Here is a 72,089-nt window from a genome sequence, read left to right on the forward strand (position 1 = left end):
CCTCTATGATACTGGCCTCCAGCATCACTCCTTGCATGCATTCTGGCACCCACCTGTCCCGCACATCTCCTTTGAACTTCCCTCCCTCATCTTAAATGCATGCCCTCTATTATTAGACATTTTGACCCTGGGGAAAAGATACCAGCTGCCCACTCCACCAATGTCCCTCAGCATCCACCACTCCAGAGATGTTTGTCCTACAGGACATGCCCTCTGACCCAGGCAGCGTCCCGGGTGACCACACTTGAATGCAACACTCCAGATGCAGCCTAATAGAGTTTCATAAAGCTGCAATGTTTCATCTGTTCTCAGTATTGAAAAGTGGATTAATCACTAGTATGATCTAACTTCGTATATGCAGTGTGCAGGATATTGATGTCAGAATGGGAACCTGACAACTGGTGTCATGCTGACCATCTCACCGTAATAGGTTTCTTGTTTTATTTGATGATTATACAATGAAAGCCATAGAGTGTTCCGCAAACTTCAATTAATGTCTTATTTCATGTGTTATATAAAGGAAGAAAAGTAGATTATATTATTGTGTATGCATCTGGCACCATCATAATAAATAGCAGATGTAAGTGCATAGCAAACAGTCAGAATGGTACTGTTTCATCCAGAAATGATCACTAGCATGATCTAACTTGAATTAATGTGGAGGAACAGAGGGATCTTGGGGTTCACGTCCATAGGTCCCTCAAAGTTGATAGGGTTGTTAAGAATGCTTATTGGTGTAGAAACATAGAAAACCTACAGCACAATACAGGCCCTTCAGCCCACAAAGCTGTGCCAAACATGTTCTTACCTTAGAACTACCACTACCTAGGCTTACCCATAGCCCTCTATTTTTCTAAGCTTCATGTACCATTCCGGGAGTCTCTTAAAAGACCCTATCGTTTTCGCCTCCACCACCGCCACTGGCAGCCCATTCCACTCACTCACCACTATCTGCATTAAAAAAACTTACCCCTGACATCTCCTCTGTACCTGCTTCCAAGCACCTTAAAACTATGCCCTCTCATGTTAGCCATTTCAGCCCTGGGAAAAAGCCTCTGACTGTCCACACGATCAATGCCTCTCATTATCTTGTACACCTCTATCAGGACACCTCTTATCCTCCGTCGCTCCAAGGAGAAAAGGCCAAGCTCACTCAACTATTCTCATAAGGCATGCTCCCCAATCCAGTCAACATCCTTGTAAATCTCCTCTGCATCCTTTCTATGGTTTCCATATCCTTTCTATAGTGAGGCGACCAGAGTTGATCACAGTACTCCAAGTGGGGTCTGACCAGGGTCCTATATAGCTGCAACATTACCTCTCGGCTCCTAAATTCAATCCCACAATTGATGAAGGCCGATGCACCGAATGCCTTCTTAACCACAGAGTCAAACCTGCACAGCAGTTTTGTGTGTCCTATGGACTGGGACCCCAAGATCCCTGTGATCCTCCACACTGTCAAAAGTCTTACCATTAATACTATATTCTGCCATCATATTTGACCTACCAAAATGAACCACCTCACACTTATCTGGGTTGAACTCCATCTGCCACTTCTCAGCCCAGATTTGCAGCCTGACAATGTCCCGCTGTAACTCCTAACAGCCCTCCATACTATCCACAACATCCCCAACCTTTGTGTCATCAGCAACTTTACTAACCCATCCCTCCACTTCCTCATCCAGGTCATTTATAAAAACTCCACTGGTCACTGGCCTCCATGCAGAATATGACCCGTCTACAACCATTCTTTGCCTTCTGTGGGCAAGCCAGTTCTGGATCTACAAAGCAATGTCCTCTTGGATCCCATGCCTCCTTACTTTCTCAATAAGCCTTGTATGGAGTACCTTATCAAATGCCTTGTTGAAATCTATATACACTATATCTACTGCTCTACCTTTATCAATGTGTTTAGTCACATCCTCAAAAAATTCAATCAAATTCAATCAGGCATTCACTAGTCAGAGTATTGAATGTAAGAGCCACAAGGTAATGTTGCAGCTCTATAAAACCCTGGTTGCACCGTACTTGGAATATTGTGTTCAGTTCTGGTTTCCTCATTATAGGAGGGATGTGGAAACTTTAGAGAGGGTGCAGAGGAGATTTACTGTCTGGATTAGAGAGCATGTCTTATGAGGATAGGTTGAGCGAGCTAGGGCTTTTCTCTTTTGAGCAAAGGAGGATGAGAGTTGACTTGGTAGAGGTGTATAAGATGATAAGAAGGATAGGTTGAGTAGCTAGCTAGAAATTAATTCCCTGGGCAGAAATGGCTAATTCAAGCGGGCACAATTTTAAAGTGATTGGAGGAAAGTATAGGCGGGATACCAGAGGTAAGTTTTTTTTATACAGACTGCTGACTGTGTGGAAGGCTCTGTCAAGGGCAGATATACTAGGAACATTTGAGAAGCTCTTAGCTAGGCACATGGATGATAGAAAAAACTGAAGGGCCATGAAGGAAGGAAGGGTTAGAATGATCTTAGAGTAGGTTAATGGTCGGCAACAACATCATGGACCTAAGGGCCTGTATTGGGCTATAGTATTCTATGTTCTTTGTTCTTCTAAATCACTTTTATGTCCAAATGAAACCTACTTTCAAAGTAATAAACTTCCAGGTAAAGCATAATCCCCCTACTTTAGCCAAGTAACCATTCTTCACATATGATGCAAAAGCTTACCATTTCAGTTGTTTAAATACTGGACCAGTAATTTGAGGCATGGACAAATAATCAGAAGATAAGTTCAAATCCTACCATGACATCTGGGGCATTTACCTTTCATAAATACAGCTGTAGCTTCAGTGATGACTATGAAACTTTAAATTCTTGAGTTCAGACTATCAGCTGCAGCTGACGTGTTCACTATAGTTCCTTATACTTCTAATACAATTATTAGCTTTTTACTGTTTCGCCACTAGCTCCTGAAATCTTCCATTCTTCTGGTGTACCATAGTTTTCGCCATTTTGGGAACTCGTTTGTTTGAATACTTCCCTTTGGCTCCTTTGTTAGCCACAAATGTTTCATCTTTGTTACTGAGTTCCTCTCTCTAACTATGAGAAACTTCTGTGGAACATCATGAAATAGCTGCTTAGATATTTACCACTGCTTATTACTAGTCCTCTTTTTGTCTATTTTCCCAGTCCTTTCCAGCCGTCTCAACCTTAGTATCTTTATAATTGCCCTTATTTAAATTGAGGACACTGCTTTGCCCTAAAACTGCATCTGAAGTTCTGTCCCAATGTGATTGTTAATGCCATGTTTTCTAACTTCAAAACATTAAACTAATTCAAAGCAAGATACGGAAGTCCAGAATTTGAATTTAACTTTGTGTTTACTTTAAGCAAGCCGAGCATGTATCACGTTATAGCATGAAGATGTATGCAATTCACATATTTACACGGACAGTATAACCCATAATTAATAATTTAATATACACATTAACAAGATTACACAAGTATTACTTAAATACACAGCACTCCTTTGTATTTAGTTATAAACTCCAACTTTATAGAATGCATCTCAATTATATACACAGTATACTATTTAATACCAAGCAAGAGAAAAATCTGTAGATGCTGGAAATCCGAGCAACACACACAAAATGCTGGCTGAACTCAGCAGGCCAGGCGGCGTCTATGGGGAAAAGTACAGTCAACATTTTTGGCCAAAGTGTTGACTGTACTCTTTTCCTAGATGCTGCCAGGCCTGCTGAGTTCAGCTAGCATTTTGTGTGAATACTATTTAATACAACCGCTATATTTCAACATCCACAGCACAGTAAATTTTAAATTGTCCCATTCTGGCCTAAAAATTTAATCACTGTGGAGGATTTCTTACTCTTGTGGGATAACAAGGGGGATCACTCTGCTTGGCCAATGAGACTTGCGTCCTCCTCTGTGGTGATTGTAGGAGTTGATTCTGAGATTCCAAGACACCTCTGGACACCTTTCTTTTCCTTTTCTTGGCTTTTCTCTCTGGATCTATTTCGATCCTTGCTTCTCTCCCTTGTTCCGGCTCTTTTTTTCTAGGATATGTATTTTGGGATGGTGCATTTAGTTCACTAGAGTACTCTTATTAATCCTTCTATTGCTTCCTTTATGATCTGATCTCTCCTCTTGGTTTGGGCTTGTTAATTGTTGTATTTCACTGTTATGAGTGTCATTCCCACTGGAGTTATCTCCAGTGTTAGTTCTTAGTTGGATATCTACAGGTTTTAGTATCTTTGAAATGCTTCTCAACTCCTTACTATGAATTCTAGTAAGGAAAAAGGTGGTGGAGTATGCTTTATAGTGAATTCTTATTGGTGCAAAGATGTTGGGGTTATGCCAACTTGTTCCCTGACTTAGAACAACTAACGATTTAATGTAGACCATTCTATTTGCCTCAGGAGTTCTCATCCGTGAATTTGACCACAGTTTACATATCTCCAGCGCTTGATTATAAGCAAGCACTCACGAAACTGCATGACACTGTCTGTAAACAAGAAACGGTCCGTCACGACACTTTTCAACTTACTGTCAGTAACTTTAACCAGGGCCGTTTGATGAAAACCCTGTCCAATTATCACCAGCACGTAAATTTTGCACCAGAGGTCCCGACACACTAGACCACTGTCACACTACCATAAGGAATGCCTATAGTTCCTTTCCAAGACTGTATTTTGCAAGTCAGATCATTTGGCTGTACTCTTACTACCTTCTTACAGACAGAGCCTAAAGAGCAAGGCTCCAGAGATCAAGACAAGCAGGAGGTAGTCGCAGGAGGGAGATGAAGGAACACAAACCAATCCTCTTAGAAGGATCAGAAGTGGAGAGGGTGAACAATTTCAAGTTCCTGGGTGTCAGGATCTCTGAGAATCTAACCTGGTCCTAACATATCAATACAGCTATAAAGACAAGATAGCAGCTATACTTCATTAGGACTTTGAAGAGATTTGGTTTGTCACCAAAGCACTCAAAAACTTCTATAGATGTACCATAGAGAGCATTGTGACAGGCTGCATCACTGTCGGGTACGGGAGATTGTTGGGGGGGGGGTTTGCGGCTACTGCACAGGACTGAAAGAAGCTACATAAGGTTGTAAAATTAGTCAGCTCCATCTTGCTACTAGCCTCTATAGTACCCAAGATACCCTCAAGGAGCAGTACCTCAGAAAGATGGCATCCATTATTAAGGACCCCCCCCCCCCCCCACCCATCGTCCAGGGCATGCCCTCTTATTGTTATTATCGGGAAGAAGGTACAAGAGCCTGAAAGCATACACTCAGTGATTCAGGAAAGCTTCTCCCCCTCTACCATACAAATTCCTAAATGGACATTCAACCCATGAACACTACTCATATAAATAAAATTTCTATTTTTGCACTGTTTTTCAATCTATTTAATATACATGTACTTACTGTAATTGATTTACTTATTTTTTCTATATTTATCATGTATTGCACTGTACTGCTGCTGCTAAGTTAACAAATTTCACAACACAAGCCAGTGATAATGAACTGGAGTCTGATTCTGACTATAGCGGCGATGAATCCTGGGAAAAGACTTGCCCAGTGCAACAATCATGTAAACATAATCAAATTCTGTCATGTACTCTACCTCTCCAATGTAGGGTGCTTGACAAAAATTGTTCTTTCATTATCACAGTGTTCCATTATAACATCAGATTACAAAATCATAGAGTCATAGAGAGATATAGCTGCTTGTGTTGAAAGTTTGTACTCCACTCTGAGCAGTGAAGGAGAAGCTTTCAACAGAAGCAGCAGCAATGAAAGTTAATGTACATGGTTGTGGGTCAGGAAGAAACGACCAATTCCACTAACTGTCAGGGCACTGGTCACTCGAGGAAGACAAATCCGTAACAATATTGCATTTAACGGATGGTAAACAGAGTTAAACCTGTCAGATGGCGCAAGAGCCCATGAAACTTTCTGAAGTAACTTTTAAAACAAATAGCGAGTTGAAGAATCTGTGAAAGGAGTTGTTTATACAGAGACACAAACAAAAACATCAGACAAATTTATTTATTGGAAATTGCCAAGGAACTCGTGTAGTAGACAAGCCACAGAATTTACAAGTCAACAGATAAGGCATGGATAAACAAGAGTTCTTTGCAGTCAAACAATTTCTCCGTAAGTTGATAAAAAGTACAATTTATGAACATAAGGAATAGGCTAGTCACAGATGGTACAATCAAAAGGGTGCAGTTCACATCAATCAATTGTCATGGTGTGTTTTTATATTATAATTAAACTATTATATCTAATACAATATTTTCCCTCAACTATTAAAATGTATTATGTACAATCCTATTGTATTAGATAGGCACATGGATGATAGAAAAATTGAGGGCTATATAGGGAAGAGGGTGTGGTTCAGGTTTAGGTTGATGGGACTAGGCAGAATAATAGTTTTGCATGGACCGGATGGGCTAAAGGGCCTGTTTCTGCATTATTGTGCTCTATGATCTTAGAGCAGGTTAAGAGGTCAGCACAATATTGTGGGTATTGCTCTATGTTCCATCAGGGTTGTGGGGCAAGGTTAGAGCAACTTGTAAGCTAAGTGCAGACTGGATTAGTCAACTGTACAGACAGGATTGAGCTGCTACAAGGGGTCACTGGAGTGAGCAGTGTTCAGAAACAAAGTTAGGACAAAAATAGATGCAAGTTCAAACTATATTTTCAGTTAGGAGATAAAGTATGAAAAAGATTGTTAGAGTCAGAAGCCATATCAGTGCACTAAATTTGTAGCATTTCATGTCTTACTCTTTTATAGTTTCTTATGTTTATACAGCTAGTTCTGCAATAATGTGCATTTCCAGAATTGAATTAGCTATAACATAAATGATATATGAAAGAACACAATTAGTATTACACAGTTTCATTGGTAATAACAGAGTTTCAATCAGGAACTAAAGAACTAGGTGAGAGTTACTTTGGCAAATGACAAGCAGAACACAAAGCTGTTTCTCTGTAACCTCATCACAGTAATCAAACCTCACTGGCTCTCAGTAATCTAGGCAGCCAGTTTCACCACAGGAGACCACCAACAAGCAACCCCTTCTATTGATGTTGTGCAAGGTTAATCTGTTAAATTGTGTAACATACAGCTTTAAGCATTTTTAGCTTGCACTATTAAAATCAACTTAAAACTATTAAAAACACTTCTATTTCTGAAAATTATGCAGGAAAAGTACCTTAGTTATTGTAAGTCTTAAATTCTCTGTCCCCTGCCAGTTGTTTTGCATTGACACAGTTGTTTAATAATATAATTTTCCATAATCTGAGTTTTCTCAAGAATACAACAAGCACATACTAGAAGAACTACCAGTATATTATTTCTACTGCCTTATGTGTGTTGCAATGTTCACTTACTTTAACAAAAAGAGTTATGGGCTGTGTGGCTTACAGCTTTGGTTAATTTTAGTCCAGCTGGACGGAAACAGGCCAAACCCCCAGTGAGTAGACGTGAGATTCCCCATGTTTAGCTGCCATGATTATATCAGTAACTACAGCTAGAGACCATTTCATTGGCTGCAGCACTTTAAGATATTGTGAGATTGAGGAAGGTGATACAGAAATACTAGTCTTAATTGTGGAAGATAATTAAAACTATTGGATTCTTCATGCAACTAAGAGGGGGTAGGATCTAGCCACAACTGTCTCCAATGCCCAACCAGTGCTGTCCTTGACCAGAGAACATGAAAGGCCAAGCTGTTTACAAATACGGAGTTGCCTAAGCAGTTGAAATGATTAAGAGACAGTTAAGAAGTGGGAGCAACACACAAAATGCTGGAGGAACTCAGCAGGCCAGGCAGCATCTATGGGAAAAAGTACAGTCAACGTTTCAGGCCGAGACCCTTTGGCAGGACAGTTTCTGTTAAGATGTGGAGTCTTGAATCCATATACCAGTTTGCTTCTCTGTGATTTGTTTACATTATCCTTTATTCAGCACAGAAATGCTGGACAATGGAACAATAATAATTCCAGAACAGTAGGATGAGGCCCAGAATGAGAAAGAGTGCCACAAAGACAATGATAATTATGCTGCAAGGACCCATGTGCTGAAAAGCTGTTTTGCAAGATCCTGAGTCACGTTTCTTCCCTGATTTAATTCCTGCATTTTGGGTCGGGCGGAACAGCTGTATAATCCCAGAGCGAGGGACAGTGCCGGAAGGTTTGCTGAAGTGACCCAGGCCACTTTTTTGTGCTTCAATATCTGAGTCACTGCCGGTGAGATCCTGTGGACGTTCCATACTGAAAGCTACGTATGACACTGCACAGCAGAGAGCAGGGAGAAGTACAGAGGTGACTTCAAACTCAACTTCAGGGGGGGCAGACTTCAATTAGTGTACTGGTTCTTGTCCAGTTAGGACGACCTACACAGAATAGAAATAAAAGAACAGAGATAAGGGCAAACCTTCTCTAATGTTAACCTAATCTCACTCAAGCTCAGCTAGAAGGTACATCATCACCAACTGCGATCAATGAACACATTCAGATAATCACACAAGCTCAGAGCTGCCACTGATCTGGTGACAGTAGTGAGGCTTAGCTGTAACACTCCCACCTCCAGGTCAGTGAAACTAGCTTCAAATTCCAATTTCTGAGACCTTGAGCACAGGCTCTTTATTTGCGGGGGGGGGGGGGGAGGTGTATGGTGGCAGGGGCAATAATTCTCTCAGGTGTGTGCTAAAGATTCCAAGAGCAGAGGGGTCGCCACAGTCTAATTTATGTCATTGGTCATTATCATGCTGTTGCTTATGGGAAGTTGGTGTCCCAGTTGGCCTCAAAGGAACCATGCTTCAAAACTGCCGGCCAGGATTGAAGCTACTTCGAAAGACCCTGAACCAGACATTGTGATACAAGACTTTTTGTGATAGTAGGTGATTTTACCTTTCCATGTATTGACTGGAACTCCCATACTGTAAAAGAACTAGGTGGGATAGAGTTCATCAAATGTGTTCAGAAAAGTTTTTGCAATCAATACATAGACATCCTAATGAGAGAGTGTGAGATACTGGATCTGCTATTAGGGAATGAAACAGGGCAGGCGACAGAAGTTTGTGTAGGGGAACATTTTGCATCTACTGATCAGAATGCCATTAGTTTCAATGTAAATATGCAAAATGATAAGTCTGGTCTGTGAGTTGAGATTCCAAATTAGAGAAGAGCCAGTTTTGATGTGTCAGAAAGCATCTGGCAAGTGTGAATCGGGACAGGCTGTTTTCTGACAAAGGTGTATTTGGTAAGTAGCAGGCCTTCAAAAGTGAAATTTTGAGAGGACAAAGCCTGAATGTGCCTGTCAGAATAAAAGGTAAAATATAACCGGGGTAGAGAATCTTGGTTTTCAAGAGATATTGAGGCCCTGGTTAAGAGAAAAAAGATGAGGTGCACAGCAGGTGTAAGCAGTTAGGAACAAATGAGGTCCTCATGGAGAAAAGAAACGCAAGAGAACACTTATGAAAGAAATCAGGAGGGCTAAAAAGAAGGCATGAGGTTGCCCTAGCAGACAAGATGAAGGAGAATCCTAAGAGATTTTACAGATAGGTTAAGAGCAAAAGGATTGCAAGAGATAAAATTGGCCCTCTGGAATATCAGAGCAGTAATCCATGTGTGGAGCCAAAAGATCTGGGGGAGATCTGATATGAAATTTTTGCACCTATATTTACTCAGGAGATAGATACAGAGTCTAGAAGTGAGGCAAATCAGCATCAACTTCAAGGACCCTATATAGATTACAGAGGAAGAGGAAGTGTTTGCTGTCTTGAGGCAAATCAGGGTAGATAAATCCCCAGACCCTGAGGGAGGCAAATACAGAAATTGCCAGGGCCCTAGCAGAGATATTTAAATCATCCTTAATGACAGGAGAGGTACCAAAGAACTGGAAGACTGCCAATGCTGCTCCTCTGTTTAAGAATGGCTGTAAAAATAAACCAGGAAATTATAGGCCAGTAAGCCTGACATTAGTTCTAGGAAAATTATTGGAAGGCATTCTAAGAGTAAGTATTTGGATGGACAGGGACTGATTAAAGATAGCATAGCTTTGTGCGTGGCACGTAGTGTCTAACCAATCTTGTATAGTTTTTCAAGGAAGTTACCAGGAAAGTTGATGAAGGCAAGGCAGTGGATGTTGTCTTCATTGACTTTAGCAAGGTGTTTGACAAGGTCCCACATGGGAGGTTGGTCAAGAAAGCTCTATCACTCAGCATTCAAGATGAGGTAGTAAGTTGGAAGAGTCATTGGCTTTATCGGAGAAGCCAGAGAGTGGTAGTAGAAGGTTGCCTTTCTGACTGCAGGCCTGTGACCAATGGAATGCCACGGGGATCAGCGCTGGGTCCATTGTTGGTTGTCATCTATATCAATGATCTGGATGATAAGGTGGTTACCTGGATCAGCAAATTTGTGGATGACACCAAGATTTGGGGTGTAGTGGACAGTGATGAACACTGTCATGGTTTGCAGAGGGATCTGGACCAGCTGGAAAAATGGCACATAGAACTTAATGCAGGCAAATGTGAGGTGCTGCCCTTCAGTAGGACCAACCAGGCAGGTCTTTCACAGTGAACAGTAGGGCACTAAGGAGTGTGCTAGAACAAAAGGATCTGGGAATACCAGCCCATAATTTGTTGAAAGTGGCGTCATAGGTAGATTAGGTCATAAAGAAAGCTTTTGGCACATTGGCCTTCATAAGTCAAAGTACTGAATACAGGAGATGGGATGTTACGTTGAAGTTGTACAAGACATTGGTGAAACCTAATTTGGAGTATTGTGTGCAGTTTTGATCACCTATGTACAGGAAAGATGTAAATAAGATTGAAAGAGTATGGAGAAAATTTACAAAGATGTTGCCAGGTCTGAGGGACCTGAATTATAAGGAAAGATGGAATAGGTTAGGACTTCATTCCTTAAAACATAGAAGAAAGGAGACGTGATAGAGGTATACAAAAGTATGAGGGGTATAAACAGGGTAAATGCAAGCAAGCTTTTTCCAGAGGTTGAGTGGGACTACAACTAGAGGTCATAGGCCAAGGATTTAAGGGGAATATGAGGGGAAACTTCTTCACTCAGAGGGTTGTGAGAAAGTGGAACAAGCTGCCAACACAAGTGGTGCATGCAACTTTGATTTCAACGTTTAAGAGAAGTTTGAATAGATACATGGATAGTAGAGGTATGGAGGAATATGGTCCTGGTACTGGTCGATAGGAGAAGGCAGTTTAAATGGTTCGGCGTGGACTAGATGGGCCAAAGGGGGTCTGTTTCTCTGCTGTACTTTCCTATGATTTTCCTAATGTGCTTTGTTTTGGTAAGCTATACCAGGGTACTCACCTTTTTACCATTTGTTTTCCTATAGCAGTAATTCTCAATAGTGTGGCCTCCACCAGCCAATCTAACAAGGGTGGTAGCTGCCAGGAAATACTGTTTTTCCTTCTAGGATGCATGAAAATAAAAAAAAGTGCAACCTGCTCCATAATTCAATGAGATCCGAACTCAAACACAATTCCACATGGTCTATCTGTTAATCTCACACTCGGATATTTTCAAACCTCCTTCTGGAGTAGGTCACGTTTGGCTCATTCCTCAGTAACAAGATCTCTCCTCTAGTATTCTCTCCAATTCCAGTCTTATTAGCCTGATAAGTAGTCTCTGAGTCTTGTGCTTCAGTGGAATATCCTAGTCCCATGCCTTTTCTTTTAAGTGCTATCTAAGTGTCTCTAAAACATAGTGATTGTAAATAATTCCATGACATCCTCTGGCATTGAGTTCCAGATATCAACTGCTCTCTGTAAAAAAAATATATATTTTCCTTTCTTTCATCTTAAATCTATGTCCTTTTGTTTTTGATAACCCTACCATGGATATTCTGACTAATTGTCTCTCTATACTCCATCTAATTTTATATATCTCTATCAGGTCCCTACTCAGCCTCCTTCATTCCAGGGAAAACAAGCCTCAGCATATCCATTCTCTTCCCAAAATTAAAGTCCAACAGTCCGAGCAACATCCTGGTGAATCTCCTCTGCATTCCTGCAAACACATTCTTTCAATTTGCATTTGGTAGAGTTGCAACATAGCATCCCACGTTATATTCCATGCGCTGACCTGTAAAGACAAACATGCCTTATATGCTTACTTCACCACCCTAACTACCTGTGTTGCCACTTTTAGGGTATGTAGATCCTGAATTCCAAGGCATCTCTGTTAATCAACATTCCATTGAGTCCTACCCATAGTTGGCTTTCCAAGCTACATCATTTTGCAATTGTCCAGATTAAATTCCATCTGCCAAATGCAGTGCCCAACTTTCCATTTTATTTATATCCTGTGGCTTTGAATAATCTTCCTCTTTATCCATAATACCAGTAATTTTTATATCATCTAAAAGTTTAATAATTATTCTTCTATATCATATTCTGGCCATTAATATATACCACGGAAGAAATGTATAGCAATTTACTTCCATATCTTGCCATGAAAACCATATGGACTCTGTGGTCCCTAAGGTCATGAAGAGTCGGACTCAACTAAAACGACTGAACAACAACAAAATATCTACCACAAACAAAGGTCCTAGCATCAATCACTGTGGTACACCAACAGTCACAGAGTTCCCATCAGATCAGCATCCTTTCACCACCACACATTAGCCAAGTTGCTTGGAACCCATTTGCCTTTGTCTCATCTTCGGTTAACTTTAACAACTTTGTCTGAGAATAGCAATTGTTGAAACCTCTGACAGTGACTCCCTTGCAGCTGCAGATGGAGATAACAGAGGAAATGAGTCGGGGCCAGTCCATCAGAATCTAAACACAAGAGATTTTGCAGCTGCTGGAAACCTTGAATGACACACAACAACGTTGGAATAGGAGCAACTTCGCTCCGTTCACCACAAAAGACAGGATTCACTGTCAACCATTTCAATTCAACTTTCCATTCCCATTTCAACTCATCAGTCCGTAATGAGGCCACATTCAGGTTGGGGGAGCAACACCTGAAACACTGTGAGTAGCCTCCCACCTGGTAGCATGGACATCCGTTTCTCTAACTTCGAGTAGTTTCTCCCATCTCTCTGTTTTCTCTTTTCCCATTCCCCATTCTGGCTCCCTTCTCACCCCTTTTCTTCACTTATCTGTCCATCATTTTCCTCCTTCTTTTGCTTTCCTGTCCCACTGTCCTCTCCTATCAGATTCCTCCTCCTTCCTCCCAGCTTCTTACTTCATCCCCCTCCTCCACCCACACACCTTGCCCCTTACCTGATTTCACCCATCGCCTCCCAGCTTGTTCTCCTTCCTTTCCCTCACCTTCTTATTCTGGCCTCTTCCTTCTTTGTTTCAGTCCTGATGAAGGTCCCGGCCTGAAATGCTGCCTGCTTATTCCACTGCATAGATGCTGCCTGACCTGCTGAATTTCTCCAGCACTCTGTGCCCATCAGAATTTAGTGTGCTTCACATAACATGCAAAACCTTTCACACAGGTGGTGGTATCATCAAAATGAAGTCAGAGCCTGGAGCGGGGGTGCTACTGCTGTCACACTCACTCACCAACAGATTAAACACACTGCTGTCACATTCACTTAACAGATTGAACTGTTGTCACACTCACCAACAGGCTACACACTGCTGTCACAGTCAGAGTTCCAGATTGAAACACTCCGGTGTCACTCTTCTTTACAATGCCATTACACTCACTGCTTTACCAGTGCCTGGTTTTACACTCGGAGTTCTCAACCGTCACTAAGTTCTGGAATTTCCTTGCTATGTTTGGGACCCAGTGAAGTGTTGCAGCTGTTGCTTCTTCCCTGGGAATCAAGTTCTAACCCGTCTCGGCTATCCACAGATCAGTTTCCCTCAGCACCCGCACAGGGCTTTTCTGTCCAGTCGCAATTCACTTCCACCAACTAGACATAGCTAAGTGTTTACTTCGACTGTTGCTAAAGTATCAATTTCATTCTGATGGCTACTTGTTGACAAATTAAGAGTATAATGTTTACTGCACACCAACCACTTCAGTTCATATTTTAAATGTTTGGTTGCTATTTTATGCGAGAAAAGATATTTATTCTAATTCATTTCACAATGGTAATAAATCAGTACAAGGTTTTCATTACACATTAACTGCTCTAGGCTGACAGTCGCATGGTCCGTAGTGCAGTTTGCTCCTGCCACATGCACCTATTACATAATGCATGCTAGTAGTGTTGTTTTTGCGGGGGAAGATTCATCTTAGTGTGGACGTGGGTAAAAATGTTAAGTTACATGCGAAAATAGCTTAAGAAATGAATAGATAAGTGATGACAGGATTCTTATCCGATTGGAAGTCTGTAACCAGTAATGTGCCTTAGGGATTGGTGCAGCAACTTTTGAGTTTTTTTGACTAGCAAGTTTGCAGATGACATGGGTGAAATTGGTGGTGTTGAAGATGTTGCCTGGATTGGAGGATTTTAAGCACAGGAAGAGAGAGACTGGATAGGCTGGATTTGTCTTACCTTGGAGCAAAAGAGACTGAGATGACCTGAGAGAAATATACAAAGTTCGGAATAGATTGGGTAGATGATCAAAAATCCTGTTCCCCATGACAGGGATATCAAAAACAAGAGGGTGTAAATTTAAGCTGAGGGGAAGGAGTTCTAAAGGTTAAGTTCTTAATGGATATTGGGAATGCAATTATGCACCGCCAGAAGAGGTAGTGATGTAATTACAAAGTTAAACAGAACAAAAGAGGATACACTTCTCGTGGGCAAATTGTAGATGGACCTGTTTCTATTTTTTTAAAAGAGGGAAAGGATTTTAAAAAATCAGGTTATGCTACCTTTGTCCTGAATCTTGGTCCGATTACACTTGCAGAATTGATGCCGGCTTTATTATAGTTCTTGAGTAAGGCACTTAACCACACATTGCTCCAGTCCACCCAGTTGAAAATGGGTACTGGCAAAACTGCTGGGGGTTAACCTCGCGATAGACTAGCGCCCTATCCGGGGGGGGGGGGAATCTCGTGTACTCATTCGCTTCACGCCACAAAAACCGGCATAATCACCGGCCTGATGAACCTAAAGGCTCAGGACAGACTTTAAAAAGAAACTTCATTATCGAAAGGAACGAGTAGTACAATAAAAAAGTGCAACGTTTTATATATATCACGGAAGACAGAACATGCTAGTTCTCTTTTCCACAGGGTGAGCTGAAGCACGATCTGAAGTAATTTAGTGCAAGAGGCACAAATGCTTCCACTGACAGAGAAGCACAAAGCCAGGAGCCTCCAGTGCAAGTTAGGTGCCAAGCAATCCAACAGAAAACCAGAGGGCAGCAAGAGTGTTTGAAGACACGGATGTCCAATGCTTAAATTAAGATTCTGTACATTCCTCAGCAGAATTTAGAGTAGAGTTCAGAGGTTTTCAACATTTAGTCCAGGGATACGATCTCAGGAAATGGACGTTTTCAAGTTCTGCACATTTGTAGAATGATGACTGTTTTGAAAGATACTTATTTCCTAGAGCATACCACTTGACACTGGACAGTTTTCCAAGACAATCAATCAGAACCCTGACTGTCATGTGTGCATATATAAATAATGAAAATTCTCTAAATTCTGTTAAATCAGATCTTAACAATTTTAAACAGAATAAATTTCATCTGAGCCTGAGGTAGCTCAGGCAGGAACAAAGAGGTTGAATGAATCCTTTACACCAGGATCAAATGGAGGAGATGAAAGAGAAGTCTTACAACTGATGCAAGTCTGAAATCAGAATAACATGCATCTAAGAAAAAGGAGGAATAAAAGCGTAGACTATTTTCTAAACGGGGAGAAAATTCAAAAACCAGAGGTGCAAAGGAATTAGGGAGTCCTCATGCAGGATTCCCTAAAGGTTAATTTGCAGGTGGAATCAGTGGTGAGGAAGGCAAAGTGTAATTTCATTTCAAGAGGACTAGGATATAAAAGCAAGGATGTTTTGCTGAGGCTGTATAAGGCACTGGTGAGGCCTCACTTGGAGTGTTGTGAGCAATTTTATCTCAGCTGGAAGCAACAGAAGGTGAAACAGTGTGACATTTTTCATCTTACCTGCTTGGTGCTCTTGCACAGTATGGCCATATTGGAATGAAGTGAATGGGTGGGGCAAGGCTTTGTGATTTAAGGAGTATGTGAAATTAAAAGCTGTTTACTTACACAATCTTTAAATCAGAAGTCTAGGTTGAGTGTATAGTTGAACACAAGTGAGATAATTAGCTCTAAAGACATATTTGTATTTGACGGTAGGTACCCTACTATTGGCATGGCATAAGCACTGTAACTCCCAGCAATGGCCAGTACAGTTTCCAAATGGGTGGTGAGATTAGGACATGGAGATGTGTCTGTTACTAGCTGATTATTTCTTGCTGCCTCTGGTGAGAATCATTTTGACCTCCAAGGGACCATAAAATCTGCCTGTGAATACCATGTCAGTGTGTTTGGAGTTCTGGTTTTTAAATACAAAAACAAAATAATAAAAATACAAACAGTACCCCAAGTATGACTTCACTAAAGTCTTATACAGCTGCAGCATGACTCCTTACTCCTCTGCTCAACACCCCTATCAATGAAGGGATGCACGTCATGATACTTATCCACTTGTGTAGCCATCTTCAATGAACCATAGATCTGGACCTCAAGATCCCTTGATATTATTAAAATACCTATCATTAACCATATACTTCCTCCTTCCATTTCACCTCCCAAAGAGCAACACCTCACTCATGTCCAGATTAAATACCATTTGCCATTTCTTTGCTCATAGCTGTAACCAATCTATATCCTATATTGTATACTTTGATAGTCCTATACTGTCCACAAGTCCAATCACGGTTTCGTCCACAAATGTACTAATCCACCCTACTGCGTATTCATCCAAATCATTGATGTATCATCACAAACAGAGGTCCCAGCACTGATCTTTGCAGAATACTACTGGTCACAGACTAACAGCCAGGACGACAGCCTTCCACCCCTATTCTGCCTTCTATAAGCAAGCCAGTTTCAAATACAAACCTGCAATTTACCCGAGTTCCCTTGCATTTTTATGTAACTCATGCAGCAGACTAGGACAGTCTTGATACCTGATTTATTGAAACTGCACGGCTTTCAGACAGACTGGGGAGGAGCACCATTATCACCGGAACGGTCTCTAACAGGATTTGTCTGTACACAGAGACACAAAAGATGTTGGAAATATTGAGCAGCACATTCGAATGCTGGAGGATATTGACAGTCCAGGCAGCATCAGTAGAGGGAGATGAGCCAAGAGGCATCATCAGGCCTGGAAAGAGTGAGGGTAGATGCCAAAATAAAAAGGTTCAGGGAGGTGGAGGAGCATAAAATGGCAGATTTTGTGCGTACATCAATTACAATGCCGTAGAGGTATGGTTTGTATACTGTTGCCAGCAAGAGAATCGTTAAGCAAGTTGCCACGACTCCTTTTTTGCTTTTCAGCAAAACCAAAGAAAACTGAAAAGATCACAGATTGAGTAATCAGTACTGCTTCCAGGGCGCACGGTATTGACCAGCATTATTCACTGCCTTTGGCACACTAGCTGAAGTTTTGATAATGGAATTCCTTTAGTATAGAGCAATGGCTTCCAAAGTGGGCAATATTAACCCCCCCCCCCCAGGGTGATGGGAGTATCTAAGGGAGTGATTAAGATAAAGGGGGTGATGGGGGGCACTCGATAGCAAGCTAAATTTGAGAAATGAATTACTTATTACAAGCACTTGATCCTCAGTGCCTTATAATTGATTACAATGATCACATAACCATCTCATCTCTTGCTAACCCACCGTTTGTTAGATCAAAGCATGTTATAGTCATTGTGACATGTTATAGTCGTTATAGCAATGCGACACTTCTGTATTTGGTATGTCACGAGAAGTCTGAACTGAAAAAATTGTGTTATTTCCTAACCTGGCCCTTGCATTACTGCTATTCATTACTGAGGTAATGTTTGCGATTATCATTTCCATACTCTAATCACAGTGACACAATTGAATTAGGGGATGGAATTCGATGGGGTAAAGTTCAGAGTCTGCCCTTTCAAATGGTCTTGACCCCATTTCTCCAACCCATGGCACAACCAAGAAAATGCTGCCCTACTTTGTGTACCTCCAGGCAGAGAGGTTTTGCCTAAGCTATTACGATGTCATAACTTTCCCCTTCATTGATTGCAGTACTTCAAGTTTAATTGTCACTTGCTCCTGAATACAGCCAAACAAAACAGTGCTGCTCCGGGGCCAAGGTGCAAAACACAGTACCAACAGTCACACACAGCACAACACATATAGCGCTTACAGCAGGCATAAGATGGCAGTAAAATACAATCACACAAAAAAAAGACAAGTCCTAGAGTCCATGACTGCTGCAGCAGTCTGCAGTTGAACACAATACAGCTTGTCTTCTGCCAAGCAAACAACGGGGGCAGCACCAACTCCAACATGAAGAACGTGTTATGCTGCCTCTGGCACTCTGACTTCGACACCTCCCCCTGGGCGACGGCAAACAGACAACACTGCGGCATTGAGGCTTGCTATGACTGAGGCCACGCAGCTCCGACATTCACCAGGAAACCAATGAATTGGACTTACAGCATTCCACACCAACAATGTCTAACAGGGTCTTCCAATCACAAGTGACAAAGCCAATCACTTGTGTTTGACTGCACACCTCCTTCAAGCACCAATGTCTCTGTTGCAGGCATCATAGTCCACACCAAGTCCAGCTCCTTCAGTTTTTTCGCCAACAAGCAATTTGCTGATGGGGTAGACCTGCGGTACTTTAAGTTCTTAAGTCCAGCAGTGTCTTGCAATCATAAAAAGTACATTTAAAAAGACAATAACACCTTTGGTTGATCCTGTAGAAGCAGCTGCATCCGAGGATGCTGCCATCTTAATGGATGTTTTGGGGTTAGACTTGGAAAATAATCCACAATGTAAATGGCAGAAAAAGTGCAGACAGTATGGTGTGAAGTATCTGAAAAATGTATTTATACCAGTACTAACAAGAGAAAATCTGCAGATGCTGGAAATCTGAGTAACACACACAAAATGCTGGAGGAACTCAGCAGGCCAGGCAGCATCTATGGAAAAGAGTACTGTTGATGTTTCGGGCCAAGACACTTAAGCAGGGCTGGAGAAAAAGAATAGATGAGTAGATGTGAAAGAGTTTTTTTCTCCAAATGAGGCAATGAAACCATCCAACATCTCTGAACGTTTGAAGACAATACACTCTGCTAAAGCAAACAAGAACTTGGAATTATTTCACTCACTTTGTGAAAACTTTCAGAAATTTAAAACACTTCAAAACATGTTTGCCAGCACTTCACAATAAAACAGTGATGGTTCGCATCCTTCATACACTACATTGCTAAATCTGTAAAGCCCCATACAATTGGAGAAGAACTGATTTCACCATCAGTAAGGGAGGTTCTAATTATGGTTTTGCACAAGTCACCAGACCAATTAATTCCACTCTGTTCAAAGATGAATACATCAAATGTCTGAGAATGTGAAAAACACATTGTGCAAAAATATTTAGGAGAACAGAATTTGTTGGATGAGTCAACTTTGCAAAGCAACAAATATTTGCTTCTTGGTTATGATCACTTCATAAAAGATGAAAACATGGTTCAAGAGTTATTTGTAAGAGGACTAGAAACAGACGTGAAGGGGCAGTCAATATTTCAAGTTGATGAGCAATTTTTCAAAGAGGACACTTCACTCCCCAACCAACATTCTTTCTTGTGCAACAATGGGGCACCGTCAATGACAGGACGTCACTGTGGGGTTAGTAATTTCTTGGAAAAAAAGCTCTACCTAACATTTTTAGCATTCAGTGTGTAATTTACATAAAATATCTTGTCACAAAAAAACCTAAGTGATCCATTATCACAGTGGGAAATAACATCAAGTTCCATGCTCTCAATTCTCAACTATTTTGAGAGCTTTCCATTGAGAATGATAAGACAAGGAAATCTGCAGATGCTGGTAATTCAAGCAACACACACAAAATGCTGGTGGAACGCAGCAGGCCAGGCAGCATCTATAGGAAGTAGTCAATGTTTCGGGCCGAAGCGTCGACTGTACTACTTCCTATAGATGCTACCTGGCCTGCTGTGTTCCACCAGCAGTATTGAGAATGATGAACAGTTTGAATCATTACTGTTGCACACTGAAGTCAGATGGCTCTCAAAATGAAACTGCCTGAAACATTTTAATGCACTTTTTGAAAGTGTTAAAATTTAGACTTGAAAGTTTCATTCAGTAACCAACTCAAAAGACTATCTGGCATGACATTGCTTATTTGTCAAAATTATTCATAAAAGTTTAATGAAATCACTCTTCAATTGCAAAGAAGTGATGTGAATCTTATCAAAGTCAAATCAGTTATCTCCACATTTCTGTCCAAGTTAACTATATTTAAGTGCAACGTTGGTCACTGTCCCCTTTTCTAATTTCCAAGCCTCTCTGACTTGGAAGAGAAAGAAATACCAGACAAAGCTCTTCAAGTGTACTGAGCCCATCTGGATGTGCTACATAAATACACGTTAGAGAGATTTCAGGATCTTCTCTCAGTCCAAATTCCAGATTGGATAATAAATCCATTCCTGAACACGTAATGAGGAATTGACAGGAACGATGGAGGAAAAACTTATCTCACTACAAATAGGCATCCGTTAGTCTCGCGAGACCATGGACTTGTGCCTATGAAAGTTTTCAGGGCGCAGGCCTGGGCAGAGTTGTATGGGAGACCGGCAGTTGCCCATGCTGCAAGTCTCCCCTCTCCACGCCACCGATGTTATCCAAGGGAAGGGCAAGGGCCGATACAGCTTGGCAACGGAGTCGTCGCAGAACAATGTGTGGTTAAGTGTCTTGCTCAAGGACACAACACACTGCCTTAGCTAAGGCTTGAACTAGTGACCTTCAGATCACTAAACCAACGACTTAACCACTTGGCCACTACAAAATGGCTGAGGTTCAGCAGAGGTTCAAAAAATCATGAGGACTTTTGGTTGCAGAAAAAAAATCTCTGAACTCTATGCTGTACTGTGGAAAAAGGTCAAGGTGTTCTTTATTGCCTTTCCAACATCATATTTAGTGGGGTCTGTTTCAGTGCAGTCACCCAACTTCTTTAAAAACAACGAAACAGACTGCAAATTACTGAGCATGTGGATCTGAGCCTCCTTCTGAGTGACTTTCAGCCTGACGTTGAGAAGCTGATATCACTGTACCAAGCCCATCCATCTCATCGAAAGCTGAAAAAGCAAAGTACTAATGTACAGTCAAATTGGAAATGAAAATTATTTAATTATAATTAAAACAAATAAATGTATTTGTAGCTTTAAATAAATTTGAATAATGTTAGCAATTATTTGGCACCGCTTTGAATTTGCAGTTCCTATTTTCTTTCACTGTGCCTCAAAAATCTATTTTTAGTTTTTATGTAATGGCTAGAAAGGGAGACAGGGTGCTGGGGATGTGGTCTGGGAGTCCAGTAGGCAGTAACACAAAAATGTTTTGGTATCACTGGTATAAAGTATTAGAATCCAGTACTGATGGGCCAACACCAAAAGAGAGTGTGTCTAGTTCGAGACCTTCTCAGGCAGTGGACAGCAAACTGCAATACTGGAAAGATCCAAAGTTTATTGCCACAGCCATTTGTATTGTAACTCCTCTTTCTGAGGCTGTATTTAACAAAAATTGTAGCTTAAACAAATTTGGCAATCTGTCTTGTGAAATGGCTCAACAAGCCTGTGTATCCGTATGGATGGATGTTTTTTGCTGTATATACATGGAGCCTTTATGTCTTCAGCACAGTGAATGAAAGTGGGCAAACTATTTCCAACATCCATATTAGGCAAATCATGCATTACAATATTTGGATATTGTAACTGAACATTAAAGTTTTGTTTTAAAAAAACTGTTCGGAGATTTTCTCCAAACAAGTACTCAAAGATTAGTGAACTCTAAGATTACCTTTATCACAAGCCAGATAACCAAGATTGCAAATTCCTCAGATGGTATACTTGTTCTGAAGTATTCACTGGTGATTATATACTGCAACATTCACAGTACATTGCTACTGTAGCCCTGACGAGTGCAGGTAATAGCTATCACCTTTGTGAAACCAAGCAGCACAAGTGTCAAGGTAACTGACCATAGGGATGGTTCTGCTAAAGTACACGTTCCCATGCGGAGGCACAGAGCAACTCCTGCCAGTGACACATTCTGACACCCCACAGACACTAAAGGCATCTCATACTACAGTTGAATACTTGTGTGTGCTGTAAGAAATAAATCAGTTACTCAAGCAGGAAAATGAATTTTAAAAATCAGGCACTTAGTATTGCCTTGCCCTTTTGAACACAATGGAGAATTGCTCAATAATCCACAAGTATGGAACTCAGGCACTCCTTTCATTTAAAGGTGATCTTATTACCTAAAAACTAATTTAGAAGATGATGACACTCTGAAGGATGAGAATCTATCCTGAAACAGTTTCACAGTAAAAACACAGAAATCATGGATTCCACAGGCTGAGCATAAACTGGCAAAATACACAAAATTTAGATGGGTATCTTTAGAAATTCTGAACTCAAGCATGGCACTGAACAAGGTAACAGACATAACATTTAAAGAAAAAACAAATCCAACTTTTATTGTCACATCAGTGATCACCAACTCTGTTTTTCACAAAATTATCATGAGATGAATGTAAAGACAAACTGTCTTCTGACAGGCACAGGTGAGTGACGGTAATTACCGCTGGATAATCTTGCTCTTGTCCATCTGTGATACAGATCAAATTACTCAGGTTCATGCAGTTGACATTAACTTATTCACCGTGGCCATATTATTGTCACAGATTTTGGGTACAGAAGAAATAAAGTGAATCCAGGACAGCAAGATCAAAGTCTAGAGCTTCCAAAGATCTTGCTGTTCCTCCAATAGTCTACAGGAAAATGGCAAATTCTTCCACGTAAAGCTTCTTTTGATCAAGGTCGCTGATGACAGTAAGTCAGAAGTTCAAAATCCGATTCCTTCTGTCTGTTCTGGAAAGTAAGGGATCTACATTAGTACTCAAAGCAGTCCTTTTTCAACTTAGTAATATAGCAGAGAGTGCAGTTTGAAGAAATTCAATTGTTTTTGTGGGTGGAGTAGGGCAGTTTAAAAAATGGAAACCTGGCCCTATCAGTTGACCACAGAAGAATGGAGTATCCAAAAAACTCAAACACCACAATCTACAGCACAAACACCAACTCCATCTCTACGGCACAATACAAATCTTGCTAGCAACTTTTTGTGGCTGTTAAAACATTTCTCCAGCAACCCACTGCTGGGGAAAGGTGGCTGAAAGCACTTTGAGATGACACACAAAAGATTTTGAATTCTCAGTAGCAGTGATTTTGAAGTTTTAGAAAAAATTGGAGACTAGACTCCTTTTGACACTTAACCAGGGATATACCATATTTTCTCTGGTTCACTGTTAAGCAGATTTTGCACAAAACCTACCTAAGTAAACTTCAGATTCGACCTTCAGCTTTTGGGGTTAGGAGTTGCCGTAAAGGCCAGTATTAATGCTCAACTCTATTTTCAAGGAAATGGCAATGAGCCGTTATTTCAAGCAGTTACATTCCTCTGGGTGAAGCTACTTCTGGAGTTCTAATTTCCATTCCTCATGGCAATGACTGCTGCATAACTACACCAGGCACTAACAATTTCCATAGTCCTTCTGATTTTATCACCACACCCTCAGGGGTCATCACAGTATCATACCACACACCCACACCAAGCAGGAACATCATGCAAAGGCAAAACAAATTTGGCTGGTGGGGTGCATTTCATCTGGAGAGATACAGTCAGGCCAGATGCATATGGACAACGAACATGCCAACTCCCTGGAGGGAAAGGGTTTCACATCAGTACTTCACAGAGCACAGCTGAGGACTTCAATAGGGAAACATGGGAAGTCTGAAGAGATGCACGTGCAAATGCCACATGCATTATTAACTGCCCCACCAGAAGGATGCAAGAGATGCTACAGTGTGAGTGTCACAGTCCATCTTCAATCTCTCACAGGGATTCATCCAGGAGCTCCTTTCTACTCTGAAATTGACCTGGATACTTGCACTGTACAGCAGTTGTCAGCACATTTCTCTTTCCATGGAGGAGAACCTACTGTCTTTCTGGAGTAAACTGCTCCAGTCAGAATTGTCTTCTGTTAATAGGAGCAGAATTTAATCAACCTCAATTCACAGTGTTTGTTGGTGCATCTCTGGAGGCTCTGACAGAAGCTGTGAGATCTGCAACAAGGCAGCTCTACAGGCCACTGACCAAATAGTTTTATGGCAGTTCCAAATGCACTGCAGGGCAGGAAAACCCTGTCCCCTCTCAGAAAGTCAAAGTTTCTGCTTCCACCAGCTTCTTGAACAACATCTTACACAGAATGTAGCTCCTCTGCCCAGAACTTGCAGTAACCAGCTGGTGCTTCCACGATGAGAGCCAACTGTAGTCATCCACAATCAATCCAAGTTGTAAGGGAACATCTTTCCACCTGCACTGTCATAGCAATCACCAACAAGAATTATTGGAAAAAGCCATCATGGAATGTCTTCTTTCCCACTATTGCTTGGTCATGAATATTTATTACAAAAAAGTATTTCAATAATTCACTCCATAAGATGAGTAAATGGTAAAATTGGGTATGTTTCTGAGAGATGAAAAATGCACAATGCTGTTTCATTTTGTGAATTTTATTTGGATGACCTTGAAACAAACACTATGACATCAATCATTAATTTCATTTATACCAATCGCTAAGATGACTTCATATCCTTCAAGAGGTGAAACTCTTCCCGGAGCAACATACATTATCTTTGCTCAGTTATAAAAAGTAATCAGTAATCAGATGCTACTTGAACTGTTGAGTATTTCCAGTATTTTCCATGCTTTTCGTCTTCATTGGCATTGAGAAGGCAGTAAATCTAACTGAATGGCATGCCAAGTCTTTGGAACTGCTCGACACAACAAGCCTTCATGGACATTATGCTGTGGTGTCAAAAATGCTCTGATATTTTTAAGATATAATAATATACAGTAGCAAAACAGTACACAGGAATAGCTATTTTAAAAATGTAGATTTAAAGATCATCTTGAATTTGAGATGTTGTTAGTGAACAGCTGAATATTTTTTTTCCTAGTGTTTCCAAAACCATGATGGAAGGTGGCAGGTACATTTCTGAACATGAAGCAGCCCAAGGTCAACACAGTTGTCCATCATTTTTAAAATCAGACAGAAACCTTGCATAAATAAAGTTACCTTTTTGTGCATGAGCCCTATGCTCAGCAGTTAGATTTAGGAAGCCGGTACACTCCACCAGAGTAGACTAGCTGGTGGTCCTTCACTTTCTTCTGTAAGAACGCCTGCAGCTCTTGCATGTCAATTTCAGTCAGTACTGGGCCTGTCATTACAAACATCTTGAGCATGGTGTGAATACGCTCCAGTGGTAAGCTCTCAAGGTTTGTCAACATGCCCTGGATGTACGTCCAGAAAAGCTGCAAAACACAATGAACAGCTTTCTTTAAAAGGCAGCAAAACACCATCTGCAGTATTACTACCCTTACCCCTGAAGCCACAAATTCCTGCTGGAATCCTGAGCCACAGCAGTGCTTTTACCCAGTATGTCTGTGACTTTTTCCACCAGAGCCTAAAGATTGCCTGTGATCTCAGTCACATACTGCAGATCTCTTGGTGTTATTTTAAAGTACTGCTCCTGGAATCCTGGCCAAAGTTCACCTTTCAACTGACATCATAAAAACAACTTCAAACTCATGATCACGTTGGTACAATGGCCAAATTAAAAATACACTTTGGGAGTCATGTTGATTCAGGCAGCATCTGTGAAAGAAAATGGACAGTTGTATTTCGTAATGAAACCTTTCATCTGGACATGTTTTCCATTATCTGCACTCCCTTATGTCTTCAAGATTGATCTATGGCTCATGATGTTCAAGGATTTTGTGAGCAACTGAATATCAGTGCACTGTAAAGTGCTGATGAAGAAAACCCCCACATCATCAATTTACTTTGCAAGCAACCAATAGCTCTAACCTGCAATTCCTCTTCCTTCTGATCAGCTTGGGAAGCCATAGCAGAGTCTCCCTCCTCATCACTATCAATCAAAACCATTTTCTCCTGCTGGTCCTTCTGTTCTTCCTCAATCACTGTAAATGTATCTGGCGGATCTTCCTTTAGGACTCCCTGTTGCTGCCAAAGTGCAATTTTCCTTCTCAGGGCAATGAGCGGAACTTTGAGGACATCACTAAGTTCCTCCAGAGTCCAGGTACCTGCAGATACAGACACACAAGGACACTCAGTACTCACTCATAGAAACATAGAAATATAGAAAATAGGTGCAGGAGTAGGCCATTCGGCCCTTCGAGCCTGCACCGCCATTCAGTATGATCATGGCTGATCATCCAACTCAGAACCCTGTACCTGCTTTCTCTCCATACCCCCGATCCCTTTAGCCACAAGGGCCATATCTAACTTCCTCTTAAATATAGCCAATGAACTGGCCTCAACTGTTTCTGAGAATTCCACAGATCCACCACTCTCTGTGTGAAGAAGTTTTTCCTCATCTCGGTCCTAAAAGGCTTCCCCTTTATCCTTAAACACTCAAGAAGCATTTCAATTATTTCATCCTCTTGTCCATGTTTAGTGAATAATCTTCAATATGTCCTGATTCAAAACTGTATAATTCTCTGAAACTACTCAAGGGTATACTAGAAATTTGGAAAGCAATTTTTACTATGTCAAAACAACGCACACAAAATGCTGGAGGAACCAGGATTTCAGCCCAAACCTGTACTTTTTTTCCCATAGATGCTGCCTGGCCTGCTGAGTTTCTCCAGCATTTTGTGTCTGTTGCTTTGACAGATTTTCTGTTGTTTGTGGTTTGTTTATGATGCCAAAATCTTTTTCCACTTTGGCTTCCCACAGAACCCAAATGTGCTTCAACAGTTTTTACTGGTCATTTTTTTTTTAAGTCACCAGTCAATTGTGTTAATAATGACCCAAGGAAGTGAAATAAGCATGAGTTGAACTAGAATAAAGATTTCCTGTATGGTGGCATTGAGGAAGAGGAGGTGGGCAAAGGCTTATTAACACTCAGACTATCTTTCTCAGAAGGTACTGTGCACCAGGAAGATCCTTGATACAACATTCTACCCAGCCACTATAGATAAATATTTATCATTACCCTAATGTTTAATTGGGATAAAATATTGAGAGATGATCTTTTTAAATATATCCCTCACTACTCGTACAGATACTTACTTTTCTGTTGGAAGTGCATTATAATGGCCGCATGGATGGGGGAAACAGACACAGACAAGGTTCGATCTGCCAGCTCAATCTCCAGATCAGCGTTTCCCAAGTGAGGTTTCCAGTTCAAAGACCTCATGGCCTGCACAAATTGAAACCATCAAGTGAAATTAAGTTCAAGTTTAATAGTCATTCAACCATACAGATGGTTTATACAGATAAATGATACATCCGGGGCACAGTGCAAAACAGTAGATATTGTTATGATAGCACATACAGTCACAAAAAAAATATTAGCACAAGTCCCTGAGTGGCATGGCCTGAAGATTGATGGTGCATGGGATGTTGTTCTGGAGCCACGGTTATTCAAGAACAAGTACGCAGCAGTTCCTCATCTCATGCTGGTTCGGCAGATGAAGGCAAATCAGTTGTCTTGCACAGGGTCAGCTGCAGGCAATCTAGCTTGTCTTCCAGGGAGCAAACAGTGGAGAGGAGCACCGACAGAAGGAAGCAGCCCCCAACGCAGCATGGATTCCGATGCGCCCGCCGCACCTCAGTTCTCTCCCACGCTGTCTCCGGTGCCTCCTCTCCAGGGTGCCGTAACAGATGACGCCATGGCGGGTGGGCCTGGTCTGCACAATTACCGAGACTATGCAGCTCCCACACCATCAGTTAACTAGCAGTATTTCATATAGCCAATGTCCAACAGGGTCTTGCAATCACAAGAGAAATGTTTAAGCTACACATTTGTACCACTTGTCGGACCTGGAGAGGCCACTGTGACCAAGCATGCCACCATCTTACCAAAATTAAGGCATGCAGAGAGAAGAAAAAAATTAGTATCATTAGCAGTTAGTCATCTCAATTGGCATTAAGATAGCTTCCCCAAGGCTAGAAAAACAACATCAATACTCAAGGAGCAGATGGTCTGATAACTCAAAAATAAATTAAAGGCAATTATTAGCTTACCAAACAGAATCAAAATGCTTTGTATCTTTTCCAGAGTTTCCAAATTTTAATCCACACAAGAGCAAAATGCTTGTAATTGCATCACTTCATTCCCTCATTGCTATCTTAGCACCCTCCATCATAAGACATACAGAAATAAAAATGTTAAGCTTCCATAAAATAACCAGAAGCTCCAAATCCTGAAAATATCTTCAATTGAAAATTCCTATTCATACAGACAATATAGTTCAACAGGAAGTACGTGATACCAAAGCACCTGAACAGATCTATCTCATGAAGAATGAGTGATCACAAACACTGTGCACCTAGGCTGATACATCAGCTTCTTGTGCAAGTGCTGTAATAGATGTGTCTTATTTCCCACATTTGGTCTTAGTCACGCGACTTGGGAAGGAAACTACGTGCTCCTCGAAAGGAAATAGATACAAGGTCCTTCTTTTACCCTGCTGGCAACAGTACCACTGGACTAGCAACACACAGCTGATCAACTGAGTCCTTGGTTGGGAGATAATACCTCAAGTAATATTGCTACTTGAAAGAGTAACCACTTCAACTTTTGTAAGCAAGGTAACACTGAAGATAAGCCTTCTATTCCAAGTCTGTCAGTAATGAGCTTTGAAAACTATAGCCCATCATCTCCAATCTTAACCTGCACTGGATCTCTGCAATCATTAAAGAAAGGTAATTTTTACAAATACACAGTACTTACTTTTAACTTCTCATACTTCTTGGTATAAGCATCCATTGCTTCCTTCACTTCAGGTGGGAGCTCTAGTTTCTCCTCTTTCAATGGAGGCCAAAACTCACCAGAGAGTATCATTGCATTTAGGTGTAAGGGGCCTTCTTGTTCCTCCTCGTGAATATGGCTGTTTATCCGTCGAGAATCTGCTACATCCTGAAGGACAAAACCCAAAGATTAACAGAATAGTTACTATTCAGCAGTAGTTATGTTAAAGGGTACTTGTCTTTTAAACCAAATGAATAAATAAACAACCCAGAGAATATTTATGTTACGTAATAGCAATTTAAAATGAATTTTTCAAAAAGAAAGCTGCTGTCAATAAAAATGAATCAGTACTTTTTTTTGACTACATAGCTTTCCCCAACCCAGAGATTTATCTGCAGTAACACATCTGAGCTTGAAATGGTAAAAACACAAAAAAGCAGAGTATCAAAAGAAATGATCACCTATAAAATTACCTACCACCCAGTCAATTACCTCTTCTATTACATCCTATGTGTCTCTTAACTGTTCAGAACCCCACAAATCTGAGTGGCAGTCATACATTTTCAACCCAGAGGTCATAAGACAGGAGCAGAATTAGGCCTTTCAGCCCATTGCTCTGCCAATCCATCATGGCTGATTTATTATCCCTCTCAACCCCATTCTCCTGCCTTCTCAACTATCAACCTCCGCTTTAAATATACCCAATGACTTGGCCTTCACAGCCAATAAACTGGCAATAAACTGAAGGTAAAATAAAATCAGATTAAACTCTAGTCCCTTCCACTGACCTTCAGCATGACTTCACAAAAGTGCATCTGAGCCTCTCCAAAGCGTAGCTTCAGTAGCTCCAGGTTTCGTATCTCCCTGCAGCAAAAATCGCATGTGAGTTATCAGGACTCCCACAACAGGCTGAACCTAGGTTCTGCTGAACCTAGAAGAGAGGGCAATTCAAACCACTTCCACAGACTGAGCCAAATAGAAAACACAGCAAAAATGACTGATGATTAACATGAAAAATTAAGAGTATAAAATAAAATAAAGCTAATCAGAAATAGAAAAACAGAGTAACAGTTTCTACAGGGTTAAAGTAATCTCATCACTACACTGCCTGGTACGGAGTGAGCCACCAAGGCAATGTGGAACATCTGTTTATTGGGGTTGGTGTTGAGATGGGCTGGGCGCCCAGAGCAAACCACTCAATACTGAGATGGAGTGCTGGGGAGGTCATCAGGGCTGACACTGGCCAAGGCTGTCTGAAGGTAAAGACAGCCTCTGGAGGGTGATATGTGAGGACGCAGGACTATTTGTGATAATGGAAAACATTAGGGAAGAGACAAAAGGCAGGTGGAACCAGAACCAACTGATGAGCAGGGAAGTGAGGGCTGGAGGGCCAGTGCACACAATGAATGAATAGTAGGTTAATGGATCTCAGCGGGGAAGGGTGATAAATGCAAGTTAATTATGAAACGTGACAAATGAAACATTGTCGGGAAAATCTCCATTTTGGAAGGAAAAATATTATCTAAAGAGTGGGAGACTACAGGGCTGTGATACACAGAAGGATTTGGGTGTCCTAGTTAAGTATCACAAAAGGTTATTATGCAGGTACAGAAACTAATTAGAATCTGATAGAATGGGATCATTTATTGTAAGGGAAGGTGAATAAAAATATAGGCATTTTGCACTTCAGCTATACGGTATATAACATTGATGAGACCACAGCTGTACATATTGATCTTATTTAGGGAAGCATTGAATAGCAGTCTAAAGTTTTAACACACTGCTCCCTGGAAGAGTTGAGCTTTTACTCATGTAGAATGGTCGAACAGGTAGGCTTCTATCACATGAGAGGGATCTTAACATGATGCTTCTCTTGTGGGAGAATCTACAACTAAAGATCACTGCTTTAAAATCAGAGACGGGAAATACTGTTTTGAATGAATGCACAGCTGAGAGAACTACAACCACAATGAAGTCCATTGGGCAGATATGTCCTGTTCTGCCACACAAACCAAAGCAAACTGTCACAACCATTACACTCCCTGATCTACTGGGAATCATGAACTTTAAAAAAAAATCAGGAAAGAAGATTTAGTACCCTCCCCAACAGTGTACTGCGCTCAGCAGTTGACACTACCGACATGATGAAGAGCTCACTTCAATAAGTCAAATAGTTCACAATCTTTTAGGGCCAACAGGGATGGGCAAAAATACTAGCAGCAAAATCCACTTGAATAAACAAAAAAAAATCACTAGGAGACTGGACAGCTTGGAAGTTCAAAATTCAAAGAAAATTTATTACAAAATTATCGAAGTACATTATGTCACCATATACTACCCTGAGATTCATTTTCTTGCAGAAGAAATACAACATAATCAATAAAAAAAAGCTACACAAAAAGATTGACGAACAACCAATGTGCAAAAGGCAACAAACTGACCAAATAAAAATAATAAATAATAATGAGAACATGAGTTGTACAGTTATTACGGCTCTTTATAACTGTAAGCTTTATTCACCTTAGTATAACAATACATTTACAACTCAGGTAATCTCTCATTATAGCTCATTTCATGAAATTCTATTTTGTGACAAGGAAACTGTCTTTTCCAAGTATACTAATAGTCAGATAGAGACTGACCATTTCTGCCTAAACTTCAGGGTCATCACCAACAGACAGAGAATACAAAGGAAATAGCAGATTCTATTGAATCGAGGACAGATATTATTGCATTCAGATTCTCAAGAACATGATTTGAAGTCTAAATGTATTGTAAACAAATTTATTGGCAACTCAAAGACAGGTGAGTTAGAAAGTTGCAAGGATCTCACAAGGGGCCTGCAGAAAAATATAGCAAGGTTAATTGAATAGGTAAGTATTTGGCAGATGGAGTATAATGTCAGAAAATATGAGGTTATACTATTTGGAAGAATGATGCAGCTCTATCCGTATTCAAGATTTTCCTAAAATCTTACCACTTTGACCAAGCTTTCAATCACTATAGGGCTAAATATCAAACCTTGTTTGATAATGCTCTTACAAAATGCCTTTGGATGCTTTACCCCATTAAATATTCTACACAGAAAAATTATTACAATTTTTAAAAATGCAATAGAGGAATTGAAATGCAATATTAATATTAGTCACCAAAAGCAGGGAATGAAATCTGTGCTTAGTCTGTTCAATTTAAGTAGAGATTATTACTGAATCAGACATCATATGGTACAAAATGGTGGTCAGTGGATCAAAACAAGCATCTTGATACCTGCAAGTGATATAGCTGAAATGATGGAGTATTCGGTCAGCCAGGAGAGTGCGATATTCATTGATGAAAAGCTCTTTGCTGCCATAAATGCTGACCAACAAGGTAATAATATCAGAAGACCTGCGCTTAGAACCACATTTCCCTGAAAATGAAATTTAGAAGGACTACAGTCATTCTGGTAATTCACGAAAAACAGACCAAGTGGCAAATATGCAAAAGGTTCTTCCTGATTTTTGCTTTAAATTTAAGACTTGCTTACCAAGTTACATCACATTTTTCTCAAACACTTTATCAAAAAATATAACCAAATTCTTACACGAGATGAGGTATTTCAGAGCTTTGCTTCTGCTATTTAGGTTCTGTTAAGAAACTACACAAAATATCAGTATAATTAAGACAAGGAAGCATTACTGAGAAATCACTTGGGGTGATTAAGGTCTACCAGACTCTCAATCTAAAGTTTGTTTGCAGAGAAATCCATTTGTTGTTAGAATCTAAACATGAACCTGTTTTGTTGGGACTTGGGTTTTTTTTTTATTATCTACCTGGTACTCCTTAAAAACTATGCATATATTTCTCCTTCCTATATGGGAAATTTCACATTACCTGGATCTGCATCAATAGGATCAGGAAGCCAGTTCTCTGGATCAGACATGTCATCATCACTGTCTTGTCCGTGCTCCAAAGTGATTGGATCTGCTTTTGAGAGTTCGTTCGCAAGATCACTTGAACCCTCTGAATCATCAGTCAAACCTGCTACTATCTGTCTCACAGTATCCTCGCGAGTCCTGGGAGTTGACAAATAAAAATAAATGATAAATTAGTTATAAAGAAACATCGCCCAGGATGTGGTAGCCTGGTACAGGATCTCACATCCACAGGCCTGGCCCACTGAGACATGGGGCTGAATTCCACTAAAATAAAAAGCTTTATCAGTAATGATAGGCAAGAAGCTGCAAGATTGTCTCCAACGTACCTTAAGGTAGAAAATCTCCCATTCTGACACAATATCAAAAATTGTTCACTGTTCAACCCTTTGTTTTTACCCCATTGTTCAGTAAGGCCACAGCTAACCTTGTATTTCAGTACACTTTCCTGAAGTAACCCCTTAATACCCCGATCCTCTTACACTTACCTAGCATGGCCTACCGGTAGGTCTAGACCTATCAAAGTCGTTAACTCCCAAATAACCTTTGAAAGCTAAGGAGTTAATTAATTAATGCTACATATCAGTCTAACAAATAGGAAAGAAAATCTAGTCTACAATGCCAGTGAGGTCCATTTTCAAAAATAATTTCTCCATAAATTATGTTAGGTAGTGATAGGGGATTTGATAGTCAGGGGAACAGACTGGAGATTCTGTGGACGTAAACGGGACACCCGAAAGGTATGTTGCAATGCCAGGGTCAGGGACATCCCAGAGTATAAGAAATAATGTAGATGATCTTGTTGCACTATTAGGTTGTCAGGTATGATGTTTTGGCTATCACCCAATCCTGGCTGAAGGATGGTTGTAATTGGGAGCTGAATGTCCAAGGTTACATGTTGTATCGGAATGATAGGACAGTCAGACATAGGATCACAAGATGCTAAATCCTTGCGAGTTGAGTTAAGAAACTGCAAGTATAAAAGGACCCTGATGGCAGTTGTAAACAAGCCTCCCAACAGTAGCTGGGATGTGGACCACAGATTACAACAGGAAAATAATGTTATGATAGTCATGGGAGATTTTAACATGCAAGTCGATAGGAAAATCAGGCTGGAAATGGATTTCAAGAGTAGGTTTGTTGAATACCTACCAGATGGTTTTTAGAGCAGTTTATCATTGAGCCTACTAGGGGATCTGCTATATTGGACATGGTGTTATGTAATGAACCGGAGGTGATTAGGGAGCTTAAAGTAAAAGAACCCTTTGGAGGCAGTGATGACAATATGACTTTGAGTTCAACTTGAAATATGATAGGGAGAAAGTAAAGTCTGACATAGCAGTATTTCAGTGGGGTAAAGGAGGTTTGAGAGAAGAGTTGGCCAAAGTAAATTGAAAAGAGATGCTGGCAGGGATGACAGCAGAGCAGCAATGGAGTGAGTTTCTAGAAAAAATGAGGAAGGTGCAGGATAGATGTATTCCAAACACAAAGAAATTGTCAAATGGCAAAATAGTACAATTGTGGCTATCAAGGGAAGTCAAAGCTAATGTAACAGCAAAAGAGGGCATACAACAAAGCAAAAATTAGCAGGAAGATAGAGGATTGAGAAGCTTTTAAAACTCTACAGAGAGCAACTAAAAGAATCATTAAGAAGGAAAAGACGACTTATGAAAGAAAGCTAGCAAACAATATCAAAGGATAGTAAAAGCTTTTTCAAGATTGTAAAAAATAAGATGAGAGTAGACATAGGACTGCTAGAAAATGAGGCCAGAGAAATAATAAAGGGGGCTAAGGAGATGGCAGATGAAATGAGTATTTTGCATCAGTCTTCACTGTGGAAGACACTAGCAGTGTGCCAGATGTTGAAGGTTGTGAGGGAAGAAAAGTACTATTACAAGGGAGAAGGTGCTCAAAAAGTTGAAAGAGCCAAGGGTACACAAGTCTCCCAGACCAGATGAACTGCACCCTCAGGTTCTGAAAGAGGTAGCGCTAGAGATTGTGGAGGCATTAGTAATGATCTTTCAAAAATCACTGGACTCTGGCATGGTGTCAGAGGACTGGAAAAGTGCAAATCTCACTCCACTCTTTAAAAAAGGAAGGCAGCAGAGAGGAAATTATAGACCAGTTAGCCTGACCTCAGTGATTGGGAAGACGTTGAAGACAATAGTTAAGGATGAGGTTAAAGTATTTGGTGACACAGGACAAGATCGGACAAAGTCAGCATGGTTTCCTTAAGGGAAAATCTTGCCTGAAGAACCCAGTTGGAATTCTTTGAGGAGATTACATGTTGGGTAGATAAAGGGGATGCAGTAGATGTTGTATATTTGGACTTTCAGAAGGCCTCTGACAAGGTGCCATACACGCGGCTGCTTACCAAGTTAAGAGCCCATGGCATTACAGGGGAGTTACTGGTATGGTTAGAGCATTGGCTGATTGGTAGGAAGCAGCAAGTGGGTATAAAAGCATCCTTTTCTAGTTGGCCGGCAGTGACTAGTGGTGTTCTGTGTTGGGACCACTTCTTTTTATGCTGTATATCAATGATTTAGATGATGGAATAGATGGCTTTGTTGCCAAGTTTGCAGATGATATGAAGACTGCTGGAGGGGCAGGTAGTATTGAGGAAACAGATAGGCTGCAGAAGGACTTAGACATTAAAAGAATGGGCAAGAGAGTGGCAAATGAAATACAATGTTGGAAAGTACATGGTCATGCACTTTGGCAGTAGAAAAAATGTGCAGGATATTTTCTAAACAGGGAGAAAATCCAAAAATCTGAGATGCAAGGGACTTGGGAATCCTTGCACAGTACACCCTAAAGGGTAGAGTTGGTGGTGAGGAAGGCAAAAGCAATGTTAGCATTTTTTTCCAAGAGGTATAGAATACAACAGCAGGGATGTGATGCCTCACTGGTGAGGCTTCACCTTCAGTACTGTGAACAATGTTGGGCTCCTCATCTAAGAAAAGATATGCTGGCATTGGAGGTGGTTCAGAGGAGGTTCACAAGGCTGATTCCGAGAATGAAAGGGTTATCATTAAGAGGAACGATTGTGGAACAATTTTATCTGTGTCAGTATGCCAGTTTGTGGATCACAAATGTCTACAGCCCCACATCAACCAGCAAATATGGTCTCCTAAATGCTCACTCATGTGTACTGGCTGGATACAAGCCAGCTGTTCATAACCTGGGGAGGGCCAGTAATCCAACCCAAAAAAAGCAGCAAGCTGAAGTTTGGGATTTCCTTTAGAAGTCAGCAAACTCTGACCACAAAATTAATAAAGCAAAAATTGAATTATTAGATTACACTAAAAAGAAATAAAACAGATTGTAAGAGCTTCTGTTAGTCTATAAAAAGGAAAAGATCAACAAGAGCAAATTACAGACAGAAACATAAAAGTGAAATAACAGGAATTAAACAAACATTCCTCAAACATGACAAACTTGCAGAAATTCTGAAGGATCAAGAGACCAGAAACAAAACAGATTAATAGTAGAAAAGAAATACAACCAGAAAAGCTTATGAGATGATAAACCTCAAGGATTTGATCAGTATTGCAGAACTTTGAAAGAGATGCCTAAAGACATGGTGGTTACCAACTTCTAAAGCTACATCGATTCTGAGGGAGGTCTCCAACCTGAAACATTAACTCATTTTTATATCCACAGATGACACACAACTTGCTGATTGTTCCCTGCACATTCTGTGTCTATTCCTTGTGGATTGTTCCTGCTGGCTGGAGTATAGCAGATCTGATTATGTAAGAAATGAGGAAAAAGAAAAACATGTAAATACTAATGGCTCAGCCTGACAACAAGGAAATGCTAGAATATATTATTAAAGCCGTAATAGGGCATTTAGAAAACCAAAGCAGCTTTGCAAAGAATCAATATGAATTTATGAAACCAATAGTGTTTGGTTAATCTATTGCTATTCTTCAAGAATGAATCTAGTCGAATAGATGCAGCAGACTCAATGATTGCAGTGCATACAGATTTTAAAAGACTTCCATGCAGGAAGTTGGAGAACAAATAAAGGGCACATGTAATTGGATACTAGTGTGGATTAAGAGTTAATTTTTAAAAAAACAAAGCTGGAATAAAAGATCGTTCCCAGGTCCACAGGCTGTGACTTGTGACGAGTCAAGGGAATTGGAGTTAGGACCAAGATTTTCACAATTTGTATCAGTGATGTAGTTGAGGAAAGCAAATGTCATAGTTTCAAGTCTGCTGATGAGACAAAACTGAGCAAGAATGAAGATGTAAAAAGGCTTCACGATAATAAAGACAAGCTGAGTGAGAGGGCAAAAATATAATAAATGGAGTACAACTCAGAATAAACTATGCAGCCGTAAACATGTTTGAATAATGAAGAAAGAAAGTGTTTGTATTCAGAGACGACTTCTTGTATACATCACTGAAAGGTATCGTGCAAATGTACTTATAGAGGAAAGACACATTGAATAAATGTTTTACAGCAATAATACAAGGTCTTGATGAAGTCTCAGAGAATTCCTCAAGGAATTCTATACAATTCCGGTTTCTTTACTAAAACGTGACCATACTTCCTATGGAGTTCAGCAAAGCTTCCTATATTTTCATTTTCCCTTATAACTTGTGAGGCTACTTCAGCCTGCTGAGTCTGAGGCAAATCTCAAAGGATTCCCATCAATCCCAATCCCCACCTTATTTATCTCACATACCCATCAACTCCTTTCGAACGCTCCTACTACTAACTCACACCAAAGATTATTTACTGTTGTCAATTATTTTACTAACCAACACATCGGTAAGAGAAATCAAGATATATGGAGATGGGTCAGGAAGGATCAGCTATAATCCTCTTGAATGGCACAGCAGGATCAAGAGGCAAAATAGCCAAGTCCTGCTCCTATCTTTTATGTTTATATTATAAGACTCACATCTCTCAAGCTGTTGATTTTTCCTGCTAAATTGTTATCCACCTTACAAAAGAAAGGAAGCCTCCAAACAGCATTTTGTTCTGGTGCAAGAATTACCCAGACTTTCAAGCAAAACATTAGGCCAACTCCTATTTCCATCACAATTCAAAGTAATACATTCCATCTTAACTCCAGCAAACCTGTAGTGTATTGAACTGAGCATAATATTCACCATTTGGAAGTGCACTTTTCTAACCACATAACTGCTGATAACTTGCTCCAACAGTAACTGTGACATGTTAATTTACTCATCCACAAAAAGTGCAATAATTAACCAGAGTGAGAAAAGTCAGAACATCAAAGTCGAGTTCATTGTCGCATGCACAAGTACACCTATGCACAGGTGCAATAAAAACCTTATTTGCAGTAGCATCACAGGTACATAGTACCAGAAAGGCAGCATAAGAAAATTTCAATTATACACAATTTTTACAAGAAAGAAAATAACGTCACACAGAGTGGTTACAGTATTGCTAAACTGAGGTAGTGATCAGGGTCTTGCCAGTTGGTTCAACAACCGAATGGTTGAAAGGAAGTAGCTGTTCCTGAACCCGGTGGTGTGCAACTTTAGGTTACTATGCCCCCTGCACATTTGCAGATGCGAGAATGTGGCATGACATGGGCGACTGGGGACCTTGATGGTGCTTCTTGAGACGGCGCCTCATATAGGGAGATAGTGTCAGTGATCTGTTGAGCTGAGTACGGTACTCTCTGCAGTTTAAGTTCCTGTGAATTTGAATTGCTGTACCACCACACTGTGATGCAACTGGTCCATGCCGAGATTGCCAATTCAGTTAGAACAATAAACAAAGTCCATTGTAGTGTAAAATGTTCAAGGTGGTCAGTATTCCTATGGTGAGGTAATGATCAGCAAACTCAGTAAAACACAGTTCTGCTCACAGTAACCACAGATGCAACACTGTACCTTAGATACTTGCGTACTGGCTCGCATACCACCTCCAAAATTACCATGGATGGATCCAACTCACGAAGGGCTTTGATGGCAGAAATGTACAATGTTATCACATCAGCAGTATTCACTCCTAAATAAAGAAACATCAGCTATTAAATACTGAAACAGGGCACCATGGTAGTTTAGTAGTCAGCACGATGCTGTTACAGCTCAGGTGTCGGGGTTCGGAGTTCAATTCCAGCTGTCCTCTGTAAGGAGTTTGTACAGCCTGCCTGTGAAATGTGGGGGTTTTCTCCAGCTGCTCCGGTTTCTTCCCACACGCCAGTGAAGTACCAGTTAGTAGGTTAATTGGTCATTGTAAATTGCCCTGCGATTAAGTTAAGGTTAAATCGGGGGTTGCCAGGTGGCGCAGTTTGAAATAAAGTAAAAAAAAAATAAAAAATCAATTTACACACATTTTAAACCTCGTCATTCAAATTAAGTAGAAACCAAACCAATGGAATAGCTCTTCTGGAACCAGGAAAGTCCTGATGAAGGGTCTCACCTAAAACATTGACTGTTAATTTCCCTCCACAGATGCTGCCTGACCCACTGAGTTGGTGAGAGTGGTAATCCAGATTTCCACCATCTGCAGTGTTTTTTGTCTCTGGTGTACTAGGAAACTTAGATCTAGTTGCAACTATCCTTCTCCTCATCCATCAACATTCAGAAAATATGGCAAAACTCCAATAACCTGCTTTTTTTACAAATCGTGGTAGCTGAATATCTGGCTCACTGGATGATGTTTCATGCACTCCCATTAAATTGATCAAGGCCCCTTCTGCACTGTCTATAAACTCAACATGTTCACTAGAAGTGATTACAGTACTGTCTAACATCTAAAAAAGGTGTGCTTTGGGGATTAGTAGGAGTAATACCCAATAGTTCAGAGAATATGCCAGTCTGCAAAGACCAAAATCCAAATGGTGATAGAAGAGTTTTACTAAAATATATATTTTAGACCAAAATGCATAACTGCACGTGTTAAACTGTATCTGCCATGTTTTTGTCTATCCACCCACCATGTCTACACAGTTCACCACTATAATCTCCAGCCAGTCTATTTTCCTTAAAGACTTCCAGTACTCCAAGCACCACACAATCTAAGTACTTATTCTCAGAACTACAAGTTACTGTACTCCTTTTAAATTCGCTCAATTAGATGACCCTCTATCAAATTCTGATAGCCAGAAAGCAGCTCTTTCTCTACTTTTACAATATATCCTACCAGCATTTAATATCTTGAACAATTACCACAACAGCATGAGTAGAGAATCAGCCTGTGCTTAGATAGCCTTTTAACCATTCGTAATCTCAATTCTTTTTACATTTATGGAAATAAATGTACGTATCCAAACACTTTTATGGAAAGCTAATTCACATAAATGTAAAATCTTCATTTCACAATCATGTTTTTTTGAATGTTGATGATTGAAAAGCCTTTTTAGAACATCTCATGAAGACAAAATACGTCACTGATTCGTGACAGAAGATAACACTAGCCTGAACACTCTGAAACAACTCAATTAAAATTTTCTGTGTGTTTTTCTGGAAATGTTAGACTTTGAGAACAAGAAATGATTGGTTTGAATGTGAACAACAGGTACCTTATTCCCAAACACTACTCATGCTACGTTGTATACTTTAGAATGTACGTATTAAACAGACACCTGGGTGGAGAAGCCGGGTCTCCAGGGCCATTTTCAGTGATGAAAGCAATTGTTGTCTCTGATTGGTCCTTTCAAGACAAACTTTCAGGTCCTGCAATGCAGCCTTGGATTCTGGGAAGTCTACAGGTCAAAGTAAAACACAGATTAGCAACTTCCATGGAAAAATTATTACCAATATTACCACAATACCCACCTCAAAAATTACCACACAATATAAAAATGTGGTGCCTGAACCCCAAAACTTATTTCTTTCACTGGCTCCACAGGAGAGAAAAAGCAAAGAAAATGTGATCTAGTAATCACATGGTAGCTAAAAGAGGTTATTTATATTTTTGGAACATGATGCTGGCACCTGCCTCTCCAAAATTCTTGTTAATGAGCCAGAAATAATTCAGTATAAATCCGGACACAAACCAAAAACACTGAAGTTACTGAAATTTTTTTAATGGGTTGAAACACCTAATTTAAGAAAGGTGTACTTGTTTTCTCTTGCCTCGAATGATGCTGAAGAGTTCCTCAATCCTCATATTAGCATAAACTTGATAGAGGAAAAATTGCAGATGTATTCGCCAGCGTTGCAGTGTGCTGCTTGTCTGAGGAGAAGCTGATTTAATGCTGGCCTTCTGCAGGAAAACCATGCTCAGCCAACAAATCACTTTCGACTCCAACCACTGAAGAGAAAAAGAGAACACCAGCTAACAGCTGAAGATCTTCGTTCCTTCATTAGCCCACACTTACACTGTGACAAAGCAACGGCACTCAACACTGATCCCTACAAAGTTCTATTGATAGAAAAGGCAGAGATAGCCAAAGCCCAACAATTTATGGGCCAAGAAACTGTTAAGTTTCAGGGTGATAAGGTCTTGAAAGAGCCCATGTCATAATGATCTTTGCTGAGTAATGCTTTCCACCACTTTTGATCCACTTCAGAATGTGGAATTAAGACTCCAATCCTAAACTGAGAACACAGGAACAAAAATGAGCCATTCAGCCCTTCAAATCTTCCCAATGTTCAAAGCCTTCTTATTTCACTACACCCTACTTTCATCCTAACAGGACAGCTCGTTCATATCTTTGGCGAGCAAATATCAAGTTCAATGAAAAATGTAAAATTATTAATTTAGAGCAAACGGTTCATGTGTATCACTCTTTATGTGAAGGTAAGTTTCTTAATATCTCTCCCAAATACCCTCCAATTTCAAAGTTATGTCCCCTTTTATCCCAGACTCCCAAGAGTGATTGATGTGATTTATTTCCCCATCTCTTCCTGTACTACATCAATGACTGCATTGGTGCTGCATCATGCACTCATACTAAGCTTGTCAATTTCATCAACTTTGCCTCCAAATACCAGCCTGCCCTTAAATTCATTTGATCCATTTCTGACACCTCTCTTCCTTTTCTTGATCTCTGTCTGCATCTCTGGAAACAAACTATCTACCAACATCGTTTATAAACCTACCAATTCTATCTTGACAGTATCTTGACTATACCTCTTCCCACCGTGTCTCCTGTAAACATGCTATTCCCTTTTCTCAGTTCTTTTGTCTTCACCACATCTATTCCCAGGATGAGACTTTCCTATCCAGGACAGCGAGATGTCCTCATTCTTGAAAGAATGGGCTTTCTTTCCTCCATCGAGTCTGCACTCATTTGCATCTCCTCCATTTCCTGGATATCTGTGCTCACCCCATCTTCCTGCCACCTTAAGAGAGATAGAATTCCTCTTGTCCTTACCACAACTTCCACCATCTTCAAAGGGGTTCTTCCACCAAACACATTATTACTGTTAAACCATAAGATATCAGAGCAGAATTAGGCCCAACGAGTCTGCTCCACCATTTCGTCATGGCTGATCCATTTGCCCCCCAAGTCCCAATCTCCTGCCTTCTCCCAGTATCCTTCATGCGCTGACTAATCAAGAATCTATCAAGTCTGTCTTAAATATAACCGGCTTGGCCTCCGCAGCCACCTGTGGCAACGAATTCCACAGACTCACCACTCTCTGGGTAAAGAATTGCCTCATCTGTGGTACTGCAGTAGCAAATTACATTGAGCGTCCAGATGTTTGCACAGGGTCATTTCTGCAGACCGAGCACAAGTGCTTTGCAAAGGGTTCATCCAATCTGTGTGAGGCTTCTCCAACATAGAAGATCACAGGTAAGAATCATGCAGGGGAAGTGGTAGGCAGAGACACAAGAATGGATCAGCAAATTGCAAAGAGATGATCCCCTCAAAATGCTGAAAAGGGAGAACTGATGTGCCTGGTACTGGAATCTTTTTGGAGCTAACAGAAATTACAAAGGATGATCCATTGAATACTGAGGCTGGTGAGTGGAAGGACCAAGATAATTCTAATAGAGAACAGATGCGTGCAGAGGTGAGGAAATAGATGAGATACAAGCTTGGACATCTATCCACTACGGTAGAGGGGTAGCTATGGTTAGGAAAGGGGGAAGTCATTTCAGAAGCACCCGTGCAACATAAAATCTAGGGAAGAACAACATTTGCAAAATATTTTTTTTTAAGTCTCTGTATAACTCTGTATAAATTGCACTCTGGTCATTCACCCATTTCATATGAAATAATTAGTCTGTGGTTCCTAATTAGTCATCTGATTTATGTTACAGGAGTGATCCTCTTTCCAAGATACTGGAATCTTTCCAAGAAACAACAGAGCTGGAGCTCCTCCCTTGTAGATTTATTGCTCCTATTTCATTAACTCATCTCAGAACTTCACTTCTGAATCTCATAATAAATGTTAAAAAAGGTCTGAACTATGGATTTAGATTCATGTTTTATAATACCTTAGTGGCCTTTCTGCAATGAAGGCCAAGACCCAGAGCACTCTTCCCTTTTTCCTGCTCTACTATGAGGTGCTAAACAGCTACACTGCCATGATATCCCCCCACCCCTCCCAAACCTAGCTAACCACAGGAAGATAGGAAACAACTTTGAATAAATATCCAGTCAAGATTGAGCCAGTATACAAAGCTCAATCAGTCGACATCTTCTGGATAGATCATGAAGCCATATATTTTTCGAAGATTGCTTGGGTGTTTCAGCGCTCTGCAGTCTCCAAGAGGATTCCAGAAGGCAGAGGCAGCGTGTGGGAACCTCATGGCGCAAAGGCTGCGGGACAGGGTGCAAGCCATTTCACCAATTAAAGCAACAAGGGAAACTGAAACATCAAGGCAAATGCAGAAGGTGAGCACCGGCTGCCTGTCTTTTTTATCACTGGGGAAAATGGCTCTGCTTCCGGGGAGGGGAGACTGCTTATTTGCTGCTGGTGAGATTGCCTGCTACGGAGATGGAAGACTGCCTTTTGATCGCTGGTGGGATTGCTCATTGCCGGAGAGGGAAAGGCCTACCGCTGTGCCCGGAGAATGTTACCAGGTTTTCTGCATTTTGGTTATGGACTTGGACTATAGACTCCACCCCCCCCCCCCCCCCCCCCGCCTTATAGTTTTTTATATTTTGTGTTTTTCACCTGATCTTTCTAATTTTTTGTGGGTGGGGGTGGGGGATTTGGGGTTCAGCATGCCTGTTCAGTTTAAGTTCATTTTCTTTGTGCTGGGAGGAGGGATTTGGGGATCAATAATCACGCTGTCGTTCTTTTCTTTCTTGGTTTTGTGGCTATCTAGAGAAGAAGAATTTCAGAGTTGTATACTTTGATAATAAATGAACCTTTGAAATGGAAATATTTAGGTTATCAGCATCTGAAACTGTTACACCAATCTGAAAGATTATTCCACCTAATTTTTTGAAATGGTGGTGAAGTTTTGTAAAGTTTCTAATTAGCATTTTGTTTTCAATTTTTCTTTCATTCGCCCCCATCAAATTTATTACAATGCTCTGCATATCACTGCTCACCGCACAGCTCTCAATCTACATATCAGTAAGTTTGGCTACATGGATCGTTTGGGCCAAGACAAAAGATCTGTATAAAGACAAACTTGCTGATGATTACTGATACATTAACATTCACCAATATATTTTTGAAAACTATCAGTTATAACATTTTATCATCCAGATTTGAAGAGGTAAAATCAAACATAAAATTACCTCCTCAAGCTGAGACAGAAAGGAATTTTCATACTCTCCACGACACAACCTGCCCACACGCTCCTCTATCATCTTGTGCAGGATGGTGGTGATGGCATCAGCACTGATGCGTTCTAATAGGTTCAGCGAATGCCTGACAAAAGCAAATGGACAACATTAAATGCAGCGAACTGGTGCCACTGACAATTCCTAGGTTGTGCAGAAATTAGTGCAACTTCACAGCTGTGTTCGACTCTGACATCAAGTACTCTCTCTGTGAATCTTCTCCGCATGCTCTCCAGCTAATCACATCCTTCTTTTAGCAGAGCGACGAGAACTGTACCGAATACTCCAAGGGTAAGCTTGGTTAATTGGCTACTCTAAATTACCTCAAGGGAACAGCAAAAGAAATAAAAAAGGAGTGATGACATGTGAGAGAATAAGTCACTGGAATCTAGAGAGGGCAGGAGTTACAGAACAGGCAATAGAACTGATGACATTGACCTCCAGGAAGCCAGCATGGACCCAAAAGGCCAAAATAGCCATCTTCATTTTGTAATTTCAATATATTTACTGAAGTGCATATACACCAAAATCTAGCCCTCACTAAATGTTTGCATTGAGGAATACAGACTTCACATACGTAATTAAATTCTATTTAAATTTTGATCACATTGCATTTTATTAGCTACCTGGAAGATGCCACAACAATTATTTATTGACATCAACTACCCCTCTTGCTAACAAATTGAATACTTCACAAACCCATTAGCATCTGGAGTACAAAAGCAGCAGAAACATGGGAGAAATCACCTACAATTCCCACAACAATTAACTATGCAAGTTTCTTTGTCACTAAGCCAAAATCCTTTGAGGAATTACAGATTCACAAGCAATAAAAATCTAATCATCCACTCTCCCAATGTTCAGAAATCCCAACGGTTTGGCCTCTGCTTAATTAGTACAGATTCTTGCACTCCCAACACACTGGGCCCATAGATCCCACGCCCACTTTAAACACACCGACACTCTGGTTCCTGCACTCCCTTTAAATTTAACAGGATCACAGGAAAACCTATGGCATTACCATGTGACATTAAAAACTACTGGATATTAAAGGTGAACTGGGGTATCAATAAGAATAACATCCAACAATCTGAAAAATCTGCTAGTTCAGCACCAAAGTCACAGATTTACATAGCTTTACGCTACACAGTGGTCTTTCAAGTGATGCTCATACCCTGTACATCAGCAGTACAGTCATGACATAAATGATGATCTAAATCACTTTGAGGTCCACTTATACAAAATTCTAAACAGGGAGGCACCCCCTCGCCACCTTTCTGATTACACTCGACATGCCTCCTTCTGGAGTTCTGTAGCACAGCTCCAATTTTCTATAATTTTCTATCAGTTAAGGTGGAAAATCCGCTAAGAATTTCTCCCAAGTTCAAGAGACTTGGATCCGCTCCAATTTGCATACCAACACCAGTGGTCTACAGCAGATGCCATTTCATCAGCTCTTCAATCAACCCTGGAACATCTGGACAACAAAGATGCATACAGCAGTATGCTCTTTATCAACTACAGTTCTGCATTCAGTACCATCATCCCCTCAAAACTAAGCAATAAGCTTCAAAACCTTGGCTTCAATATCTCTTTGTGCAGTTGGATCCTCAATTTCCCCACTTGCAAACCCCAGTCAGATCGGATTGGCAACATCATCTCGTCCACAATCTCCATCATCACAGGTGCATCACAAGGCTGTGTGCTTAGTCCCCTGCTCTGCTCACTTTACACTTGTGACTGTGTGGCTAAGCACAGCTCTAATGCCATATTTAAGTTTGCTGGTAACACCATTGTCGTAGGCTGAATCAAAGGTGGTGATGAATCAACACATAGGAAGGAGACTGAAGATCTGGCTGAGTGGTGCCACAACAACAACCTCATACTCAACGTTGGCAAGACCGAGGAGCTGAATATTAACCAGGAGGAAACCAGAGGTCCATGAGCTAGACCTCACTGGGGAATCAGAGGTGGAGAGGGTCCGCAACTTTAAATTCCTTGGTGTTATCATTTCAGAGGACTTGTCCTGGATCCAGTACATAAGTACAATTATGAAGAAAGCACGGCAGCACTTCTACTTCCTCAGAAGTTTGCAAAGATTTGAAAGTAGCATCTATTATATGGGAGGCCCATCACCCAAGTCATGCTGTCTTCTCACTGCAATCATCAGATAGAAGGTACAGGAGGTTCAGGGCTCACACCATCAGGTTCAGGAACAGTTATTACCCCTCAACCATCAAACTCTTCAATGCAGGGGTGTCAAACTCATTTTAGGTCACGGGCTGGATTGAGCAAAATGCAGCTTCATGCGGGCCGGATCAGTCGGACGCGTGCAAACGCAGCTTTCGTTGCCTCAGTTTTTTCAGCCTGCTCTCATGTGTCTCAGTCTCTGCTATAACTACAAAGTGTTTCACTTTACAAATTCCGTTTCTTATGAAGAAGACTGCCGAATAAACACTAAAAACCCTGAAAACCTGGTACCTGAATAAACTCAGCATTAGCCATATCATACACCATAGGCGCTTCGATTACTGGGGCCAGCTTTAATAGTAATTAGATATTATCTCGCGGGCCAAAGATAATTCCACCGCAGGCCTTGAGTTTGACATATATGAACTAGAGAGATTAACATCACTGCCCCATCGCTGAACTGTTCCCACAATCTATGGACTCACTTTCCAAGAACTCTTCATCTCACAATTGCTATATTTATTCCTTATTTCTTTCTTTTTGGCTAACTGAGCCTCCTTAGAAGCTGAGTAAGCGTGATAAATATCTCCGGGTGCTCTGGTTTCCTCCCACAGTCCAAAGACGTACCAGCTGGTAGGTTAATTGGGCATTGTAAGCTGTCTTGTGATTAGGTTAGAGTTAAGTCAGGGGTTGCTGGGAGGTGTGGTTCTAAGAGACAGAAAAGCCTATTCTATATAGGCATCCGTTAGTCTCGTGAGACCATGGATTTGCGCCTTGGAAGGTTTCCAGGGCACAGGCCTGGGCAGGGTTGTATGGGAGACCGGCAGTTGCCCAAGCTGCAAGCCTTCTCCTCTCCACGCCATCGATGTTGTCCAAAGGAAGGGCACCCAAGCAGCTTGGCACCAGTGTCATCGCAAAGCAATGTGTTGTTAAGTGCCTTGCTCAAGGACACAAACATGCTGCCTCAGCTGAGGCTCGAACCAGTGACCTTCAGATCACTAGTCCGATGCCTTATCCACTAGGCCACGCACCAACACCCTATTCCATCTCTAAAACAAATAATAAAAATCAATTTACACACATTTTAAATAACATGTCATTCAAGTTAAGTTGAAACCAAACCAATGGGAAGCTCTCTTCTCTTAGTAATGGAAAGGTCTGATGAAGTCTTGTCCAAAACATTGAATGTTAATTTCCCTCCATAGACACTGCCTGACCCACTGAGTTGCACCAGTATTTTGAGAGTGGTGATCCAGATTTCCACCATCCACTGTGTCTTTTGTTTCGGTGCACAAGGAAATTTGGATCTAGTTGCAACGACCCTTCTCCCCATCCATCAACATACAGAAAATACAGCAAAACTCCAATAACCTGTATTCATTTTTTTTTTTAAATCCAGATAGCTGAATACCTGATTCATTGGATGATGTTTCACACACTCACATTAAATTCATCAGGCCCCTTCTGCAATCCCTATAAACTCACCAAGTTCACTAGAAAAGTGATTACAGTACTGTCTAACATCTAAAAAAAGTCTGTTTTGGGGATTAGTAGTTTCTCAAATAAAAAAACATAAAGTAACTCTTGCTGTTCTTACTGAAATGATTAATATTCTTTGGGTACTTATGGACAGTTATACAATTATAGTCTTTTTATAGGTATTTCTAGTGTTTAAGGATTTTTTGCATAGTTATTTACATGGTATCAGTATTATAATCTGGATTTTTAGTTTTTATTTCAATAAATGTATGTTTTAGGTTTATTTTCTATGTGACAAATTGATGATGATTCTGTAAAAACTAGTTTCATGAAGGTTCTGGACCTGAACTTTATCGTGGAGTTGTCAATCCATTCAGTAATTTTTGCTGCCTTGCTTTTCCTTCCCCTCAGCTGGCTACGTCACCTCACCAGCACTTGTTTATGTCTAGCAGACAAGTACCACAAAATTCAGAACAAGGGGCAAGTCCCCTCTCATTTAAAAAAAAAGGTGGCTTAAAAACCAGGGTACCTACAATATACGATTGACCTCTGTAAACTGTTCCATTGCAGTGCTACACCAGCACTTCTCTTTCTCTGAACAGCAGCCCGCACATGTCATCAGTTCCATTTCATCTACAGTTTCTTCATCATCTTCACTCAAACTATTTCTCCTGTCACGGTGAACATAGATACTGAAAGCACGAGTGTAAAACTCATGTATAATCTCCTGGAAGGGTTGAACACTTGAGAAGAATAACACAGCTTTAACCATGTTGTAGACTTTGTCCCTGAGTGTTCCAGGTCCCACAGTGTTAATCAGTCCTTCTTCAAGCCAAGTCTCCAAATACTTCAGGCTACGTAGATATGGTGCTAGCCTCTGATTTAGTGTACAAAACGCATTGTGCAGAAGCTTTGAGCGCTGTTGTTCTGTCACCATGTTCTCCCTTTGTGTAAGAAAGTCCCAGAACTCCGCTGCAATTTTTTCCTGAAGGTCTATCTGTAGCACCTCCATAAACCATTCCATGAGCACTGATTGCAAACCATAGTGGCATAAAATTTCCAATGCAGTTCGTAGTTCACCCTCAAGAAACTCATGACTCTCCAATCCAGGAACATCCTGAAAAAAAATTTAAACACCATGAACTCAATTTCATTGCACCTCCCCAAAAAAGCCATTAGAACATCAGATGACAAATTGATCTTCTGGAGTGAACAAAATAATTCTTCAGTGCAATGACAATTAATAAAATCTTAAATGCAGCAAACTGAAACACACCTTGATCAAATAACTGGAATAAGGGAGAAAAGACAGTAAAACTCCATGCTTGGGATTTTGGCAGTGCTGGATTGACAGATCTTTAGGACTTTGGGGTGCCATTCATATCAATACTCTTAACACACTTTTAATGAACATTTTTAATATGTTTTAAATGAGAATAATACTTTTTCAAGTGAAACTGCAAAACCGTGACTTAAACAGGACCCCGTGACTCAAAGCATCAAAGAATCCAGGGACCAGTGAGCCAGATGCTGAAGCCAACAGGATCTCCAAACAGTAAGATAGCGTTCATCAGTCTTATGTACATGGAGCTTCTTGCACACACAACAAAATTGAGTGAGTTAGTCACTTTATGATCATTTATTTCATATATTTCTGATTTGATTAAATATAATACTATCACACATATACAGCTTTGTGAAAAAGTCTTAGACACATATATAGCTAGGGTGCCCAAGATTTTTGCAGAGTGCAGAAGTAATTTTATGCAATGCACTGTACTGCTGCCACAAAAAAGTGACATCTGTAAGTGATGATAAACTTGATTTGATACGGGTCTCTATTGTGGACTGAGAATGGGAAGGGGACAAGCAGAGGGGAGGAACCACCAGAGAAACATTCTGTAATGATCAATAAACCAATTGCTAGGAATCAAATTACTTTGCCTGGTGTCTCAAGGTGGGGGGGGGGGGTGTCTGCACCGGCGTCGCCAGCCGGCCCCGGCACTCCTCCTCTGCCCCCGTCCCACACCCCTCCCGCAGCGCTCCACCCTCGTCATCCCCAACAACCTTTACTCCCGCTGTTTACAAACTCGCTCTCCACTCCACGTTACAAATACGGAATTAAGCAAAAGTCTCGGGGTATCCTAGTGCTCCCTCGCCTCCTCAATAAAAACTGTCACGATGTGATTCTGAATTAGTTTCTTGACAAGTAACGGGTGGGCTACGTGCTTAAGACTTTTTGCACAGTACTGTAAATAGGGAAGAGATAAAATTAAAACAAAAAGATACCAACCTCCTCTCCATACCACTCCTTCCCCAACCCCATTCTCCCTCCTGTACTTCACTTCACCATCCCTCCACACATTTCCCCCTCTTCCACATCCTTCCTTCCCTCCATCCCAGGAAGTATCTGTGTTTCTATCCCCTGGTAGACAACCAGATACTAATCATCATACCAAGCCGAGGGAGCCGGGTGCCAAACCGACACTCAGCCGATTCCAGGCGGCTGACAAACCGAGCTCCTGCGAATCCGGTCTCGCTGCCGCCATCGCCGGCCGCCTAACACCACGCATGCGTGCGAACCACTCCGCTCACGGGCTCGAAGGAGATGCAATGCGCATGTGTGAAAATTGAACCGCTTTTGGTTTTACCACACCGTGCTGGTCCCTCGCCTGCTCAACGAAAACTGTCACGATGTGATTATGAAGTAGTTTCATGACAAGTAAACGGGAGGGCGTTCCTGAGATGCACCAGCCAAAATCTGTGTCGAACCCTATGCGTCAAATGAACGCGACGTCGCTGATTGATTACGTGCCGCGGTCGGTTGTTGCCGGGAGGCGGCTGGTACCGGGTTGTCGGGATTTGAGAAGCGGCGGCCCCAATGTTTCGCCGTGAGCCTCCGGGATCTGCGCTGTAAACATACAACAATGAATCGTTAAATGTAAGGGGGATGCGGTTTCGAGAAGGGTGAGACAAGGCGGGGATACGACGTAATGGAGCGAATAGATACATGTGGGCCGAAGGGCCTGTACTATTCTGTGTTCTATGCATAGACCTTGAGTCCTTGTTTTGTCGTGTGATATGACTCGTCTCACGGTGTAAATATCCCAAGTATAACAAGAGGGCAGGTTTCAAATGTCACAGAAAAGCTTCGAACAGACCCGACATCGAGGGAAAAAAAGTAATTGGACTATTGACCTCCGCCAAAGGTTTTTAATTTTACTAAACTTACTGGGTTTGGCTTGGAAAGCGTGAATTTATATTCATTGTATACTCTTGTGCAACTTGTGAAAATAGCACGAAGCTACAAGTACTGGAATAAACAGAAATTGGTTCGGAACGTCCGCAGATCGGGAACTGTTGTGGGGTTGGGTGATGTGTCTGGTGAGTTCAGTCTGGAGATATAGCTGTACACAGTCTATCAATAACTTGTTCACGGGAGTAAGTTTTCTCAGATTACAGCACTTGGAGGCTGTACGAATCATATGGCAGATGCAGAGAGGACCTAGACGATTTAATCTGGATAATTGAATGAGTAAGTGTGTGGTGAATGCAGTAATTGATTTATCTTGAAATCAGCAGAGCTGTTAGACTAGATTTTGAGCACGAGTTCCGAAAAAAGTAGTAGGGCCATTTGTGTCATTTGGCGTTCTTGAGATCGTTGGGTTATTCGGCAGTTGGCAAGGACCAATAAAAGGGAATTTAGTTTAAACAGAGTGGCCATTGATGGAGTGGGTCAATCACAAACGAGAAAATCTGCAGATGGTGGAAATCCAAACAACACATGCACAATGCTGGAGGAACTCAGCAGGCCAGGTAGCATCTATGGAAAAGAGTATAGTTGAAATTTTGGGCCGAGACCCTTCATCAGGACTGGAGAAGAAAAGATGAGAAGTCAGAGTAAGAAGGTGGAGGGAGGGGAGGAAGAAGTATGGGTGGTAGATGACAGGTGCAACCAGGAAGGGGGGGTGGAGTGAAGTAAAGAGCTGGGAAGTCGATTGATGAAAGAGATCAGGGCGTGAGAAGGAGGAATCTGATAGGCGAGGACAGAAGACCCTGGAAGAAAGGGAAGGGGGAGGAGTACCAGAGGGAGGTGATGGGCTGGTAAGGAGATGAGGTCAGAGGGGCAAAGGGGGATGGGGAATGATGAAGGGGGAAGGCATTACCAGAAGTTTGATAAATCAATATTCATGCCATGAGGTTGGAGACTACCTAGACAGAATATAAGGTGTTGCTCCTCCAACCCGAGTGTTGCCTCATCATGGCATTTTTGTTGTTCATTGCTGCTTAGTAATGTAGAGAGAATGGGTCGAACCAATGTCAGTCGTGTGTTCTTCATGTCAGATGTGGGAGTTCTGGGAGATCTCCTGTCTCCCTGTAAACTGCATCTGCATGAAATGCATCCAACTACTGCTTCTTACACACCGTGTTAGGGAACTGGAGCAGCAGCTGATGACCTTCGGCTTGTATGGGGGAAGGAGGACGTGATAGATTGGACCTACAGGGTGGTAGTCACCTCTAAGTTGCAGGAATCAGGTAGCTAGGCAACTGTCAGGGGAGGGAAAAGAAATAGACAGTGCAGAGTACCCCTGTGTCCCCGCCCCCAATAGCAGCTGAAAAACTCAGGAACAATATAGGGGGTGGAGTTTGAAAAGGTGCAAAAACAAGATGGTTGCTGTCATGGGTGACTTCAGCTTCTCTGATATTGATTGGCACTTCCTTAGTGCAACATTTTAGATAGGGTGTAATTTGTTTGGTGTGTCCAGGAAGAATTCCTGACACAATAAATAGACATTCTGACTAAAGGAGAGGCCATAATGATCTGGAGCTAGACAATGAAATCAGGTCAGGTGTCAGATCTCTCGGTGAGTGAACATTTCAGAGACTGTGACCACAACTCCCTGACCACTACCATAGCCTTAGACAGGGACAGGAGCAGATGGTATGGGAAAGTATTTAATTGGAAGAGGGGAATTATGATGCTATTAGGTAGGAACTTGGGAGCATCAATTGGGAACGGATGGACTCGGAAATGCACGATGGAAATATTGATGTTGCTTAGGGAGCTCTTACGTGGGGCTCTGGATAGGCTTGTCTCATTGAGACAGGAAAGGAACCATGGCTGACAAGAAATATGGAACTTCGTGTCAAGAGGAAGGAAGGAGCTTACTTAAGGTTTAGGAAGCTAGGATCAGACAGGGCTCTGGAGGGATGCAAGGTAGCCAGGAAGGAGCTTAAGAATGTCGTTAGTTAGAAGGGGGCATGAAAAGGCCTTGTCAAGTAGGATTAAGGAAAACACCAAGACATTCTATACATATGTGAGGATCAGGGAGATGACTGGAGTAAGAGTAGGACTGATCAGGGAGAGAAGAGAAAACATGCTTGAAATCAGAGGAGGTAGGGGCCGCTCTCAGTGAGTACTTTGCTTCAGTATTCACCAGTGAGAGGGGCCTTAACATTTGTGAGGACAGGGTAAAGCAGGCTGATATGCTGGAATATGTCAACATTAAGAAAAAGAAAGTGCTGGAACTTTTGAAAAACATTAGATAGATAAGTCCTCAGGGTTGGAGAGAATATACCCCAGATTACTACGGAAAGCAAGGGAAGAGATTGCTGTGCCTTTGGTGATGATATTTACGTCCTCACTGGCCTCAGGAGAAGTACCAGATGATTTGGGTGGCAGATGTTATTCCTTTGTACAAGAAAGGGAGTAGGAATAACCCTGGGAATTATAGACTAGTGAGTCTTACTTCAGTGGTAGGCATATTATTGGAGAAGATTCCTAGAAGGCAGAAGGTGGTTGTAGTTGGAGTGTATGCTGCCTGGAGGTTGGTAACGAGAAGTGTCCATGGGAATCTGCTCTGTGACCCCTGCTCTTTGTGATTTCTTTAAATAACTTGGATGGGAAAGTGGAAGGCTGGGTTAGAAAGTCTGCAAATGACACAAAGGTTGGTGGAGTTGAGGATAGTATAGAAGATTGTTGTAGGATACAGTGGAATATTGGCAGGATGCAGAGCTGAGCTGACAAATGGCAGGTGGAGTTCAATCCAGAGAAGTATGAACTGATTCACTTCAGGTCAGATTTGAATGCAGAAAACAGGGCTAATGGCACAATTTTTGGCAATGTAAGGGATCAGAGGGATCTTGGGGCCCATGTCCATAGTTCCCTCAAAGATGCACACAAGTTAATAGGGTAGTTAAGAAGGTCTGATATGCTGGCCTTCATTAGTCAGGGGATCAAGTTCAAGAGCCACAAGATAATGTTGCAGCTCTATAAAACCTTGCTTAGACCATACTTGGAATATTGTGCTCAGTTCTGGTCACCTCATTATAGGAAAGATATAGAAGCTTTAAAGGGGAGGCAGAAGAGATTTACCAGGATGCGAGAGCATATCTTATATGTCCCTACCTGTTTTGACATTACCTAAAAATACTCTCTGACCTTTGGTGACTTTAAACATGCTGTAGGAATACAAGTTGTTATATTTATGTACAAAGCATTGGGTATGACTCAGTGCTAGAGATGTTGTCATGGTGCTGGGGAAATCGTGCACACATTGGTTGCCTACTCTGCCAGTGGGACCAGAACATTTTGCAGGAGGTAGTTTTTCATAGTGCATGCTGTCAGTTCTCCATATCTCTGATGCATACAGGTGGGTAGGGAACCTTGCAAACTGCAATCTAGCAAGGCACCGATATCACACCAGTAAATATCCCCAATGGTACTTACTGACTAAGATGCTTACTGGAGCAGAGTTGATCTACAATATGGGGGGAAATATTCAACCTGTATCACTTCAAAACAGAACCAAGATCACACCAGTTTCGGGCAATGAATTGCAACATGTGGGCAATTCTTGCAAGTGTGGACACTTGGTGATTGAACCCCTCATCATCGATTCCTTCCCTGAACTGTATGAGAAAATTGGGTCTTTCACAAAACATCCAGTTCCAGTACTGTTTTTGACCTGAGAAAAATGTTCAGAGATCAAGACCTCAAATCCAGCATCAAGATTACAGTTGGCTAATTTGCAGATCTTAGAAGATTTCTTTACAATCTTCCCTCTGATCACACCTGCAAATCTACTCTTCACCCTGAGAGTCAGCACTGAAATCCATGCAAGGAAGTGACATGGTGTTTACCACTTACTGGATACCCACACAACATGCTAGAAACATCTAGGGCTGGAGCAAAACAGTGCACCTGACTATGAATGTTTTATTTTGAAAACTGCAGGGTTTTTGACATTTTTATTTCATATTTGAAAGAAGATAATGTCAATAGCTTACCTTTTTTGATCATATCTTTCTTTCCTTCTTTGAAACTGACTTCACTTTAAACTAATTTTGTGAGTTCTGACTTTAGCAGCTCGGTGTGCATTGATGATTCTATAGTTATCAGACCAAAGCCATTGAGTTCTTAGAGCTTGTCCTGTCTGGACATTGCATGTGGAGGCTTGCAGAGTTGCTTCAGATACCTAGTAATGTCAGTGCGTTGTAAAGTCCACAAAATGTTTCTCCCCTTCGATTGACTGCACAATATTCAGGTTCTTGATTTGTTGTTATCAATGGAATTTCCTGGGCAAAAATTATTGACTATAATTTGTGCTTAAGCAGTAACAACATTCAAGTACTGTTGTTCTGGCTGTAAAGCTCTTAAGAATGTCTTAGGGTTTTGAAATACATTGTGTAATTGCAGTTTTTTAAACTTCTCACAGATAACCACAATCATTACTGGTTGATGTGAAGATGAGGCCCCAGCTCCTGACCTGGGATGTGAAAGGCACTCTACTCCGTGTTCGCCATTCAGTCGGTGAGCTGTACTCCTCAGAGGCCAAGCTCCACGGAATCCAGCTGGAGGCCAAAGCTCTTGACAAATCATTTCTAGCCGCGCTCCAAATGCAAGACAAGCTGTTCCCCAACTATGGCCGAGACCAGGGTCTGAGCTCCCAGCAGTGGTGGATAGACGTGGTCAAAAAGACTTTCTGTCACTGTGGAGTGAGCAATGAGCAGGTACTGTCCCCAATGGCAGTGAATCTTTATCGTCAGTTCTGCAGTGCTGGCAACTGGCAAGTGTTTAGTGATGTGGAGAACACACTGACACACTGCAGGAACCTGGGTATCAGCATGGCAGTGATTTCCAACTTTGATCGCCGCCTGGAGAAGATTTTAACCAGTTGTAACCTGCGGCAGTATTTCAAGTTTGTGTTGACATCTGAAGATGTTGGAACCGCCAAGCCAGATCAACGGATCTTCGCTGCCGCCCTGAGCCTTGCCCAAGTGGAACCCAAGCAGGCCATGCACATTGGAGATGATGTGGGGATGGATTACCTGGCAGCCAGGGCCATTGGAATGGAGAGCTACCTGATCTGCAGAAGACAGGAGGAACTCTCTGTTGCAAAGGGGTTGGTGCCCAAGGCCCACATCCTCCATTCCCTGCAGCAATTGTGTGGTCTCATTAACTGAATGCTTAGTGGTGTTCATGTGAGCGTGTCCAAATCAGCACTCACTGAACGAACCCTAACATTCAGAATTCTGATGGTTATTGGAAGGCTCAAGTAGGATTTCTTCCTGAGACAATTAGCAGTATGAGCTTGTATAAACCTGAGTAATGACGCAGAGGGGGCCTGTCTGGATTCCTAGTAGATGCTCTCTGTCTAGGCAATCAGCAGAGGAATTCTAAAAATTTCTGGTGGTGTGTCGTCAGTTGATGACATTTATCAAAAAGAATCCAGCAATTAACATTCTGCTGTTGTGGTTTCTTCATTTCTGAAATGGTTTTTTTTATTTGATTGGTTTCTCATATTCAGTGTGAAAAAATGTTATTTTACTTTAAATCAGTGTCTGTACAACCTGTCTCAATGGAATGTGAGATAAGTGTTTTTGCCTGGAAACATTCACTGGGTATTAGTGTGTACAGCCATGCTAACAGATTGGAATGGTAAGACAATAAATGTTATGAATAAAATGCCTTCTGAGAAATCGGTGCTCCACCTTAACAGAATGCACTGAGCTACTGTGGACTTGATGGACACTCCATATGTAATTAAATACCAGTTTACGCAGATGTATTGTTGCTTAACTAGAAAGTTCACTAAGGCACAAAGTTCCCTACACTTAAAAGAGTACTGGAGCCTTGCTTTAATTTCCCCTGGTCTAATCATCTAACGGGCTCAGTACACTGATTAGAAAGGCTGGCTCTGTTATAGGAGTCAAACTGGACTCACTGGAGGCTGTGGTAGAACAAAGGACCCCACGGAAAATCCTGGACAATGTTCTCACCCTCTGTATGCCACCCTGGCTGAACAGAGGAGCACTTTTAGTAACAGACTAAGACAACTGCGCTGCTCCAAAGAGCGCAGTAAGAGGTCATTCTTACCCTCGGCCATTAGGCTCTATTATAATAAGTCGACCTATAGCCGGGTAAGTGATGACCCCTCCTGCAAGACTGTGGTAACTTATTTTTTATTCTTTCTACTTCTCTCCTAATATTTATATGTGTGCACTTGTAATGCTACTGTGACACTGTAATTTCCTTTGGGATCAATAAAGTATCTGTCTATCTGAAACACATCACAGTTCATCACAGCAGTCTGCAAACAAAAAAAATAGGAAATAAATATATTTATTAAAAATAAGAAGCATGGAAATCTCAAAAAGCTAAATGGGTTCAGCAGTGTTTTAGAGAAGAGAGTTTGCTATACGCTTAGCTACAGCTACTTATGTGGGACTTCGTTCCTGCCACATTTTGGAATGTACTGGCAAACTATTCAGCAGGGCATCCAGAGAAGTGTAGTTAATGTTATTTTACCATTAATGTTAATGTTAATGTTAATGTTAATGTTATTTTACCATTGACTCCCATGGGCAAAGTAATAAAATCTTTAATGGTTTACGAAGTGAAAACTTAAATATGGTCTTCATTATAGATTAACAGCTTTCTGTCTTCTCCAAAAATTCTCAATTTGAGAGTTGGCCATACAAGTCTGCTCTGCCATTTCATCATGGCTGATCCACTTTTCCCCTCAGCCCCAATCTCCTGCCTTCCTCCAATATCCCTTCACTCTTGAATCAAAATGCCATTCAAATCTACATTGCATAAACTAGACCAACAGACACTATCTACATTCCCCCAATGGTTCAAGCAGACCAACAATAAATAGAAACTGCAAAAGTTTGTGCTTCTCATCTTGGCCATCCTTGTTTTGATGCATCAGAGTCTCCTGCCTGATGGTAGAAAGTCAAAGAGGATGCTGGATGGACTAAGGGCCATACTCTTTTATGATACTAAGGGCCCTGTGTATGCAGTGCTCCTGATAAATGTCCTAGATGGAGGGTTGGGAGACCCCTATGATCCTCTCAGCCGTTCTCACAGTCCTTTGTAGGGACTTCCATTCCGATGCTCGGCTGCTCCCATACCAGGTGGAGATGCAACTTGTCAGGACGTTCTCAGTGGTGCTCCTGTACAATGCCGTTAAGGTGGGGGGAGCCTTGTTTGCCTCAATCTTCTTAGATAGTGGAGTTGCTGCTACGCCTTCTTGTTCAGGGAGATGTTATTAAAGGACCAAGTGAGGTCATTGGTGATGTGAAATCCCAGGAACTAATTCTGCTCCTATATCTTAAGCTGATAGGTAAAATTGGGAGGTTTGAAGGGGATGATGGATAGTTGAAGCTAGGAAGTAGGAGACGAGACAGACTATAGCGACAGAGGCAGGAAGGTGACGTGGAGCCAAATAGGGGAGGAAGGATGATGGTCAGATGGAATCAGAATCAGGTTTATTATCACTGGCATGTGACGTGTAATTTGTTAACTTAGTAGCAGCAGTTCAATGCAATACATAATAGAAGAGAGAAAAAAATAAATAACATTTAAAAAAAAGTAAATCAATTACAGTATACGTATATTGAATAGATTTTAATGTTCAAAAAACACAGAAATGCTGTATGTTAGAAAAAGGTAATGTCCATTTAGGAATCGGATGGCAGGGGGGAAGAAGCTGTTCCTGAACCACTGAGTGTGTGCCTTCAGGTTTTTATACCTCCTTCCTGATGGTAACAGTGAGAAAAGGGCAAATTCTGGGTGCTGGAGGTCCTTAACAATGGACACTGCCTTTCTGAGACACTGCTCCCTAAAGATATCCTGGGTACTTTATAGGCTGGTACCCAAGATGGAGCTGACTAGATTTACTAACTCCTGCAGCTTCTATCGGTCCTGTGCAGTAGCCCCCGCCTCCCCCCATACCAGACAGTGATGCAGCTCGTCAGAATGCTCTAGGTGGGGAGGAGAAATTGTAGTAACAAACGTGATAACATTGAGGATTTCCATATGATAACAGGAGACAGCACAAATACGGTCAAGAAAGTAGCTGAGAAAGATGTGGTGAAGGGTGCCTATGTGAGTTTAGAACTTAGACAGCTTCACGTGACCAAAGAAAAGCAAGCGTAGCAAGGGCCGAGGTGAATCCCCATAGATACCCCTTTGAAGAGTACAAAGTGGTAGGAGTCAAGACAGATTCCAGTATCCACAGTCTCTCCCGAGTCCAGTGAACTTCTTGAGTATATTTAATAATTTGTCTTCAACTACTTTCTATGGAGGAGAATTGCATCGGCCTAAGACACGGGGGGTGGGGGGGGGTGAAGGAAATTCCTTCTCATTTTGTCCTTCATCTTTGGACAATGTCTCCTCCTGAACTCCCTACAAACAGCATAACATGAGATGTGTTCATTAATGTAAGCTTTGCACTGTTACAAGTTGCATTGGTGCAGCAGTATAAAGAGCACCAAACAAATACTGACTGGCCGATCTACATCATAGTGAGTAATGGGCGCCGAAAGTCGCAACTGATCTCAGAAAAGGTGAAAAACAACTGTTTCATATTCTTATTTTTATTCTTTTTAACATTGCTTTGCTTAGGAGCATTCGGGCAAGCAAGGTATGGAAGAAGCAGAGACACTGATTCCATTGCTCATGTGCATGAACTTTTGTACAGTGTTGAATTGTTACAGAATTACAACGTTGCCCTTCAATTCAGTCTGTGTTTTGTCTATGATAGGTGCATCTTGCATTTGAGTGAAATTGAGTTAATTCAGTGTCTCAGAGTCGCACCGATTGAGATCCATAACTCCCAGGGTAGACACCCGATCACCTGTAACCTTCCCTGTTCTCCTGTAGAGGTCTTTAAATCCTTGCTGCCAAGAAACTGCATTCAGAAAAGCTCATACTTTCTGTTCCCTTGTACGGTCACGTTCCTCAATAATATCACTCAGAGAAGGTGTGACAGAGAGCGAGAGACCTTCCAACAACCGAACAAAATGGAATTCATTATATAGATCACGCACATTAGAGATTAAATGTTTTCATTGCAGCACAGAGAAAGACAAGGGGATTTGTTACATGGCTCGTGTAATAGCTGACGAGGGATCCCGTAACAGGGTGAATGTGATACACGGTACGTGTAGTGAACTACATATACCTGTCTGGACATGCCCCCCGCCCCCCGCTGACTGCTCCTGTGGCTCCTCCCACGGACCCCGGTATAAAGGCGATGGGAGGCACAGCCCCGGCCTCAATCTCCAGGATGTTGTGTGGTGGTCACTTGCTGCTTGTTCTTTCTTCCAGCCAATAAAAGCGTATATCTGGCCTCACGTCTCTGAGAGTTATTGATGGTGCATCAGTACGGGAATTCTGCAAAGACCAGATACAATAGACAACATGGCACTTCATTCCATTTAACATAACCATTCTGTCTCCGGTGCAGTTTGATGGATCCGATTCACCTCGGAGAGAAGAGCCGTTTAATGAATGCTGAAACTCTGAACTACAATACCAGCTGTTCATCTACGTGTGCTGACAATACAGAATTGCCGATGATGCTTTAACAAGTGAAATTTCTGCTGCTCAGTTCGAAATCTCTGCTCATGGCTCGGTGCGAGTCCGAGACTCTGAATTACTCCAACATATGTGAAGTGCACGATGCATCTGTTTTAGACAGAACACAGATTAAATTAGTGACTGACAACGTCGTAATTCTGTAACAGCTCAAAACTGTACAAACTTTTATGCATATGAATAGTGTCTCTGCTTCTTCCTTACCTTGCTTGCCTGAATGCTCCATTTAACTTAAGCAAAGCAATTTTTAAAAAGAGTAAAAATAAGAGCATGAGACAGTCGCGTCTCACTTTTTTTCTGAGATTAGTTGCTACTTTCGGTGTTCATTACTCAGGTTGCTGTAGAACGGCCAGTCAGCGCTTGGTGCTCTTGTCACAACCATGGATTCTTCCACTTCTATTTCCGGCCGTTTCGACGCATCCAGGAGTATTACTGCCCTCCGCAGGATGTGTAATTAATTACAGAATTTCAAGAAACTCAAATTCTCTAATGTAAACTAGTCGCACGTAGAAACTGAATAGCAAACTCTTCAATCAGATGGTGGTTCTCTTGGTGGCCAAACAAAGATTTAATAGAAAAACAAAATACATTTAAGTCAGGCAGCCTCTTGAACAATATTCTCCTTTCAATTTTACATCGATTTTAACTCAGCAAAACATGTTGAACTGTCTCTGGACGACCACAGTCACATAATCCAGTTGCATGTTTTCCTATTATCTTTAAATAATAGCTTAGCCCACAATGCCCCAACCTAAGTCTTGTTAATTTCACCATATCGCTATGATTTAAAGAGTACCCGTGTGAGACCTTTTTAACTCGAGGGTGACTAGAAAAGAAATGCCTTCCCTTTAATTCATTTTTCCAATCCTCCTGCCATTTCTTCTCTATACCTTTTTTTCATCCCACTTCTCAATTCTGCTCTGCCTAGGGCTACTCTAATTCCTACTTGCCCACTCTGTAAGGAAGATTTTTCAATGCCATCCACAATTTCATTTCCCTCCACCCCAGCATGCCCATGTAAATCTAACTTCACAACCCATCTTCCCTACTCTAAAGAAAGTTGAGAATCTCAATAACTATGTCAGGATGAGCTTTTGATGTATTCCCTTTTATAGCCTCTAAGGCACCAGCAGAATCCGAACAGATGACAACCCTGCATGGTCGAGAGTCTTCTATCCACCATAAAGCCCAGAGGATTGCTAATAATTCTGTTGCAAAGACAGAAACACCATCTGAAACCCAGTGACCAATCTCAATTCCAAGTTGTGACACGTACATTCCAAATCCTGCCTCTGGGTCCACTGAGCCATCTGTAAAAATCTTCAGATAAGACCCCCATTTATTATTTAAATATTCATTTATTATTGACGCTGTTGAAATTCCTTCCTTGAAGCTGAAAAAGAAGGAATAGGTCTATTTCTGGTTCTGGCAAAAGCCAAAAAGGAATGGGTGGCATGCAAATTTGGTCAGCTATGTCTTCCTCAATCAGTTTCAATTTCACAGCCCAGTTATTAACCAAATCTAAAAATGGATATCATTTAATTTTACTTTGGTGATCCTGCAAAAGACATTTTGATGGACAGTTGTGATTGAAGCCATTTAGTTTTGCCCAATACTGCAGGCCCAACTTAACTCATCTTAAATGTAGAGGCGCTTCTCCCATCTCCACACATAATGCAGGGACTGATGTTGTTCTAAAAGCTCCACAACAGAGTCTAAGTGCTTTGGACTGCACAGTGTCTAATTTTCCAAGCACTGCCGTAATAGTGGAACCATAAGCAATGCAACGATAATCAATAACTGACCTAATCATAGCTAGATATATTAAATAAATAGTTTCCCACCCTGCTCCCCAGTCATATCCAGCAATACTTCTCATAACATTTAAAACTTTCTCACACTTTCGAATTGTTTTATCTGTATGAACCCTCCAAGTAAGTCTTTCATCAAACCAGACACCTAAAAACTTGAAAACTTTTTCTAATGGAGAATCATATAGACACAATTCACAATCAGGAATCTTTCTTCTAAAGCCAAAAATCATATATTTGGACTTAGAAGCAGAAATCCTGAAACCCTTTTTATTTGCCCAGTTTTCAACTGATCTTAAAGCCTTTTGTACCTGCTTTAATACCTGTTTGTATATACTTGATGTTTCTTCCTCTTTTCCAGATTGCACCATCATCTGCAAACAAGGATTTGTCAAATCCTGTCCCTACCGGCTCAAAGGTATGGTTTATCATGACATTAAAAAGAACTGGACTAATGGCGCTTTCTTGAGGAGTCCCATTACCTATTTTAATTGACTTGGAGTTTGTTCCACTTATTCTTTCTTGAATTGTCCTTTCCTTAAGAAAATCTTTAATCCAATTAAACATTCTACCTCTAATTTCTGCATCACAGAGTTTAATTAATAAACCTTCCTTCCATAGTGAGTCAAATGCTTTTTCAATATCTAGAAATATGCTTACCATTTATTTTGAAACGCATTTTTAATATCATGATCTAAAAGGGCAACAGATTCCATTTTTGATCTTCCAGTTCTAAAACCATTTTGATGGGTAGTAAAATGTCCCTTATTTTCTAAAAAATAAACAAGTCTGTTGGTGAGCATTCATTCCATAGTTTTACAAAGCACTGATGTTAAAGCAATAGGCCGATACGAACCAGGATTAGACACGTCTTTACCTAGCTTTAAAACCAGAACTACCACCGCATACTTCCATTCTACTGGTAATTTTCCTTCTTTCCACACTGAATTAAACAAAGCTAGCATTTCTATTAATACAGAGTCATCTAAATGCTTAAGAAATTCATAACACTGTCCATCCCTACCAGGAGAAGTGTTTGAACCTGATTGGACAGCTTCCTGCAATTCCTGAAGGGAGAATAACAAATTTATGGAGCTACTATCCAAACTCCCGTCCAATTTCCAACTTTCCTTTAACAAAATTTCCTTTCTCAAATCACCTGGCTCTCCAGAACTGTGTAATGCTTGGAACACTTCTACAAACATATCAGCCTTTTTCTTGTTGGTTACAGCTTCAAAATCTCCTTCCAGCAAAGCTGGGATAGATGGTTTTCTGTATATCCCTGACATTCTGTGAAAGATCACCCATAGCTGCTCTATAGGTGTCTCAGGGCCCAGGGTTCCACAAAATCTTCTCCAACTATCCCTCTTTGCATTTTTAATTACTCTCCTTGCTACTGCTCTTTCCTTTTTATACTCCATAACATTATCTAACACTGGGTACTTTCTTTATTTCCTGTAAGCTCTATTTCTGTTTCTTACTGCTATATCACAATGTTTATTCCACCACGGAACTAATGCTCAAGCCTTAGGAACATTCTGCAGCAGAATAGCTAACTGAGCAACTTTATGAATTATAGAACAGAGGGATTCATTCCAATCGTCTATGGAACACTCACCATCAATCTCTTCTATTATATCCACAGCTTTCTCCTGGTACTCATCCCAATGGGCCAATGAAAAATTATACCTAGCAGCCCTCTCCTCAACTTCTACCAACAAATTTCTACCAAATCTACATAATATAGGATAGTGATCGCTTCCTAGTGTATATCTGTCCATAACATCCCAGTGATGATAAGTCTAAGTGACTACAAGTATTCTTTACAATATTAAATCTTGTAGGCCTTCCGTTGTTTAGAAGTACCATGTTGTATTTATCTAGAAACCCCTCTATTACTGCTCCATTACTATCTTTACTTTCACTACCTCCATATAGGATTATGGGCATTGAAATATCCAACCCAGATTACTGGGGATCTTACCTTATTCACAATTTCATCAAAATCTGATATTATTATAGTACATGTATTATAAAAGTTACTCAAAGTTGTTTGACCATGAGAGCTCCAAACCTCCACAGCCACAATTTCAAGGTTAGATTTAAAATCAAGTCTTCTAAACTGAAGTCCTGTTTTTATGAAAGTTGCACACCCTCCACCAGATTTACCCATTCTGTCAGCACTCAAACTATCATATCCAGGGATCACAAAATCTAAATGAGGCGTTAACCATGTCTCCTGTATACAGATCAAATCAGGCTTATCCTTAAAAGTTCCAACAAATCTTTTTAATCCTTGATCATTTGTAATTAAACTTCTTGCATTCCATTGTAATATTAAAAACATTCAAATACTAATTATCGGCCTCTTCATCCACATAAAGCTCCTCCATACTCTGTGACCCTGACAACTGGGAAGTATTCAGTGATTGTTTGTCATATACTCATGTAATTTTTCCGGTAAAACCTGTTTCATATCAAGGAATCTCTCTGCAGCTCCAACAACTACTTTTATCATATCTGACCTCTTGGTTGTAGTTTTAGCCCCGACCAGTACATCAACAACAAATGCAAAAAAAACACTCTTTAGTCATCAACAACATGTCTGAAGGAACCATAGTTGGAAAACGTGGAATGTGCTGACTCCCCATCGTTCCAATCTTTTCTTTACTTACCCTTTGCTCTCTATCAACTTTCTTTACTGCCTCAGCATATGATATTTTCTGTTGGTTACTAACAACCTGAATCTGCTTTGCCTTGATAAAATACTCACATCCTCTGAACGCCACTACATGGTCCCCTCCACAGCTGCTGCATTTCGGTGCCCCTGCCTTACACACTTTAATATCATGATCCTCTCCACATTTCACACATCTTCTTTTACCTCGACACGAACCAGCAACGTGTCCAACTCTCTGGCAATTATAACAGCGCAAGGGAGGTCTAATATATTCTCTAACTTGATAAGACATGCTCCCAAGGTAGACTCTAGTTGGAAGAACATCACCTGCAAAAACCGGTAAGACAGGAGAATCCCTATCACCTCCTTCTCTCGATTTTAGTCGCTCAGCTTCAATCACTCGACCATTTTTAATATTGACCAAAATTTCCTTTGCAGTCGTGCCAGACTAAATACCATACACTACCCCCCAACTTCCTTCCTTTCTTACGGAGTAATACACTCCACTTTCACAACCAATTTTCCCACAATTTTAGCACTGCTATATTGGTCAACATCTAAGCAACAAATTTTCAGCGATCCATTATACAAAATCGTGGCCTGGAATCCTTTACGTACCTATTTGGTTCTCTAATGCTGCTGCCACTTTGAAAGGATTAAGGGGTCTAAATCCTCTTTCCCATTCCTTTTGACCTTTAATTTTATGCAGATCTATAAATTCCTCCAAGTCACCCATTTTCCTCAATTTGTTGTCCCCTATTACATCGGGTCTTTCACTTGATACACCTCTTTTTGATCTTCTGGAGTATTCCACAGTCTCCCACCCTCCTCCTTCAATCTCAACCCCCCCCCCCCCCCCAACACCTTTGCAGCCATAGATTACAAACTAACCCTTTCAAACTACTAGGGTGAATAAAGGAGAAGAAAATAAATTAATAAAATACGTAAAATTAAACAAACTGGTCAACCAAAAGTTAAGGGAAACCACCACTGATCAAACATCCCAACCACGGATTCGGCAGCACGGCAGATACGACAATTGCGCTCATGAATATGCACGTGTCAACTAATTAGTATTTCATTGTTAAAGTATTTAACTCCATTCTTTCTGTCGTAGTGCTTGTCGAGAGTTGAACCCAGCACAGTAACACTTTGCTGTCTGCTTGCACTTGGCCTTGCCTGAGAAATTGAACTGTCGAGTCAACTGACTCTGAAGACTCCCAGTATTTGTTTTATATTTAGTTATTCCTTTCAGCCACAGTGTGGGCTTTGTTTTCCATTTGAGAGTGTTAGTTAACGGCCCTGTTTGGCCGAGCATCTATTGTTTTCTTTTTCCCTCTAACTCTGTTCATATTAGAGTCTGTGAACTTTCAACCCGATTCAGTGTCTATCTGAACCCGGTGACACCTCTTTATACGACTGCACCAATGTAACTTCTAACAGTGCAAAATTTACATTAATGAGCATGCCTCCTGTTACTATAATGTTTGCAGGGAGTCCAGGACCAGGAGATAATGTCTAAAGATAAAGCATGAGTCAGTTAACCACGAAATGAGGAGAAAATCTCCTCCCCCAGTGCTTTGTGCCTATGCTGTTCTCTACCATAGAAAGCAGTCGAAGACAAAATATTACATATTCTCAATAAGTTCCTGTAATAGATTGTCTGAACATGCTCACAGAAAATGTATATGGACACTGAGGCAAAGTCACAGATGGTCAAATCATTGGATAAAGTGAAATTCTAATAATAGAGAGGGGCATTTGAATTTGGGATAGAGGGAGGGATGGAACTCCAGAGGAAAAGGTTGAGGCTGTTAGAAGCGTTGGAGGGCTGGGGAAGGGTATCAGGATGAAGAGGGATTTCAAAATAAGAATACAAATCTTTAATTACATTGTAGATTGGAACGACATTTTCCCCCTTAATAGTGAAACAAGTTGATTTTTTTGGGAGAAGGCAGGCGGCTATCAATCTCTAATGAGGTCTATATTAAAGTCTCTATTTGGGTAAACGATAGAGATTTTATTATTAATTTCTGTGGCCAACAATTGCAAAGATAATATTAATTACGCCTCTACAGATGCCCCACCGAATAGTTTGCGGACTTTCCTACGTTGTGGCAGGAAAAAATGGAACGGACTAAGAACAGCAAACTGGCTTCTCTAAGTAAAATGCTGAGCCCATTTTGCTTTCTGAGATTTCAAAGCCTCTTGTTTATTTTTGATTAATCTTGTTACTTGCACCTGATTTTTTTGTTTCCAAACTACAATGGTGAACTCAAGCCTGGATTACTCAGCAAGGGAAGAATAAAGCTGATTTCCTGTATTAATTGACAAGTGAAGAACTTTCTGGTATTGAAAATTCCACAAAATGTCTGTCCCCAACTCTTTACTGCACATTACTCAGTCCTTGTCTTGTAGTTTATGGAATTTGCCAGGCAGAACTGAGCTGGTGTAGTTCGTGCTTAAACATTGACCACATCCAAACAGTACTGTTCTGGCTGTAATGCTCTTAAGGAGTTTTCCTTGGATTCCAAGCTCCACAGAATCCAGCTGGAGACAAAGGCTCTTTTAAAAAAAAATTATTCCTAACCACCTACCAAATGCAAGACAAGCTCTTTTCCAACTGTGGCCAAGACCAGGGATTGATCTCCCACCAGTGATGGATGGACATGATTAAAAAGATCTTCAGTCTTGGTGAAGTGAGTGATGAGCAGGTACTGTCCTCCCTGGTAGTGAACCTTTATTACCACTTCTGCAGTTCTGACAAACCGGGAGGTGTTCAGTGATGTGGAGGACACCATGATTCACTGCAGGAAGCTGGGTATCAGCATGGCAGCGATTTCCAGTTTTGATCACCACCTGGAAAAGATTTTAACAAATTGAGACCATTATTTATTATGTGCTTTCAGGGTACAGGGCACACAATAAAGTAGGCGGAAGTCAACAAAATCTTGGCTGACAAATCAATTGAAATTCTTTGAGGAAATAACAGACTGGACAGATTAAGGATAGTCAGTGGATGCTGTTTAATGGGATTTTCAGAAAGCCTTTGAGAAGGTGCCACGCATGAGGCCCCTAAACAAGATAAGAGCACATGGTTTTACAGGAAAGATACAAGCATGGATAGAAGATTGGCTGATTGAGAGAAGGGAAACAAACATAAAGAGTTAGAATAAACATAGTCCTGTCTGGCTGGCTGCCTGCCAGTGTTTTCTCTGCTACATTTCATGTTATTAATGATCTGGACAAAGGGAATTGATGGCTTTGTGGCTGTGTTTACTTATGGTACAAATAATGGTGAAGGGGAAAGTAGTATTAAGGATGCAGGGAGTTCACAGAAGGACTTGGACAATGGGCACAGAAGTGGCAGGTGGAATATAGGGAAGGGTATAGTTATGCACTTTGGTAGAAGAAAGAAAGACATATACTGTTTTCTAAGTGGAGCATCCCAATGTATGTATTCTGTATTTTGATTTATGAAGGCCAATGTTCCAAAAGCTCTCTTTACACCCCTTTCTGCCTGTCATGCACTTTCTAGGATTTATGGATCTGTATTCCCAGGTCCCTCTTTTCTACCGTACTCCTCAGTGCCCTACCGCTCTCCTTGGATCGTCCTTCCAAGGTGCAACAGCTCACACTTGTCTGCATTAAACTCTCTCTGCAATTTTTCAGATAATTTTTTCCACTGGTCCAGATCCTGCTGCAAGCTTTGATACCTTTCTTCAATGTCCACTCTACCCCTAATCTTGGTATCATCTGCAAGTTTGCTGATCCAATTTACCACATTATCATCCAGTCCATTGATTAGTTGACAGACAACAACAGACACAGTCCTGATCCCCGTGGCACACCATTTGTCATAGGTCTCCACTTACAGAGGCAACCATCTGCTTTCTCCAGTAAAACCAATGTCTAATCCAATTTACTACCTAATCATGAATGCTAAGCGACTCAACTTTCTTGACCAACTTCCCATGTGGAACTTTGTCAAAGGCCTAGCTAAAGTCCATGTAGACAACTTTCAGTTCCTTCTTCAACTTTTCTGATAACTTCATAAGCTTGGTTGGACACGACCTATAACGCACAAAGCCATGTTGACTATCCCTAATCAGTCCCTGTCTGTCCAAATACTTATGTAACCAATTCCTTAGAATAACCACTACTGACATGAGGCTCACCGGCCTATAACTCCCTGGCTTGCTTGCTCTTTGAGCGTTTCTTAAACAATGAAACAACATTAGCTATGCTACAATCCTCCAACACATCAGCCGTTGCTAAGGATCTTTTACATACCTCTGTTAGGGCCTCTGCGTTTGCTGCACTAGCTTCCTACAGGTACAAGGGAACACCTTGTCATGGGTCCTGGGAATTTATGCACCATAATTTGCCTCAAGACATCAAGAGCTTCCTCTGTAATCCGTATATGGCCCATGACTTCGCTGCTGTTTTGCTTCACTTCTAAAGACTCTGTGTCTGTCTCTCAAGTAAATACATGCTTACAAACAAAAATTCTGTTTAAGCTCTTCCCCGTCTCCTTCAGCTACATGCATAGGTGACTACTCTGAGCATCAATTTTGTCCCTTAGTATCCTTTTGCTCTTCATATATCTGTAGAAGCTCTCCTTCACCTTGTCTGCTAGAACAACTTCATTCCTTCTTTTAATCCTCCTGATTTGCTTCTTAAGGGTTCTCTTGCATTTTATACTCCTCAAGTACCTCACTGTTTCATTGCTACCTGGACCTGCTATGCACCAGGAGGTGTAGTCTTGTTCTTAACCAGGGCCTCAATATCTCTCAAAAACCAATGTTCCATCAGCCTTGCCTTTTATTCTGACATGAACATACGCTCTTTGAATTCTTAAAATCTCACTTTTGAAGGCTTCCCACTGACCAAGCACACCTTTGCCAGAATACAGCCTGTCCCAATCCACACTTGCCAAATCATCTCTGATATCTTCAAATTAGAATCTCAATCCCAGGACCAGATCTATCCTTCTCTGTAATTATTCTGAAACTAATGGCATTATGATCACCAGATGCAAAGTGTTCCCCGACACACACTCCAGTCTCATTCTGTCCTGTCTCATTCCCTAATAGAAGATCATGTATCGGAGTTCCAGGTACTGGTTAAGGAAACTTTCCTGAACACATTTGACAAACTCTATTCCATCTAGTCCTTCTACAGTATGTGAGAACCAGTCAATATGTGGAAAGTTAAAATCACCTCCTATCACAACTTTATGACTCTTGCAACTGTATGCCTTCTCTCTAAAAATTTGCTCCTCTAAATCCTGGTGGCTATTGGGTGATCAGTAATATAATCCGATTAACATGGTTATCCCTTTCTTATTCCTCAGTTCCACCCATATAGCCTCAGTAGACAAGCTCTCCAGTTTGTCCCTGTCTGAGCACTGTGGTGACATTTTCCCTGGCTAGTAGTGCCATCCCTCTCCCTTTACTCCTTCCCTCTCTATCATGTATATAGGCTTAACAACATCTTTTCCCATGACCACTCCACTATCTGCTCAGATACTCTCGTTTACATCCTGCTGCAACTCTAGTTTAATCCCTGCAGTGCAGCACTAGTAAACCTTCCCGCAAAGATATTAGTCCCTCTCCAGTTCAGGCGCAAACTGTCCTGTCTGTACAGGCCCCACCTTCCCTGGAAGAGAGCCCAATGATCCAAATATCTCCTTCCTGCACCATTTCCTTAGCCATGCATTTAAACTGTATTACCTTCCTATTTCAGGCCTCACTAGCACCTGGTAGCAATTCTGAGATCACTACTCTGGAGGTCCTGTCCTTTAACTTATCACCTAACTCCCTGAACTCACTTTTCAGGGCTTCGTCGCATTTTCTACTGATGCTGTTGGTACTGACGTGGTCCACGACCTCTGGCTGCTCACCTTCTCAGTTAAAAAATGCTGTTGACTCAATCCGAGATGTCCCTGACATCTCGTACCCTAGTGGCAGCATACAATATGGGAATCTCGTTCTCATCTACAGAACCTCCTGCCTGTTCCCCTGTCCATTGAATCATCTTTTACTGCAGCTTACCTCTTCTCCCCCCACCCCCTTCCCTTCTGAGCCACAGAAACAGTTTCAGTGCCAAAGCCCTGACTGCTGTGGATTTCTTCTGGTAGGTCATCCCCCCCTCAATAGAATCCAAAGCAGTATACCAGCTCTGAAGGGGAATGGCCACAGGGGTGATCTGCACTGGCTGCCGTTCCCCCCCCCCCCTTCCCCCCGCCTGACAGTCACCCAGTTACCTGCGTCCTGCACCTTTGGTGTAACCACCTCCCTGTACTACCTGTTAATCAACTCGTCAGCCTCCCGGATGATCTGGAGTTCATCTCCAATTCCTGTAAGAAGCTGCAGCTGGGCACATTTCTTTCAGGGTCACTGGG

The 72,089-nt window shown here is 41.2% G+C and overlaps 2 protein-coding genes and 1 long non-coding RNA gene across 4 annotated transcripts; 1 reads left to right on the forward strand and 2 right to left on the reverse strand.

The window, feature by feature from the left end:
* Nucleotides 1–6,000: 6,000 nt before the first annotated feature.
* On the reverse strand, nt 6,001–13,954 carry LOC140731005 (uncharacterized). The gene is made up of 2 exons (XR_012099717.1): nt 13,597–13,954; nt 6,001–8,372 (listed from the first exon to the last, which is right to left on the reverse strand). It is a non-coding gene; the product is annotated as an uncharacterized lncRNA (long non-coding RNA).
* Nucleotides 13,955–22,642: 8,688 nt separating this feature from the next.
* On the reverse strand, nt 22,643–50,962 carry anapc2 (anaphase promoting complex subunit 2). The gene is made up of 14 exons (XM_073052170.1): nt 50,760–50,962; nt 48,837–49,420; nt 44,590–44,722; nt 41,018–41,195; nt 40,525–40,644; nt 38,828–38,945; nt 32,907–33,088; nt 32,301–32,442; nt 29,822–29,897; nt 29,016–29,201; nt 27,350–27,479; nt 26,123–26,358; nt 25,331–25,566; nt 22,643–23,063 (listed from the first exon to the last, which is right to left on the reverse strand). Exons 1-13 carry the CDS (start codon nt 50,874–50,876, stop codon nt 25,354–25,356), a joined length of 2,415 nt encoding a protein of 804 aa, XP_072908271.1. The 5' UTR covers nt 50,877–50,962; the 3' UTR covers nt 22,643–23,063; nt 25,331–25,353.
* A 96-nt stretch (nt 50,963–51,058) lies between these two features.
* hdhd3 (haloacid dehalogenase-like hydrolase domain containing 3) lies at nt 51,059–58,215 on the forward strand. 2 transcript variants are annotated; one of them, XM_073052171.1, is made up of 2 exons: nt 51,059–51,244; nt 56,022–58,215. In XM_073052171.1, the coding sequence occupies exon 2, from the start codon at nt 56,053–56,055 to the stop codon at nt 56,767–56,769; it is 717 nt and encodes a 238-aa protein (XP_072908272.1). In that variant the 5' UTR covers nt 51,059–51,244; nt 56,022–56,052; the 3' UTR covers nt 56,770–58,215. The 2 variants fall into 2 exon arrangements, with proteins under 2 accessions (XP_072908272.1, XP_072908273.1); XM_073052172.1 differs by lacking the exon at nt 51,059–51,244 and adding an exon at nt 51,547–51,687.
* The last annotated feature ends 13,874 nt before the right edge of the window (nt 58,216–72,089 follow it).

This window comes from Hemitrygon akajei, chromosome 7, assembly GCF_048418815.1.
Source record: "Hemitrygon akajei chromosome 7, sHemAka1.3, whole genome shotgun sequence".
NCBI lineage: Eukaryota > Metazoa > Chordata > Chondrichthyes > Myliobatiformes > Dasyatidae > Hemitrygon > Hemitrygon akajei.

Excerpts from the sequence above, each read along its gene's own strand:
- hdhd3 (XM_073052171.1), top strand. The coding sequence starts at position 56,053 with ATGAGGCCCCAGCTCCTGACCTGGGATGTGAAAGGCACTCTACTCCGT.
- anapc2 (XM_073052170.1), bottom strand. The coding sequence starts at position 50,876 with ATGCGTGGTGTTAGGCGGCCGGCGATGGCGGCAGCGAGACCGGATTCG. Across the intron at positions 41,196-44,589 it reads TTCTGTCTCAGCTTGAGGAG|TGGTTGGAGTCGAAAGTGAT; the intron begins GTAATTTTATGT and ends TTTTCTCTTCAG. Across the intron at positions 38,946-40,524 it reads GACCCGGCTTCTCCACCCAG|GAGTGAATACTGCTGATGTG; the intron begins GTGTCTGTTTAA and ends TTCTTTATTTAG.